Source organism: Sorex araneus, chromosome X, assembly GCF_027595985.1.
Source record: "Sorex araneus isolate mSorAra2 chromosome X, mSorAra2.pri, whole genome shotgun sequence".
NCBI classification, from domain to species: domain Eukaryota; kingdom Metazoa; phylum Chordata; class Mammalia; order Eulipotyphla; family Soricidae; genus Sorex; species Sorex araneus.
In genome coordinates this window covers 165,474,682-165,540,631 of record NC_073313.1, presented here as the reverse complement: position 1 = coordinate 165,540,631, position 65,950 = coordinate 165,474,682, and the positions used below count along the sequence as shown (strand labels likewise).

At 58.1% G+C, this 65,950-nt stretch overlaps 4 protein-coding genes across 5 annotated transcripts in view; 2 read left to right on the top strand and 2 right to left on the bottom strand.

Annotated features, from left to right (window-relative positions):
- Nucleotides 1–10,047: 10,047 nt before the first annotated feature.
- On the top strand, nucleotides 10,048–28,629 carry LOC129399709 (torsin-1A-interacting protein 2-like). 2 transcript variants are annotated; one of them, XM_055120961.1, is made up of 6 exons: nucleotides 10,048–10,165; nucleotides 17,632–17,789; nucleotides 21,689–21,946; nucleotides 22,757–23,218; nucleotides 24,571–24,657; nucleotides 25,967–28,629. In XM_055120961.1, the coding sequence occupies exons 2-6, from the start codon at nucleotides 17,756–17,758 to the stop codon at nucleotides 26,725–26,727; spliced, it is 1,602 nt and encodes a 533-aa protein (XP_054976936.1). In that variant the 5' UTR covers nucleotides 10,048–10,165; nucleotides 17,632–17,755; the 3' UTR covers nucleotides 26,728–28,629. The 2 variants fall into 2 exon arrangements, with proteins under 2 accessions (XP_054976936.1, XP_054976935.1); XM_055120960.1 differs by having other exon boundaries at nucleotides 24,571–24,672.
- LOC101550004 (torsin-1A-interacting protein 2) lies at nucleotides 10,159–12,226 on the top strand. The gene has a single exon (XM_055120962.1). The coding sequence runs from the start codon at nucleotides 10,508–10,510 to the stop codon at nucleotides 10,901–10,903; it is 396 nt and encodes a 131-aa protein (XP_054976937.1). The 5' UTR covers nucleotides 10,159–10,507; the 3' UTR covers nucleotides 10,904–12,226.
- A 2,181-nt stretch (nucleotides 28,630–30,810) lies between the features above and the next one.
- FAM163A (family with sequence similarity 163 member A) lies at nucleotides 30,811–51,480 on the bottom strand. The gene is made up of 4 exons (XM_004613719.2): nucleotides 51,265–51,480; nucleotides 34,311–34,410; nucleotides 33,476–33,589; nucleotides 30,811–32,918 (listed from the first exon to the last, which is right to left on the bottom strand). Exons 3-4 carry the CDS (start codon nucleotides 33,566–33,568, stop codon nucleotides 32,553–32,555), a joined length of 459 nt encoding a protein of 152 aa, XP_004613776.1. The 5' UTR covers nucleotides 33,569–33,589; nucleotides 34,311–34,410; nucleotides 51,265–51,480; the 3' UTR covers nucleotides 30,811–32,552.
- An 8,042-nt stretch (nucleotides 51,481–59,522) lies between these two features.
- TDRD5 (tudor domain containing 5) overlaps nucleotides 59,523–65,950 on the bottom strand; it is a 31,370-nt gene continuing 24,942 nt past the window's right edge. The window contains 5 exon segments of the mRNA XM_055121992.1: nucleotides 59,523–59,906; nucleotides 60,833–61,010; nucleotides 63,499–63,663; nucleotides 64,757–64,900; nucleotides 65,897–65,950. The exon segment at nucleotides 65,897–65,950 is cut by the window's right edge and continues 105 nt beyond it. Coding sequence (XP_054977967.1) covers nucleotides 59,659–59,906; nucleotides 60,833–61,010; nucleotides 63,499–63,663; nucleotides 64,757–64,900; nucleotides 65,897–65,950 — 789 coding nt within the window. The 3' untranslated portion in view covers nucleotides 59,523–59,658.

Here is a 65,950-nt window from a genome sequence, read left to right as displayed (position 1 = left end):
CCGGGTGAAGCATTTGCCTGGCGCGCGGCCGACCCGGGTTCGATGCCTGGAATCCCATAAGGTCCATCGAGCACCACCTGGAGTGGTCCTGAGCATCGCTGGGTGTGGCCCCAATGCCAAAATAAAAATTTCAAATATAGGTTGGGTTTTGGAGCCTCTTCCAGCCATGCTCAGGGTTGACTCCCGGGTCTCAACCAAGAGTAAGGGATCAGGCCCAGTGGGCCTCAGGAGACCCTATGGGGTAGTCAGAATGGAAGCCGGTGGGCTACGTTCAAGGCTAGCACCTTACTCGCTGTACTGTCTCTGTGAACCCTTTTGATAATATAATTTGATTTTGGGTTTATTTTTATTTATTTATTTATTTATTTATTTTGCTTTTCGGTCACACCCAGCGTTGCTCAGGGCTTATGCCTGGCTCTGCACTCAGGAATTACACCTGGCGGTGCTTGGGGGACCATATGGGATGCCGGGGATTGAACCCAGGTCAGGTCAGCTGCGTGCAAGGCAACGCCCTACCCGCTGTGCTATCACTGCAGCCCCTGATAATATAATTTGAAAACGGAGGACTTAACAGGTAAAAGTTTGAAAGGTGTTCATTCCTAAATTCCGTTTTATAAAAGTTTTACTTAGTAACATGTCATAGAACCCCTATAACAGACATAGTTACTAAAGAAGCTAATGGTCGTTAATATACAACGTTTATATTACTCCTAATTTCCTGTGTATTTTAAGAGCCTCTTTAAAACACAGACCACAAAGGTGGCCGTGTAAACGTGAACACAGACTTGTAAAAAAGGACAAGAGGTCATATAACATTATTGGAATATAAAAAACAGTAATAGACATTAAAGACCAGAGAAGATGAGACGGTCCTATTATTAAATACGTGTGTCACTTAATTAAAAAAAAAAAAAAGACTCCAATCCAGGGGCTGGAGCAATAGCACAGCAGGTAGGGCATTTGCCTTGCACGTGCCGACCCGGGTTCAATTCCCAACATCTCATATGGTCCCCTGAGCACCGCCAGGAGTAATTCCTTTGTATCACTGGGTGTGACCCAAAAAGCAAAAAGTAAAAAACCAGTCCAGGTGTCACCTCCAAATTAAAAATAAAAATGCCTGCAAAGCTCAGAATGGCCTTTTCAAGTAGGTCCTCATGAGGATCTCCAAATCGGAGGCATGGTAGCGATGGAAGGATTTCTCCCCCCCCCCCCCACACCCTGCCACCCTGCCTCTCCTTGAGAAGGTAATAATGCATAATCGTCACTCCTCAGCTGCTCCCACACCTAGCAACCTCACAAATTCCAAACTCTCAAACTGGCGAAATACAAGACACCTGTCAGACCAGCTGCTCCGCTCTATTGTGGTTTCCAACCACCTTGTAGAGACTGAACAATAGTCACTGAAAGCGAATCATCAGGCTCCTGGGTCCAGCAGAGGTCGGGGGGCCTTAGATGTTCCTTTGGAAGTTTGAGATGTATGAAGGGAATCAGTGACTCAAAACAGAAGGGTTAGGGGCTGAAGTGATAGAGCAATGGGCAGGGTGCTTGCCTTACAGGTGGTTGATAATTTTTTTTGGGGGGTCACACCCGGCAATGCTCAGGGAATACTCCTGGATCATGCACTCAGGAATTATCCTGACTGTGCTAGGGGAACCATATGGGATGCTGGGATTTGAACCCAGGTCGGCCACGTGCAAAGCAAACGCCTTCCCCGCTGTGCTATCACTCAGGCCCCAATAGCCGATCAAATTTGATCCCTAGCAGCACATATGATCCCCCAAGCCCACCAGGAATGATTCCTGAGCACAGCCAGGAGTCAGCCCTGAGCACCGTTGGCTGTAGCCCAAAACAGCAAAAGGATGAGAGAAATAATTGCAATGGAATACGCTATTTATTTACTTATTTGCTTTTTGGGTCCCACCCGGCGATGCTCAGGGCTGACTCCTGGCTCATGCACTCAGGAATTACTCCTGTCGATGCTCGGGGGACCCTATGGGATGCTGGGAATCGAACCCGGTTGGCCATGTGCAAGGCAAATGCCCTACCCGCTGTGCTATTGCTCCAGCCCCTTCCTAACTTTTTTAATTAAACATTTATTTTGGCACAGAATATGTTCAATAAATAGAATTGAGTATAGTCTTTCCGCTTGTGGAATATAACACGTGCTGGAAATCAGTCTGTTATCAAAGAGCACCTAAAAGTGTCCTCAAATCCTTCTGGCAAAAAAAGGGCAGATAACACAGAGGTGAAGGTTCTATTCATGGTCACTGCTTCGTCACGGGAACTGCAAAACATATTTGAGCTTCTGTGTGCCCGTCATCCCATGCTAGGGGCTGAAAATACAGCCGTGGATGAGTGGATAGGGGAAAAAGGATAAAAAGAAAACCTTTCTTGGGCCTGGAGTGCTAGCACAGTGGGTAGGGCGTTTGCCTTGCACACGGCCGACCTGGGTTCGAATCCCAGCATCCCATATGGTCCCCTGAGCACTGCCAGAGGTAATTCCTGAGTGCATGAGCCAGGAATGACCCCTGTGCATTGCCGGGTGTGACCCAAAAAGCAAAAAAAAAAAAAAAGAAAACCTTTCTTGCCTCTTTTTGGGTTTTATATGCTCCTTGGGAGCTAGCTAAAAGTCTAAAGAGGGACTGAAATGCACTTGCCCAGCACATGACCCACCTAGGTTCAATCCCCGATACCCCAGTTGATCCCCCAAAGACCCCCAGGAGTGATCCCTGAGCTTAGAACCAAGAGTGAGACCTGAGCACTGCGATGTGGCCCCAAAACAAAACAAATGAAATAATTTGTATGCTGGTTAGAGAGGAGAAGGGGAAGGAGAGGGAGGGCTTTATAGAAATAGGTGTTTCCAGTGTTGTCTGGGTATGATTTAGGATTTTTTGACTTTTAAATTTTTCATGATGGGGGCCAGAGCGATAGCACAGCGGGGAGGGCGTTTGCCTTGCATGGGGCTGACCCGGGTTTGATTCCCAGCATCCCACTGGGTCCCTCGAGCACCACCAGGAGTGATCCCTGAGTGCAGAGCCAGGAATAACCGCTGAGCATCGCCGGGTGTGACCCCAAAAAATACTTTTACGTCAAAAGAATGCCTGGCCACCCACCTACGAGACGGTCAGACTTTGTCAAGACCCTGAACGAATGATTTGAGGCTCTTCATATTCTTAGAGAGAGCAGACGCCATTGGGCTACACTAGCACACGACAGGGACGAATGGAGATGTTACTGGCGCCCGCTAGAGCAAATCAAAGAGCAATGGGATGACAAGTGATACAAGTGATGGGAGTAGAGGGAGGAATGCTGGAGTAGAAGGCAACACTCAACTCTGGGGTACACTCGGCTCTGCTTAGACCCCTGACAGTGCTGAGATAACTTTTTGGACTTAACTCTGCTCACCCAGTACTCCTGGGCAAACTGCTTGCCATGCGTTTCCGCGGAAAGTTCTGGATCAGAAATAAGAGGTAGGGCTGGAGCCATAGCGGGGAGGGCATTTGCCTTGCACCCGGACGACCTGGGTTCGATTCCCAGCATCCCGTATGGTCCTCCGAGCACCGCCAGGAGTAATTCCTGAGTGCATGAGCCAGGAGTAACCCCTGTGCATTCCCGGGTGGGACCCAAAAAGAAAAAAAAATGAAAGGTAATTTGGGCTGAAGCCATAGGACAGCGGGGAGGGTGTTTGCCTTGCACGAGACTGACCCAGGTTCGATCCCCGGCACCCCATAGGGTCCTCCGCGCACAGCCAGGAGTGACCCCTGAGTGCAGAGCCAGGAGGAACCCCTGAGCATCGCCAGGTGTGACCCAAAAAAAGCAAAAAAAAAAAAAAAGAATCTAGAAAAGCTAATTTTCTCCTCTTCTTGGCCCACACCCACAGCTTTGGTCCGCAGCCTGGTCCCCTTGTTCGCCGGGTTGCCGGGGATGCCCCCTCCCGGGCTCTCGGGGACTTGCAAGTCCCAGACGCAGCGGGAGGCGGGACACCCCCGTCCATCAAAGTAGGTCCGGGCCGTGCCCGGCCGCCAGGCGGGGCTGTGCGGCCTCACCGCGCATGCTCGCCCCGCCCCCGCCCGCGGCGCAGGCGCGGAGGGGCGGGGCCTGGCGCGGCCTGTCCCAGCCTGCCCCGCGCGCCGCCCTCCCTCTGCCGAGCGGTCACGTGGGCGGGCTCGGGGCGACGCCGCGATCAGCCGCGGGGGAGGGCGCGACCGGCCGCCGCCGCCGCAGGACGCCGCGGGCCCCCGAACCGCCGGGTCTGGACCCCCTCGCTGGCCTCTGTGAGTACCGGGGCGCCCCGCGACCCCCCGAGATGCGGCCCAGCGCGAGGCCCCGTTTGGTTAAAAAAAAAAAAGCAAATAAAAGACGCTGCGGGAGGGCGAGGGCGGGCGGGCCGGGCCCGGGGGCGGCGACCCCCTCCCCGTTATGATCATTTTTAATATTTTTAGTTTTACTAAAAAACCCTTCCCTGGTGCTGTTTGCATCTGCAGCCCCTCTCTGGCCGCAAGGGGCAAAGGTTTTTGCAGCGCGACGCCCGCTCGGCCTCCGCGGCGCATCCGCGAGCCCCCAGTCCTCTCCCCCACTTCCAGAAAGCTCTGCGGGGGCCCCTCCTTCCAGAACTCTCCCCGGGCCTTGCAGTCGGTCGGAACCGCCGGGCTTTCTGGGGCTTGACACGCAGGCCCGCAGCGGCCTGGCCGCACCCCTGCCCCGACGCCCTGTGTCGGATCAAGCGGGACCCTCTGGGCTTTTTTTTTTTTTTTTTTTAGCTCATATTTTGGAGTGGGTTCAAAATAAATGGGTTAAAAGGAGGCAGAGGTCTTCTTCTATTTTGTTTCTGAAGATTTCAGGCCCTGGGGCCTGGATCCACCCACACCCCCTGGCCCCAGCCTTGAATTAGTTTATAACCGGCCCGTTTATTCAAATCGAATGAGTTTTTAGCCATCAGCTGATGAAAGACAGACCGGGGGAGGCATTTGGGGGGAGACCCTGCAAGCTGAGCCCCTGAGAGCAGGCCGGGAAGACCCTTGCAAGCTCGAGCCCCTGCAGACAGGCCGGGGAAGACCCTGCAAGCCCGAGGCCCTGCAGACAGGCTGGGGAAGACCCTGCAAGCTCGAGCCCCTGCAGACAGGCCGGGGAAGACCCTGCAAGCTCGAGCCCCTGCAGACAGGCCGGGAAGCTGCCGTTGTGGACGCGGTGGGAGCAGCTGACATGTCAGTGTGATGCGAGCCCATGGGGGTTTCACCAGCCTCACTGCTGCTGGCTTATCGCGCCCAGGAGTGACTCATGGAAACGCTATTTCACTTTTCCTTCTCCAGGAGCAAGCTAAAGCTAGCTGGACATCCGCCTGCCTTCCCAGCGCAAACCCTGGACCTTCGCCAGTTTTTTTTTTTTTTTTTTTGGAGGGTCTGGGGTCTGGGACTCGGGTGACGTGCGTAGTATTCCCGTCCGGCCTGGAAGTTAGCGTGGATTTGGTCTTCCAGGAAAGTCCACAGGTCCCCCGGAAAGGGACTTGGAATTGCTAGAGCAAAGTTGACTCAAAGGGACCTTGTCCTTTCGATTCTTCGGAGCCCAGGGTGAAAGCTTAGAAAGCAAGAGAAATGAACTGTTTTTTTCTTAGAAGCTTAGGAAAAGAGAGATGAACTTTTTTTTCTAGAAGCTTAGAAAAAAGAGATAGACCGATTTTAAATACATACATATATATATATTGCATTTGGAATTTTTTTTTTTTGCTTTTTGGGTCACACCCGGCAATGCACAGGGGTTGCTCCTGGCTCTGCACTCAAGAATTACCCTTGGCAGTGCTCAGGGGACCCTATGGGATGCTGGGATTTGAACCCAGGTTGGCTGCGTGCAAGGCAAACGCCCTCCCCGCTGTGCTATCGCTCCAGCCCCTGCATTTGGAATTTGAATTGTGTTCAAAAAAAAAATCTCTGAGATAGGGGCTGGGGGATTATACGCGCTGCCTGCAATCAAATCCGCTGTCTCCGTCCCCAAATTTTCGTCAATATTTCTGTGTCTTACTGACTTGTTAGGCTGTCCCCACAGAAGCAGTCATAACCGGGGCTGGCCACCCCCCACCCCAACACACCAAAGCAGACAGAATGTCCCCCCCTGGGTTTAAAGCATAGATTTCGAGACTGGAGCCAAGTTTGGCTTTTTCTGGCCTCTGGTGGAGGTCACCGGGTCACTTTCTGTGACTATCCCCTCCTCTCTGAAGTGGAGCTTCGAGGCGTTAATTAAGAGTTTTTAAAGGCAGAGTTGAGGGACTCCATTGAGGGAAGCTAATGACTTAATTGGGCTCCTTTCCCCTTTGCTAATTGGTGGATGTAGTTTTGGTCATCGAAATAGAAGGACAAAAAAATTTAACTCCTCCGTTTCCGCTGCCTCCACACATCAGGTCATTTTGATGTCTGGGTTGAACCCTTGGCAGACGGATGTAACTGACAGGATGTGTTAGGCTCATGCAAATGGACTTTTCTGTTGGTTTGGTTAGGGGACCACACCTGGCGGTGCTCTAGGCTCTGCCCTTCGGAATCACTCCTGGTGGGGCGGGGGTGGGAATCGAACCCAGGGCGGCTGCCTGAAAAGGAAGCTCTTAACCTGCTGCCCTCGCTGCAGCCTCCCCCAGGCCCGGCGTGAATGCCCCAGTGCGCCATCCTGCCTTCATTCCGGACCAGCGGGCCCAGGCGCTGGGCAGGATTTCTCCTGGCTTCCCCCATTCCAGAAACTTCCAAGCCCTGCTGGCCGTCGGGCAGCCTGTCCAGCGCTAGCTGTAGTTTGTAAGGCCGCCATTCGGGGCTCCGGCTCTGAACCCCTGTGCCCGCCCCGCTCTGGGGTGTTATTAGGTCCCTGAAACCAAGGCCAGAGGTGGCCTTGCACGGACAAGACCCAATGCCGGGGAACTTGGGGCGCTAGGAAAACTGGGACTCGGGCGGCAGGGGTGAGCCTGGAAGTTCAGTTTTCACCCCCCCAAGACCAGGACCCGGGGCACCCACGGAATACTCGGGCTTGGGGGGACTCGCTCTTGGTCGCTGCTGTCTGTCAACCCTCAAGATTAGCTTGCCGGGTTTTTTTTTTTTGCTTTTTGGGTCACACCCGGCAATGCATAGGGGTCACTCCTGGCTCTGCACTCAGGAATCACCCCTGGCGGTGCTCAGGGGGACCATATGGGATGCTGGGATTTGAACCCGGGTCGGCCGAGTGCAAGGCAAACGCCCTCCCCGCTGTGCTTGTCACTCCAGCCCCTGCCGGGTTTTTTTGTCCTGTCTTAATGTGCAGCTAGGGCTGTGGGGACAGTCCCGTGGGGAGGGCACTCCTGAGCACAGAGCCAGGAGCATCGCTGGGTGTGGCCCCAACACCGAGTCAGACTTGGCGGAGTTTGCACTTTGGACTTGATACATGGAAGCCAGGTGGCCTGGAATATGCCCCTAGGTCTCTTGGCTCTTGTTCTCGCCGTGGGGCGCCAGCCAAGCCCGCGGACCCCACAGCTGTTCCTGCCTGGGTCTGTTTCCCCGCGGGCTTATCTGTCCCCGGGTGGGGACAGCGTGTGCGCGGGGGCACCTGTCCGTGCAGAAGTCAAGGATCGGTCTGCACCCCCAGCACTCAGAGTGGCCAGTTTGAAAGTAGTTCCTCACAAAGCAGACTGCAGACTCCCCTCCCCCCCCACAGCGCTTCCTTTTTATTTTCATTTTTTACATTTGATTATTTTGGGGGGAGAGTCCACACCCGACAGTGCTCGGGGAATCACTCCTGGCTCCACACTCAGGAATCCCCTGGCAAGTGCTTGCGGGACCCTGTGGGATGCTGGGGATCGAACCCGGGTCGGCCACATGCAAGGCCCGCGCCTTCCTGCTGTGCTATTGCTCTAGCCCCAGGAGCCCTTATTTTTAGACTGTTTCCACAAAGATTTATTTCGGGTGAGGTGAGCTCAGAAAGAAGAGTGATTCTTTGGTTGTACTTAATTTCCAGTCATTTCCCTTCAGAACTAGTTGCCGGGACAGAAAACCCTTAAGATTCCACTGACTAAAGAAACTGCCCCAAACCCAGAGTTTTGTGATGAATTGGCCTTTGGATATAACGCTCCAGGGAAGGAAATAGTATTTGTTTGGGGGCCACTGCTTTCGATTACTCTCTGCATGCAGGAATCACCCCTGGTGGTGCTGGGGGACCAGACGGGATGCCGGGGATTGAACCCGGGTCAGCCACGTGCAAGCAGGCACCCTCCCTCTGTCCCTCTTACTCCAGCCGCCTCTCCCTGCAGTTTTGGGCCTTCCTGGGTTTCCTATGATCTTTTTATATTCATCACACGCCCTTTCCCTGACATACGGGTCTCGGTTGGAATTTCCTGAAGAAATTTCCAATTTTTCTCTCTGTGCCCCTAATGCTCAGCTTTGGGCCTTAGAGCATATATGGTGGTTTTCACAGTAACTTAAATCACTGTGGGGCTGCAGCGATAGCACAGCGGGGAGGGCGTTTGCCTTGCACGCGGCCGACCTAGGTTCGATTTCCAGCATCCCATGGAGTCCCCTGAGCACCGCCAGGAGTAATTCCTGAGTGCAGAGCCAGGAGGAACCCCTGTGCATCGCCGGGTGTGACCCAAAGAGAAAGAAAGAAAAAAAAATCATTGTTTCTTCATCATTAGAGCAATGGTGATTTGGGGTTTGTTGTTATTTTTGCAGCCTTTCTCTAAGGCTCATAATTGTATATTTACCTCAAATCACTAAAACCTTACCACAAAATCCCCGAAAACTTCTAGAAGGCTCACAGTTGCCTGTTTATCTCAGGTCAGCCAAAATTAAGCCGCTGGGCTCCAGGGAAGCGGAGACGGAAGAAGTCGGCTTTGCTTTGACGTCAGCCTCTGGTGTGTTATCTGTCACTGGAGCCCTGAGAATGCCAGACCAGGGCTAGTGAGACAAGCTGCAGCTTCTTTGAGAAATTGTGATCTGGGGCCAGACAGATAACACAGTGGGGAGGGTGCGGGCCTTGTCGAGTCAGCCCTTTGTGCCCCGTGCCCAGGAGGGATGGAGCCCTGAGCATCGGCGGGTGTGGCTCCAAAACAACAAAAAAATTTCGACCAGGAAATGGTGCTAAGGGTGCATTCTTAGGGGGTGGGAGTGACAGCACAGCGGGGAGGGCGTTGGCCTGGCACGCGGCCGACCTGGGTTCGATCCCTGGCATCCCATAGGGACCCCTGTGCATCGCTGGTGTGACCCAAAAAGAAAAAAAAAATTTAAAAAGGGTGCAATTCTTCACAAGCTTTTCAGAGGGGGAGATGCGCTGAAATTCCCCGGCATCCCGTCTGCCCAGCCGCCGGGAAGTGGGGAAGAGCTGGCTCTGATCTCCCCCGCCCCCATGCATCCCCACACAGTCCTCCCCCACCACTCCCCTGGCTAACCTGGACACCCCCCTCCCCCCCACTTGGCCCTGGCCCTGCCCGAGGTAATAAATCACCCCGAGAGCAGCCCTGTGGGTGGCCGCCGGCCTCACCAGCTAGAGCCCTGATACCCGGCTCGGTTTCAAGTAACATGCCTCTGAGTGAAGCCTTTTGTGGTTCCCCAGGCGGTGTAAGAAGAAGAACCCCCCCACGGGGGCTGGAGCGATAGCACAGCGGGGAGGGCGTTTGCCTTGCATGCGGCCGACCCGGGTTCAAATCCCAGCATCCCCTAGAGTCCCCTGAGCACCGCCAGGAGTGATTCCTGAGCGCAGAGCCAGGAGTCAGCCCTGAGCATCGCCGGGTGTGACCCAAAAACCAAAAAAAAAAAAAAAAGAACCGCCCACAGCTGTGGGGTGGGCCTGGCCTGGCATGCAACGCCGGGTGTAGTCCCTGCCACCCCACTCGGGCCCTGGGCACAGCCGAGCGTCGTCTCAGAAACTCCCTCCCTCCAAAAAAAAAGAAAATCGTGGAGCCGGAGCCATAGCACAGCGGGGAGGGCGCTTCCCTTGCACGCAGCCGACCTAGGTTCGATCCCCGAGCACTGTCGGGTGTGACCCGAAAAACGGTGCCTTGAGCGAGTGCCAGCCCACGTGCCCGGTCTGAAGCCTTGTTGTCTGCAGGTGCCCGCTGCCTTCCCAGCTGCCGCCGCATCCGCCTCCCGAGAGCGAACAGCTGCCCGGAGGCCGCGCCAGGCCCGCCCGCCCACCGCCCTCCACGCGCCGAGGCCCTGGGACTTGGGTACGTGTCTTACAGCCAAGCGCCAGCGCAGGACGCCCAGGACGCGCCACCGGTCGCCACCACCGGAGCCCGGGCCTCCGCTAGACTAGAGGGCCCGTGCCCTGCGCCACGGGGCTGTGGGCGGTGGCTGCCCCGAGGGCCGAGACTTGAGCCGACCCCTGCGTGGACCGCGGACCCGCGGGGTCGTGAAGAGCCGAGGCAGAGTCATGTCGGGACCGGGCCGCCGCTAAGCGGGCCCCTCCGCGTCTGTCTGTCACGGTCCCCGCTGCCCTGTCGCTCCGTGCGCGCGTGTGTGCGTGTGTGTGTGCGCGTGCCCCCCCCCCCCCCCCCCCGCCGGCCCCAATGTTCTCTGACAACTCCCACTGCCCCGACTGCGGCCAGCAGTGGTTCCCGAGCCTCGAGCTGGGCCACTGGCTGTACCAGACGGAGCTGGTGGAGAACGAGTGTTACCAGGTCTTCCTGGACCGCATCAACCGGGCCGACTACTGCCCCGAGTGCTACCCCGACAACCCCGCCAACCGGAGCCTTGTCCTGCCCTGGTCCTTCCCCCTCGAGTGGGCGCCCCAGAACCTCACCCGGTGGACCTTCGAGAAGGCCTGCCACCCCTTCCTGCTGGGGCCCCCCCTGGTCAGGAAGCGGATCCACGACTCGCGGCTGGCCGGGCTCAACCCCGCGCTGCAGCTGGTCCTCACCCGGACGGACAAAACCTTGAACAAAAAGCTGGGCCAGAGCAAGTAGGCGTCTCTCGGACGGGCGCGCCCATGGAGCCGGCTCGGGGCGGCGGCCCCAGAGGCCGGGGGAGCTGGGGGGACGGTTCCTGGCGGGAGGACTGTCCCCAAGTGGGTCCCCGCCGGGCCGCGCCTCCAGAACCATTTAGCGTTTTCCCTCCTACAAAAGCCCCGCGACCCGATTGGCCCACGGCAGGGGTGCCCCGTCTTGATCATCTCCTCTGGCCCCTGACTTGCGTGGGGAAGCACCCTTACACTAGCTAGATTCTAGATTATTCCAGCAAAAAGCCGGCGTTGTGGGGCTGGAGAGATCGGACAGGGGCTAAGGCACTTGCCTGGCACGTGACCAACCCCGGGTCAGCCCCCGGCAGCGCATAGGGTCCCCCGAGCTCTGCCACGTGTGGCCCAAACCCATAAGTCCCCAAATGACGCTTAGAAATTCTCCCCCTGGGGCTGGAGCAATAGTACAGGAAGAAGGGTGTTGGCCTGGCATGTGGCCAACCTAGACTCAGTCCCCAGCACCCCAGAGGGGCCCCAGACCACCACGAGGAGTAACTCCTGAGCATTGCAGGGCATGACCCTGAAACCAAAAAAAAGAAAAAAACTCCCCTTTCCTTTGTACGTTAGTGATAATGATACCATATATAAATGTATGCATCATTTTTTTCCCCCCCATGTAACGTTTATCCTTCTCGGCTCTGGCCCGTTCCCAGTGTGGCCGTGGCATTCTCGCGAGCTGGTCCCCATCTCAGAATCCGCACTCTGGCCATTGGCACCTCAGGGTGCCACCAGAACCGGCGGGATGGCTGCCACCCCTATTTCTGGGGCTCCCGACAAGCTCTAGGGGGCACCTTACACCTGCCCCAGAACCCAGAAGGAGACGCAGGGCTAAGGAACAGGAAGTGTTGGCAGCTCCCCGGCCACCAACCCATTTTCTGTGTCCCCCCCCCCCACTTCCTCCCGGGATCCAGTTTCCCCACTGACCCCCCCCCCCCCCCCGTGGCTTACGGCTTTCACTGCAGTTCTTTCACGCAAAGCTTGAAGTGGGGGGGGGGGGGCCTTTTCTTTCCTCTCCATCCTCGGCCCAAGCATGGGGGGAGAGACCCCCCCCCGAGCACGCCTCCGATCGCTCCCAGCGTCTCGTTAGAAAGCTCCAATGCAGGGAGGAAGCTGGCTGACCCGGCAGAGGTGGGGGGCGGGGGGCACTGGCCGGTGTGTCGGCCCACTCGCGCCTGTCCCGGGCCGTGCGTGGCCCCTCCGGCTGCTTGTTCCCCCCCGCGCCCGCCCCGTGTCTCACGCTGTTACAGTTGCTGAATAAATGGTGTGCACTGCAGACTCGGCTGGAGACCGCTTGGTGTTCGCGAACACCCGGCGTTGGCACTGTGTCGCTGCCCAGACAAGCGGGGGGGGAAGCACCCGCTGGTGGTGTCGCGTGGGGGGGGTTCCAGGGCGTCAGCCCTCAGCACCCGCAGGAGCCTCAGAGGAAAGGGGGGCCTGCTCCCCCGGGACCAGCCTCTCTCGTCGCTCCCTTGAGTGAAGGAGAGTTTGGCGTTTCCCTGGCAGAATGGCAAACAGCGCCTGTGCCTGGCTCTCTTGAAAGGTTGATACTTTGGGGCCTCGTCTATAAGATTCCGCAGGGGGCCCAGGAATCTGCATTTTATAGTCCCGTAGATGATTCTCTATACAGAAACTCTAGGGCTGGAGTGATAGCACGGCGGGGAGGGGTTTGCCTTGCATGTGGCTGACCCAGGTTCGATCCCCAGCATCCCGCGTTGCCGGGTGTGACCCAAAAAGCAGAAAACAAAACATCGTATAGACTCTAGCTTGAGAACCCCAGAGTAGGACCTAGAGAGACAAGTGGTGACAATGACCAGGTCTTGCTGTTGACCTCGAGGCGTCACTTGTGCTGCCGTTTCAAGATGATAACGTGCCTTTCTCTCGCTTACTCCAATATCCAGGGCTGTTCTAAGGCTCCTCCCAAACAATTCTGTTCCGGGTGATGGTTTAAATGACCCCGAGCCCTTGGGGAGGGCGCTGGCCCGGCACACAACGAACCCGGGTTCAATCCCCGTCACCCCACATTGGTCCCCCAACCCCGCCAGGAGTGATCCCTGAGCACAGAGCCAGGAGGACGCCCTAGGCACCGCCAGATGTGGTGCAAAAGTAGATCCAACGATGTCGTGACCTCGGGGCCAAATAAAGGAATAAAACCCACTCGTTTTTCATGTTACTTGTAGGAAGGTCCTTGGGACAGTCGAGGTAAGACTTCCGCCTTAACACTTCCGGGGTTTGAGGCCAGCACCCCAGGAAGGGGGTGGGGGTGGCGCTGAGGGTCTGCTTTGCCTTCAGGCGGGTCAACTCCTGCGTCCTGTCGGCCCGCACCCAGCAGCCACATCGTGTTCGTCCCACGGATCCAGGACGCGCTCTTCCTCCCAGCCCTGGCGGTACCGTGGGTTACTCCGAGCCACTCCATCCTGGGTGCGAATAACCAGCTTCGAGGCCCCGAGTCTTGTTCTTGACCGTCACCACGAGTGATCTGGAGGGCTGGTGGCTGTTGGGGCCCTGGGGACACGCTGCTTTGGGAGACGAGGCCAGAAGGGCTTCTCGTTCTGCAGCCTGCCGGCGGGGCCGCACCTCAGAGGACTTTGCTAGGGGCTCCCTGGAGGAAGGGGAAAGCAGGTGGTATTACGCCGGGCGGGGAAGCAAAAGACCCCCGGGGACCTCACCTGGCAGGGCCGGAAGGAAAACCCGTCCCCTGGCACCGCAGCCCACAGTTCCACAAGGGTCCTTGGGGTACTTGGAACCCAGGAACACAGTTGTGACCCGTGCACTTGCAGAGCAAGGCGGGCTATGGCTCTGGCCCTTCTCTGCCGTTGCCAAGTTACCTGGGTTTTGGACCTCTGTGACACGGGGGTGCCCCAGCTTGCTCCGGCTTGGTGACACTGAGGCAGGCAGAGGGCAACAAAGCCCAGGCCAGAGCTACAGGTCAGGGAGCGTCTGAGGAGGAATTGAGGTACACGGGGGTGAGTCGAACCTTCCACGAAAGCAGTCAGTGTTAGCCCAGGGGCCCGGCATGATGAATGACTCCAGCCTCGCTTGGGGAACATGGCACGTCTTCAGCACCGGAAGCCGTAGCATTGGGAGGCCAGTGGGTGCCTTGGGAGCATCCACCCAGCCCAGATGTCTAGAGACTCGCTTCAAACCCAGACTCGGGGGGCCGGAGCGATAGGACAGCCGCTGACGTGAGTTCAATCCCAGGCATCCCGTACCCCAGAGTACCGCCAGGAGTAATTCTTGAGCACAGAGCCAGAGTGTCTCTTGGCTTTACCCCGAAACAGAGCAAAAACCCCAGACTCAGTGCTCCGAAACGGGTTTGCTATCAGCTGTGTGGCAGCTCCAGCCGGCGGAGTTCAAATCCGAATGCCTGGTGCCCTGTGCATTCCTGGGCAAGATTCTCAGCCTCTCTCTGCACCCGTGTGTCCTCGTGTATATGGTGGGAAGGACCAGGCGCCTCTCCTAAGACTGAGGATTACGGGCCGGAGGGGTGGGCTCTTGCCTTGCACACAGCCGACCCCGACTCAATCTCCGGCATCCCGTACGATAACACAGAGCACGGCCAGGAGTGATCCCTGAGCACAGAGCCAGGAGTAACCCCCGGGCATCGCCAGGTGTGGCCCCAACACTAAAACCCCAGCACAAACGAGGCGTTTAATAAAGGCTCACAGCTGCGTCTGTTTCCTTCCGTCTTCCCACAGCAGGACGGTGCGTTGAGGGCCACGAGGGCTACTCCCTTTCACCCCAGGAACCTAAAAGATGACATCAGGCTTGGGACGCTTTTAAGCAGACACAGCGTCGGTTGGGCCTGACAGCCATGACATTTGCATCTGACCGACCATGCAGTTACAAACACAAATGATCAAGGGACTCGGCACGGATTGTGCCCTTGCCCCAGTGAGCGGCCCGGCGGCTGAGGCCCTGGCCTTCGGGCTGGTACTTGACTTGGCATCGTAGGGCCGACTCCAGCCCTCCTGCTCCCTGCTGGCCCCCACGCTCAGCTCCAGTCTCTGGAGACGCCATGAGGAGTATCGGGGCGGGGTGCAGTGAAAGTCGGGACTCACCAAGCCCTGTGTTTTTCCAACTGGTCGTGTCCATATATGGGAGGGACACTATTGGAGACAGCCTTGAGGAGTATCGGGGCGGGGTGCAGTGAAAGTCGGGACTCACCAAGCCCTGTGTTTTTCCAACTGGTCGTGTCCATATATGGGAGGGACACTATTGGAGACGGCCTTGCACCGAAATTCAGGGCAGGCCTGGTGTTTGGGCAGAAGCTGTCGTAGGACCGTTCCCAGAAATTCAGACTCTCGAACCTTGACCCCAAGAGCAGGAGCGAATACGCAGGCGCAGGCATCACATGGGGTCCCCCGACGCTGCCAGGGCCGGGCCAGGCACTGGGCTGCGAGTGATCTGGATCCAGAACCCCCCCCCCCCCGAGTGCCCACTGCCCACCCAATAAAATGCCCCCCACCAGCAGACAGCGCTGGCCGGTGTGCCCAGGTGTAAGGCCCTCGAGCACACACCTGTTCTTTCTTGAAGCTTCTGTCTGTCCACGCGAATCCCCTCCCGTCCTGCTGTTCCCCGGCACAGGGCCAAACGGAAGGTGATGAGTCTGTTCATTGATCTTTATGGGTTGGGGCGGGGGTGGGCGGGGGGGAGACTCTTAAGCAGTGCTCAGGGACCAATCTTGAGCCAGTTGGGTTGGGGCCGGTCATCCTTGGGCCCCAGATGCTGTTGCTTGGTCCCTCTGCCCCACCATGGACTTGCACCCCGGGCCCCTCGACGGAGCATTTCATTGACCCATCCTTTAACCCTGATGTTCATTTTAAGTTTTTTTTTCTAATGTGTGGGGGCGGCAGAGCGATAGCACAGTGGGGAGGGCGCGTGCCTTGCAAGCGGCCGACACGGGTTCGATCTCCGGCATCCCATGGGATCCCCGGAGCACCGCCAGGAGTGATTCCTGAGTGCAGAGCCAGGGGTAATAGCCCTGAGCATCTCCAGGTGTGACCCAAAAGAACAAAATCCTTTCTTTCTTGGGGCAGGAGCGATAGCACAGCGGGGAGGGCGTTTGCCTTGCAGTTGGCCGACCCAGGTTCAATTCCTCCGTCCCTCTCGGAGAGCCCGGCAAGCTACCGAGAGGATCCCGCCCGCACGGCAGAGCCTGGCAAGCTCCCCGTGGCGTATTCGAGATGCCAAACACAGTCACAACAAGTCTCACCATGGAGGCGTGACTGGCGCTTGCTCGAGCAAATCAATGAGCAACGGGATGACGGTGACAGTGCAAAGGAGGCGGTGTAATAATATTTCAAAGACGAGCAGTTTCAGAACATCACAGCTCATCGCCCAGGGAACAGATAGAAACCTTGCTTGCCCGGTCCCACCTCCCTGCACCTTACAACCCACCCCCCACAGAGCTTGGGGATCTGTTCCCCGGAGCCAGTGACCAGGCTGTGGAACTCCAGTTCTGTCAGCGTCCCAGACAGTGAAACCTCCCAGGGTATCACTGAGTGGGAGGAGATGGCGTAGAAAGTTCTGGAAATCCAGCCCTGGGCAGCCAATTTGTGTCCCCTTTTTTTTTGGGGGGGGTCACACCTGGTGATGCACAGGGGTCACTCCTGGCTCTGCACTCAAGAATTACCCTTGGCGGTGCTCAGGGGACACTAGGGGATTCGGGGAATCGAACCGGGTCAGCTGCGTGCAAAGCAAGTGCCTACCCGCTGTGCTATCGCTCCAGCCCCGGGATTTTTATTTATTTATTTATTTATTTATTTATTTATTTATTTATTTATTTATTTATTTATTCTTATTGGGTCACTCCTGGCTCTGCACTCAGGAATCACTCCTGGCGGTGCTCAGGGGACCCTATGGGATGCCGGGAATCAAATCCGGGTCGGCCGCGTGCCAGGCAAACGCCCTCCCCGCTGTGCTATCACTCCAGCCCCCAAATTGTTATTATTTATAAATTGCTGGTGCTTGTATAAACAGCATGTCTAGAGACGGTAGCCTTTGTCTTCTACAACAAAACTCGGGAAACCACCGGCATTGGGCTGAGACAGGAAGACGTACCACATGGTCCTCTGAGCACCTCTGGGGGGGGTCTCAGCGGCCCCCAACACTGCTGCTATCTGAGCACTGCAGCACCCAAGCTCCACCCCTGCCTCGGCCACATGAGAGGCCCCCGGCAAAGAGAATCAGAAGGCAGGGTACACCCCCAAAGTCTGCAGTGCTCATCCCGGGTTGTCATGATCGATCCCTGGTAGACAAAAGAACCGGAGTGACAGCACAGCGGGGAGGGTGTTGGCCTGGCATGCGGCCGACCCGGGTTCGATCCCTGGCATCCCATATGGTCCCCCGAGCACTGCCAGGAGTGATTCCTGAGTGCAGAGCTAGGAATCAGCCCTGAGCATCGCCGGGTGTGACCAAAAAAGGAAAAAGAAAGAAAGGAAGGGAGGGCAGAAATGGGGGTGATGACCTTCGTACGGCTTCTATTTCCGCTGAGAATCGCTCTTTTTCCCGGCTTTTGGGACTCTGGGCGCTCTCTGTCCCTCACCCATACCGGCACCTGGGGAGAGGGGGGAGGTCACAGCACCGGAGTTTCAAGGTCACGATGTCTCTGATATGGATCGGGCTTCCCCACACGAGCCCGAGCAGAAAGTCATTTCACGTTTCTCCCTCTCATTCTAGCCACCATCAGCGTCTTGGCGCTGGGTCTGCGGGGAGCATGGCTGTGTGGGGACAGGGGCCCTGAAGACGGCAAGATCTAAGCGGGCACTAAACTCAGAGCAGCCCGAAGAGCTAGCCCACAGCCATGGCCGACAGAGGACTTAGGGGACGTCCTGAGGGTAAGACCAGCCTGCCACCAGCTTTGCACCGAGGCTGGGACATACCGTATTGAGTGACTGCCACCGATTTGAGGCCAAATTATTTTGCCCAGAAAAGTGGGGCGCACCCATTTTGTGAAGCTTAAAAATAATAATAATAATTGCTGGTTTTGCTGAAAACAGACGCCCAAACGGTTGACGGTGACCTGGTGAAATACGGTAAAAGACTAACTGCTTTCATTGGCTCTATTTTACTCCTTCATACTTGCCGTACTTTATGCAGTGACAGCCCTAGGCATAAAGAAATGGAATCCTGGGGGCTAGAGCAATAGCACAGCAGGAAGGGTATTTGCCTGGCACGCAGCCGACCCGGGTTCGATTCCCTGCATCCTTTCTGGTCCCCCGAGCACCGCCAGGAGTGATTCCTGAGTGCAGAGCCAGGAGGAACCCCTGTGCATCACTGGGTGTGACCCCAAAAAGCAAAAAAAAAAAAAAAAATGAAATCCTTTCAGACTTTGCTCATAGGAACCTTTAGTTTGTAACACTACAGTGCAGCTTTCAGACTTGGGCAGGGACACATTTTAGGTACTTTTTTTTTCTTTTTTAGAAAAAGTAAAAGTGATGTGCTGTGTATTCAGTGAGGATCTTCTAATGACAGGAGAGGTGAAATTTAAATTGTTCATCCTGGGGCTGGAGAGATAGGACATTGAGGAGAGTGTTGGCCTTGCACACAGCTGACTCGGGTTCGATCCCCGACATCCTGAGCACCACCAGGAGTGATCCCTGAGCACAGAGCCAGGAGTCAGCCCTGAGCACTGCTGGGTGTGCCCCCCCTCTCCTACCAGTGCCACAAATAATAGTCAATTCTTCATCATGTGGATAGGGCTTAGCAGTAAAGCACTCTCCTTTCTCGTCTGAGGCCCTGAATTCCTTTCCCAGTACTCTAACAAATAAATATTTAAAATACCATTTATGGGCTGGAGCAATAGCACAGCGGGTAGGGCATTTGCCTTGCACACAGCCGACCCAGGTTCGAATCCCAGCATCCCATATGGTCCCCTGAACACCGCCGGTGGTAATTCCTGAGTGAAGAGCCAGGAGTAACCCTTGTGCATCGCTGGGTGTGACCCAAAAAGCAAAAAAAAAAAAAAAAATAAATAAAATACCATTTATGGGCCAGAGCGATAGCACAGCGGGGAGGGTGTTGGCCTTGCACGCGGCCAACCCAGGTTCGATCCCCGGCATCCCATAGGGTCCCCCGAGCACCGCCAGGAGTAATTCCTGAGTGCAGAGACAGGAGGAGCCCCTGAGCATCTCTGGGTGTGACCTCCAAAAATAAAATTCCTATTAATTGCAGGAGGCTTGGGGCCCGTCCCTAGCACTGTTTCCTGAGCACTGCTGGAAGCAGCTCCCCAACACAGCCTGGTGTGACCCCCAAACCAATACATCTATATGCATCTATTATGTCCCATACATATTTTAGGAATTTTTTTTTTCTTTATGGGTCACACCTGGCAATGCACAGGGGTCACACCTGGCCCTGCACTCAGGAATCACTCCTGGTGGTGCTCAGGGGACCCTATGGGATGCTGGGAATCGAACCCGGGTCGGCCGCGTGCAAGACAAACGCCCTCCCCGCTGTGCTATCGCTCCAGGCCCTGAGATGTTTTTTAAATGCACCAAAATAAAACAGTACAACAAAATCCTGAATGCTTAGAACCTGCCTTGCTCTTCCTCCAGAAAGCTGATTTTCTTGCTGGCCTCAGCCCAGAAATGCAAATCTGATCTATTAATCTATTTGTAAATTGTATATATTTTTTTAAGTTCAATTATCCTTTTTTTTTTCTTTCATATTTACAAAGCTGTTCGTGATTGGGTTTCAGTCATCTAATGTTCCAACACCAATTTGTAGTTCTCTTTTCCCCTTTTCTGGGGGGCCAGGGGGGGGGACACATACTGGGCAGTGTCTGAAGCCACCGGTTAGCCCTGGGGTGCTTGAGGACAGGCGGTATTGGGGATCGAACCCAGGACTCACAGGTGCCGGCCGTGACTCTGCGCTGAGACACACCTGCAGCCTCTCCCGGGCGTCTCTTAAAGAAAGGGGGAACTGCATCTGAGAACGGTTGGCGGCTCCTTCCTCCCCTCACTCCTGGCAGTTGGGTTGCATGCTGCTGATGTGGGTTTGAGCACCGAGCCAGGAGTCAGCCCTGCCCATTGCCAGGTGTGGCCCCCCAACAAAACGAACACAACCAGGGCCGGACAGATCGTCCAGGGCCAACCGAGACGGTCTAGCGTGCCGGTCCGGTCAGCACCACCTCACACTGCTCTGAACATCGCCAGGTGCTCCCTGGGGCCCTGCTGTCGTCTCGGTGGCCACGTGACCCAGGCCACCAAAGCACCCGGCAGCACCACGTCCTCGAACCCTGGCCTTGGAGCACCGCGAGGGGACTCCTGAGCATGCTCGGGAGAATTCCAGCAAAAGTAATTTAAAAATACTCCGAGTCCAGCCAGGAGGGACCCACGAGCACAGGGCAGGGGGGAACCGCAGGCACTGCCAGGTGTGGTCAAAAAACCAACCAAACAGGGGCCGTAGCGATAGCACAGCGGGTAGGGCGTTTGCCTTGCATGCGGCTGACCCGGGTTCGATCCCCGGCATCCCATATGGTCCCCCAAGCACCGCCAGGAGTAATTCCTGAGTGCAGAGCCAGGAGTAACCCCTGAGCATCGCTGGGTGTGACCCAAAAAGCAAAAAAAAAAAAAAAAACCAACCAAACAAAAATATATACATAAATATTTAATAGGCCAAAAACAGAAACAACAATGTGCTCTTCATATTCCTGGAGTGAGCAGACGCCATTGGACTACACTAGCACGTGACAAGAACAAATGAAGACGTTACTGGCACCCGCTCGAGCATATCGATGAACAATGGGATGACAGTGATACAGTGATATATAAATATACACACACACACACACATATATGTGTCACAGTAACTTAAGCATATGTAAAAATATGAGATGTTCCTTAGTATCAAATATCTGGCATTCATATTTTTCTGATTTACCGCATCAATATTTTTAGAGCCACCTGTTTGTTCAAAACCAGACCTAGGGCCCAAAGAGATACTTCAGCAGGGAAGATGCTTATCTTGCACCCAGCTGATACAGGTTTGACTTCTGGCATCCCACAGGGTCCCTCAAGCCCTAAGCACAGACCCAGGTGTCAGCTGTGAGCATCACTAGGTTGTAGCCCCAAAACCAAAATTAAAAAAAAATCTATCTCACAAGGAAAACTTGATTTTCAACACAGTGTGGCTGTGTTATTTCTTGACTGTATCAATAAGAGAAATGGATTTGTTTGTTTGTTTGTATTTTTGAGGGGTTGGCTTTTTAGGTCACACCTGGCGATTCTTAGGGCTGACTCCTGGCTCTGCACTCAGGAATTACTCCTGGCAGTGTTCGGGGGACCCTATGGGATGCCGGGGATCAAACCTGTGTTGGCGGGTGCAAGGCAAATGTTCTCCCAGATGTACTATCACTCCAACCCCAAGGGTTTTTAGTTTTTTTAAATCACCTATAGGGGTAATCAGGAGTAATAACATTTGGGGACCTGATACGCCCCCCAAATATACGGAATTACTAGCAGTCAGAAGGTCTTTAAATCTGGGCCAGAGCGATTATATAGTGGGTAGGGAATTTGCCTTGCACGAGACTGACCTGAGTTCAATCCCAGCATCCCATGGGATCCCCCAAGCACCGCCACCAGTAATTCCTGAGTGCAGAGCCAGGAGGAACCCCTGAGCATTGCCGGGTGTGACCCAAAAAAGCAAAAAAAAAAAAAAACCCCAAACCTAAAAAACAACAACAAAACACCAAGTCTGGGTTTAGCTTTTCCAACGGTGATTTTTCTCTCCACAGAACCCCCAAAGGACGGTGAACCGCGAAGCACCTCAGAAAATCTGGGCCCGGAGCTGCCCGGGCCGGGGGAGGCCCCCCGTCCTCCCTGTGACAAGGCAGGCCGGGCCCAGGGCCTGGAAGACCCCCAGGCCTTTCCCTGTGAAGAGGTTGGCAGGGCTGAGGCACCCCCTGAACAAGCAGGGGACGCCCGTGCTGAGCTCCCCTCTGTCCAGGCGTCCCGGGAGACAGTGAGGCAACAGCGGCTGCCACCGGTATCAGGTGAGAGAATGTTCCAGAATGCCAACTGGCTGAGAAGAACGTGGGGCCAGGGAGAGCCGCCCCTGCAGAGGCGGAGGGGTAAAGGTCGTTGGACCTCCCCAAGGTCGCAGAGATTCAAGAACTTGACATTTTTTTTTTTGGGCGGGGGCATACCCAGCTCCTGGTGGTGCTCAGAGAACCCTATGGGATGCTGGGAATTGAATCCAGGTCGGCCACATGCCAGGCAAATGCCCTCCCCACTATGCTAAAACAGCCCCAAGGGTTTAGTTTTTTTAAATCACCTGTAGGGGGTCATCAAGAGAAATAACATTTGGGGAACTTGTATGCCCCCCAAATACACGGAGTTTCTAGCAGTCAGAAGGCCTTTAAAAATACCACAATCGGGGCTGGAGAGATAGCACAGCGGGTAGGGCGTTTGCCTTGCACGCGGCCGACCTGGGTTCAAATCCCAGCATCCCATAGGGTCCCCTGAGCACTGCCAGGGGTAATTCCTGAGTGCAGAGCCAGGAGTAACCCCTGTGCATCGCCAGGTGTGACCCAAAAAGCAAAATAAATAAATAAAATAAAATAAAAATACCCCAATCGGGGCTGGAGCGATAGCACAGCGGGGACGGCGTTTGCCTTGCACGTGGCCGACCCGGGTTCGATTCCCAGCATCCCATACAGTCACCTGAGCACCGCCAGGGGTAATTCCTGAGTGCATGAGCCAGGAGTGACCCCTGTGCATCGCTAAGTGTGACCCAAAAAGCAAAAAAAAAAAATAACCCAATCTGGGTTCAGCTTTTCCAATGGTGTTTTTTCTCTCCACAGACTCTGAGAAGGATTTGGGGAAAGAGTCGGCAACCTGCCCACCAGCCCAGAACACCCCAGCGCCGGCCAGCATGGGGGGAGCAGCTCAGCCGGGGACCCCCAACCCTTATCCCCTCCCGGGCTGCTCGGAGGTGGAGGAAATAGGCCCCGTGAGCGGAGACCCAGAGCGCGGGGCAGGAGGTCCTGCTGGAACCAACGATGCAGAACCCCCAAAGGATGGTGAACCTCGAAGCACCTCAGAAAACCTGAGCCCAGAGCTGCCCGGGCCAGGGGAGGCCCCCCGTCCTCCCTGTGACAAGGCAGGCCGGGCCCAGGGCCTGGAAGACCCCCAGGCCTTTCCCTGTGAAGAGGTCGGCAGGGCCGAGGCACCCCCCGAGCGAGCAGGGGACCCCCCTGCTGAGGTGTCCGCTGCCCAGGTGTCCCAGGAGACAGTGAGGCAACGGCGGCTGCCACCGGTATCAGGTAAGAGAATGTTCCAGAATGCCAACCGGCCGAGAAGAACGTGGGGCCAGGGAGGGCTGCCCCCGAAGAGAGGGGGGCAGTGAATGAAGTTCGTTGGACCTCCACAAGGTCGCAGAGATTGGAGAATTCGACTTTTTTTTTTTTTTTTTTGGCTTTTTGGGTCACACCCGGCGATGCACAGCGGTTACTCCTGGCTCTGCACTCAGGAATCACTCCTGGCGGTGCTCAGGGGACCCTATGGGATGCTGGGATTTGAACCCGGGTCGGCCGCGTGCAAGGCAAGCGCCCTACCCGCTGTGCTATTGCTCCAGCCCCCTCCAGCCCCAAGAACTTAACTTTCTTAACTCGTACGCCGACTCAGACTCTCACCCTGCATCAGGCAGTGTCAGAACAGCGGCTTAGTTTGTAGGCACCGAGGCTGACTCTGGGCCTAGCCGGGCCATGGGCGCTTGCTTTTAATTTTATTTTTTTAATATTAAAATAAAAAATTATTATTTTGGGGGGCTGGAGCAATGATAGCACAGCAGGGAGGGCGTTTGCCTTGCATGCGGCCGACCCGGGTTCGATCCCCAGCATCCCATAGGGTCCCCCGAGCACCGCCAGGGGTGATTCCTGAGTGCAGAGCCAGGAGGAACCCCTGAGCATCGCCGGGTGTGACCCAAAAAGAAAAAAAAATTATTATTTTTATAAAGTAAATCACAATATTTGAGACATTTAATATTTGCACACCAATCCCAGCCCCATGACTGGGATTCCCACCACCGTTATTTCGGATGTTTCCATCCCGAACCCCAACACCTGCCCCAAAGTAGAACAGAAATATATTTTGTATTATTATGAAAAACCGCTGAAAATGCTACAAAAAAGTTTCCGGAGAGGAAAGAGTGTGAAGATTGTTGTATTTCACTGAGGGCCCATTAAGCCCTTCTATAAGAGATCACTAACATGTTGTTAAAGGTTGAGCCTTAATAATTATATACATATATGTATGTATCACTGCATTACTGTCATTCCGTTGCTCATCGATCTGCTCGAGCGGGCGCCAGTCACGTCTCCATGGTGAGACTTGTGGTGACTGTGTTTGGCATCTCGAATACGTCACGGGGAGCTTGCCAGGCTCTGCCGTGCGGGCGGGATCCTCTCAGTAGCTTGCCGGGCTCTCCGAGAGGGACAGAGGAATTGAACCCAGGTCGGCCGCGTGCCAGGCAAACCCCCTCCCCACTGTGCTATCGCTCTAACCCGGCACCACTGTTCTATCAGAAAATTCTCCATTGCAGAGAAGACCTCCAATGAGAGAGTGCCACATTCTCACAATAACATTCTCTTTGATTTTTACCCCCACCCCCCACCAGAAGCTGAAGGTCAACGCCAAGAACCACAGCGACTGGAAGAACAGAGAGAAGGCGGGCCGGACACCGGGAGGAAGATCAATCTCCAGGGTATTTTGAGATGGGGTGAGAACCAGAGGGTCTTTCTTACCATGCGGATTTGCGCTCAGACACCCACAGAGAGCAGAGCAAGTAGACTAGCTTTGGGTTTTGTTTGTGTCGGGGCCACACCCGGCGATGCCCAGGGCTGACTCCCGGCTCTGCACTCAGGAGTCACTCCTGGCAGTGCTCAGGGGACCCTATGGGATGCCGGGGATTGAACCCGGGTCGGCTGCGTGCAAGGCAAACGCCCTCCCCGCTGTGCTATCGCTCCAGCCCAATATTTTATTTCATGGTAGAAAGTTGAAAGGATCGAGGGGAAAGGAACTTACCCCTGACGTTCTCTCTGCTGCCTTGTGCTTCACCCAAGGGCTGACCCAAACTTCTGGGGACTCTTAATTTTGTCTTTTGTTTTTCTTTCCCTTATCCTGTTGTTGTTTTGGGTCCCACCTGGCGATGCTCAGGGCTGACTCCTGGCTCTGCTCTCAGGAATCACTCCTGGCGGGGCTCAGGGTGATATCGGGGGGTCACACGGGTGGGGGGGCTCATGTGAAGCGGGGAGGAGAGAGAGACGCCACGTTCTGGGCGGCGGTGTAGGCGTCACTTTCTCCCCATCCGCCTCTGCCCCCCGGGACCCAGGGTCACTGGGTTCTTGTCCCGACTCGCAGAAAGGAACTTCAGGAATGGACGGGCAGGGAAGTGATGCAGGTTTTATTTGGAGGGTTTGAAGGGAAGGAGGGAGAGAAAGTGGGAGAGGGAGGAGAGGAACGCGCTCAAGAGAGAACCCGGGAGGGAGGGAGAGAGAGAGGGAGAGAGAGAGAGAGAGAGAGAGGGAGAGAGAGAGGGAGAGAGAGAGAGGGAGAGAGAGAGGGAGAGAGAGAGGGAGAGGGAGGGAGAGAGAGAGAGAGAGAGAGAGAAAAAAAAAACCCGGTCTTCTCCGAGGGCGGAGAGACCCCGACACACACCCCAGCATCAGACAGGAAAGCGTGAACGTCCCCATCCCAAGAGGGGTACCACATGTGCTCGGCCACGTGGACACAGCAGCACAGGGGCTGGGACAGCATCTGTGCCCTTCCTTGGTCCCAGGTGGCCTTTCTAGGGTTTCTCCCACCTGCCCCCACCTGGGGCTTCTACGTTCCTGTTTCCTGCAGGGTCGGCTATTGCCATTGCCTTGGGAGGGGCCTTCCCCATCCTGCCCACATCACGGGAGCCCTATGGGATGCTGGGGATCGAACCCGGGTCGGCCGCGTACCAGGCCAGCACCCTCCCTGCCATGCTTTCGCTCGGGCCCCTAACTGTGTCTCTCGTCCCCCTCTCACAGGCCTGTTCTGCTTCTCTGTGGCCCTGGTCGCCGTCGTTTCCCTCAACAGCTTCTACGCGTCTTCGGCCCAGCGGGCCGAGCGGAAGCCCGCCGTGGACGCCTTCCTGGCGCAGTTCAGCCGGCTGCCGGAGAGGTACCCGGGCCAGAGCCCCTACCTGTGGCAGAGGGGCCGCAGGTTCCTGCAGAAGCACCTCAACGCCTCCAGCCCCACTGAGCCGGCCACCCTGCTGCTGGCCGCCGCCCGCAACGGCCGCCAGACCCTCCGCTGTCTGGGCCGCCAGCTGGCCGACGCCTACACCGCCGCCCAGAACGTGGCGTCCATCCGCCTGGACGGCGCGGCCCGTGGGGCGCAGGACAGCGACACGGTGAAGCTCTGGGTGGACCTGGAGCTGAGCCGGGGCTTCGAGGGCGGCCAGAAGGCGGCCGTGGTGCACGGGTTCGAGTCGCTGCCCGCCGGCGCCACCCTCATCTTCTACAAGTACTGCGACCACGAGCACGCGGCCTTCAAGGACGTGGCGCTGGTGCTCACCGTCCTGCTGGACGACGAGGCTCTGGCGGCCGGCCTGGGCCCCCGGGAGACGGAGGAGAAGGTGCGAGACCTGCTCTGGGCGCGGTTCACCAATGCCGGCGCGCCCAGCGCCCACAACCGCATGGACGCTGACAAGCTGAGTGGGCTCTGGAGCCGCATCTCGCACCTGGTCCTGCCAGTGCAGCCCGTGATGGGCATCGAGGAGCACGGCTGCCCCGGGGCCCTCAGCTAGACGGGGGGGCGGGGCGTGTGGGTAGGGGCGGGGCCCGGGGCGGGGCGTGTGGGTAGGGGCGGGGCGTGGGGGGCGGCACCCGGGAGCCTCAGACACGGGAGACGCAGCAGAACCGAGTCAGAAGCCCATTGTTCAGCTGCAAACTCGCTCGCTCGCGTTCAGGGAACGCCCCCGCCCTGCCGCCCAGTTTCCCCTAAAACTCAGGTCGGCCCAGCGGACGGGCCCCCGGGAGGCTGTCATCGCCCGGGGTGCACCCTCCTTGCCTTCGGGGCCGATGGGGACCCTGGACAGAGCCATTACAGGCCTGTCACCAACGCCAAGGCTGATTTGGAGCAGGGGCTGGAGCGAGAGCACAGCGGGGAGGGCGTTGGCCTGGCACGCGGGCGACCCGGGTTCGATTCCCAGCATCCCATAGGGTCCCCCGAGCACCGTCAGGGGTGATTCCTGAGTGCAGAGCCAGGAGGAACCCCTGTGCGTCGCCGGGTGGGACCCAAAAAGAAAAAAAAAATGTCTAGCACATAGTAGGTGGCTTTTCAGAGGCACCTGGGTAACCTGCAGGGGGGAAGCAATCGGCTGCTGATTTGCACTTTTGAATAAGGAGCTAGGAAGCCCTGTGTTTAACTGCACGCTCCCTCGGGACTGTGATTGTATTCCGTTCATGAGCTAAGTTGGAAATGCTGCTTATTTGCAAGGAATCTTCTATTATTTGGGGCGAGGGGGTGTTGAGGTACATGGTCTTCCAAAAGCTTCACCCCAAACCCCCAGCAGGAAATAAACATTGGAGGACCAGAGTGATAGCACAGCAGGGAGGGCATTTGCCTTGCATGCAGCCGACCCACGTTCGATCCCCAGCATCCCATAGGGTTCCCCGAGCACCGCCAGGAGTGATTCCTGAGTGCAGATCCAGGAGTCAGCCCTGAGCATCGCCGGGTGGGACCCAAAAAGCAAAGCAAAAAGAATGTAGGATTATTTTATAGATGCACTAGTTTTGTTTCGCTTGGGGCCACACCTGGAAGTGCTCTGGGACTGCTCCTTTCTCTGTGCTCAGGAATGGCCCCTGGCAGTACCAGGGACCCCCAACACCAGCGTGATGACCCCTAGTACCAGAGTTGCCTTGAGAAATGCCTGAGCTGACCCCGCCCCCTGCTGCTCTACCCCGACCCCAGATCTGCGCCACTGATCAATTCAGATCACAATTGAAACAAAGATTTCTAATTTCTCTGTTCGATTCAAGGTGGTTTTGCATTTCAGTATGATTTAGAACAATTTCAAAGAGCCAATTTTTAAAAAGATGTTTTCGCTTCTATAAGCCTCCAGGGTTGGTCTAATCCCAAGCGACAATGTTCAGTATTTCTGCTGCTACTTCCAAGTCATTAAAAAAAAAAAGAAAAAAGCAGAATATTTACTCTGGGTCACCTTAGGAACAAGATGATTATTTTTAAAGCCAAATTTTATATTGTATTTAAATTTTTTTCAGATCATTAAAATCTCACCTGAATGTATTCGTAGTTCCATTTTCTGGTTTCAGAACCGTGGTCAAGTTTCTGCGTTTTCTCTTTTGCATCTGTTTTTTTCTTCTTTATTTCCTTTCTCTCTCCTCCCCGTCCCCCAAACTCCCTTTCTTTTGCTTCTAGTAGCTGAACTTTCGTGAGCAGATGAATTCGGCCTATTACCTTATACCAGCCCTTCTCAGCCAATCATTTTCAAGCTGAATCCGGAAGTAAATGTCTATCTCTATACTAAACACCTGGTTCACCAGAATCTCAGCATTTTCTCATTCAGACAGTGATTGGGGGTATCCGTGCATACACCAGTGCTTACTTGTTATTGAGAAACTAGTTGCGTTCGTGCTCAAGTGATAGAAATTATGTATTGAGTGATCTAGGGGCAGGGTGGGGGTCATCAGCCTTGGGGTTCTCCCCTGGAGAGCAAGTTCTGTTTTTCCCAGCCGAAAAGCTTTATTTCCTTTGACAGTGAGTCAGCCCAGGGCCCCGCTGCGTCTGGATGGTTCCATCTTTAATAGTCTGATTTCTGGCTTAAACACAGGAAGCCCAAATGCATTTGTGTTTTTTTTGTTTGTTTGTTTTTGGGTCACACCTGGCAATGCACAGGGGTTACTCCTGGCTCTGCACTCAGGAATTACTCCTGGCCGTGCTCAGGGGACCCTATGGGATGCTGGGAATCGAACCCGGGTTGACTGCGTGCAAGGCAAACGCCCTCCCCGCTGTGCTATTGCTCCAGCCCCACCAAATAAATGCATTTGAAGTCAGATCCTGGTGTGAAAGGGGTTGGATTCCAGGCTGCTGATGACCTACAGGGCCACTGGCCGTTGTCTCTCTGATCAGGATTCTGCAGCTTAATGCAGGGTGACACGCTTCAAAAACCGAAGTGGATACTGTGGCTAGCCAGGGAGCGCCCTTGCTGTGTGAATCCTGCCCCCAGCGCCTCACGTGCCCCTAGCACCGCCAGTTGTAGCCCGGTTCCCTTAAACGTTGCTGCGAGTTTTTGAAAAAACGGATGGGCTGGGGGCTGGAGTGATAGCACAGCGGGGAGGGCGTTTGCCTTGCATGCAGCCGACCTGGGTTCGATCCCCGGCATCCCATAGGGTCCCCCGAGCACCGCCAGGAGTAACTCCTGAGCATCGCCGGATGTGACCCAAAAAATAAATCAATCACTTCTTCATTTTGGGCTTATTTTGCAGGGAGGGGGCCATAACGTGGCTAGTTCTTCCCCTGCTCCGTGCTTAGGGGTCACTCCCAGCTGTTCTGGGGGTGTCGTTCAGTGCTAGGGAGGGAACCCCCAGAGGCCTCCAGCACTCGAAGCACGTGCTCGTCTGTTGGGACCATTTCTCAGCCGCCCGAACTAAGAATCTGTTGGTCATTTCCCATCGCATCTGAATCAGGTTTGAAAATTGGATTCGTAGGGCTGGAGCGATAGCACAGCGGGGAGGGCATTTGCCTTGCACGCGGCCAACCTGGGTTAGATTCCCAGCATCCCATATGGTCCCCTGAGCACCGCCAGGGGTAATACCGCCAGGGGTAATACCTGAGTGCAGAGCCAGGAGTAACCCCTGTGCATCTTTTTGGGTGTGACCCAAAAAGAAAAAAAAAAAAGAAAATCGAATTCGTTCTTATGTATTAGAGAAATAAGAACTCGCTTAGAAATCGCTTACACCACATCACGAACCTTCACGGCAGTGAGGTCGTCAGAGTCCCTGGAAGCGGCTACAAATGTGGAAGAAAAAAAGGACTCGCGGGAATCCGAAAGGTCGTGGAACAGGAGCTTTGAGTCTAACGGGGTCAGATCAAGGCACCCCAGTGAGAACCCGAATTCAGGCAGAATCATGAGATTTTTTTTAAAAAAATACACGATCTGACCAGTAGGGGGCAGTACATACTTTCCGCTACGTCCAGCTTGGGCCTCAGTGCTGAAAGCAAATCTTTTTTTTTCTTTTCCTTTTTTTCCCTTTTTCGGTCACACCGACGATGCTCAGGGCTGACTCCTGGCTCTGCACTCAGGAATCACTCCTGGCGGTGCTCGGGGGACCCTAGGGGATGCCGGGGATCGAACCCAGGTCGGCTGCGTGCAAGGCCAACGCCCTACCTTCTGTGCTATCGCTCTGTCCCCGAAAGCAAATCATTCTAAGGACGAGGGGTGCTGGGAGTTATTTCGTGGCTGGGAATTGTCACTTGGGGGTGGGGGGAGGGCGGTACTTGGGGACCCTCTGTCTGCAGGTCCCAGAACTGCCCCCCCAGGCCACCGACGAACACCCCACACAGGTGAAGGTCCCGTTTCTGAGGGCCAAGCATCACACAGGAGCTGCAAGTTTGGGGGCGCCAGGAAGGCCTGCGTGACCCGGGCTGCCCCCCGCCCCAGACCCCTCCATGCCTGGTGGCCCAGCACCTACCTCGGGGGCCATGGGGGGTGTCGGCCGGCATCAGGGCAGGGCAGCCAGGGAGATTGTGATGAAGACTCGGTGGCAGAAGTGGGGGACCCGGCCGTGGCTCCGTGGCTGTGACCCCAGCCTGCGCCGTCTCTGGTCCGTCCTGGACCCTCCGGAAGAAAGAACGAGACGCCGCAGGGTGTGTTTCAAACTCCTCCTTTATTCCCCCCTCCGGGGCGTGCGGACAAGGCGGCTCCTTCTCTCCCATCTCGGGGGCCTCGTGACAAACGTCTAGTTGGACGCTCGGCTCCCTGGGGCTATATGGGAGCCCGGGGTCAGGGGTACCAGCGGCTAAGAGTTGGGGGAGGGACAAAGGGGGCGTGGAGGGGGCCAGTGTGGCACCAGCCAGGCACTGAGGGGTGCCCATGTCCAGGGGTGCACTTGGCCTGGTCAGGGCCAGCGTCGGGGGGTGACAGCTGCTGTCCCGAGGGGTCCCTTTGGTCTCAGGGGTCTTGATGAGTCCCACAGGGCTGAAGGAACCGGGGGTCCGTCAGCAGCGTTTTCAAGCTTCTTCCTGTGCATCAGGACCGTTCCTCTGTCTTCATGTCCCCGTGGTACCCCCAGACCCCTTGGGGCTGGACAGACCAGGGCAGCCCCTCTTCTTGGGGAGTCCAGGACTTGGGGTACAGCTCTGGGCCTGCGTCAGAGCAGGGGCAGGGGGCTGCTCCCCGAGCTCAGGGGGCCTGGGGGGCTCTCCCACCATCCGTGGCTTCCACCAGCGGGGGGGGGGAGCACTTCAGAGCCCAGCAAGGAGCTTGTGCCCCCCAAAACGCCCGGAGCACATTCCCCCTCCTCCCCCCTCCCCCAAGTGCGGGGCGGGGCTCAGCTTTGGGGAGACACGGAGAGCGCACAGAGGCTTCATGGCAGCCCCCAGCTCAGTCCCCCGCATCATCCCCTGAAAACCGCTGGGCATGGCCCCCCAAAAAAAGTGGGGTCAGTGGGAGCAGAGCAGGCCCTTGACATGCAGAAACGGGGGGAGGGGAAGGGGTGGATTCCATCTCTCGCAACATACGGTCCCCCAGCATTGCCAGGCGTGGTCCCCCCCCCCAAAAGCGGGGCTAGGGGACAGTGACCCATGGGTGCTGGGAAGTGTGGGGTGCAGAGGAGGAGGCAGCCTGGACTCCAGTTGCTAAGCCACAGACCCCCCCCAAACTGCCTGCCACACTCTCGAGGCGCCAGTGTGGCTCCGTGGAGCTGACCCCGTGACCTTCCAGCTGTGTGTGTCCGAGCCACCTCGGACCCGCTTCCCCTCTGCAGCTCCCCGGGCTGCCGAGGCCCCCAGAGGTGCCGTGGACAATGTCCAGCACAGCTGACTGGGCCATGGGCCAGCTCAGCTCTGCTGAAGTAACCTCAACCACTCCCAGGGGACGCAGACGGGATTTGTGCAGCTTCACTGAGTCTCTGCCATGGCTTGGCGGTGAACCCCACTTGAGGCGGGGGGGAATGGGGACCCGGGTGCAGGCTCAGGGTCGGAGGAGGGGGGTGTCGATGCTGTGCGCTCCCGGGAACATCCTGGGTGTCGCCAAATCTGACTGTGTTTGAAGCATCCGGGATGGAGAAATTGCAGCCGCCTCCGGGGCGGGGTGGGTGGGTGGGGGCTGGACGAGTCCAGCGTGAGGGGCCGTGCAACCTGCTGGTCACTTTGCAAGCCCCCCAGGTCTCCGAGTCTCTGCTCAACCCCCCTGGTCCTGGCCTTCGTCCATGCAGCAGAGCGGGGGACTGGGGGTCCTCTGGGCTGGCTAAGAGCTGGGCATCACTGCCCACTGCACCCCCAGACCCTCACCTCCAGGGCACACCCCGAAATGTAGCCCAGACCCCCGCGAGCGGGGCCCCTGGGAGGTGCCCCCGCCCCCGGGAGCTGTGGGGTGGGGGCCGGGGGGGGTCACACGTCCGTGCTGACAGCCCTTGGGTTGGTAAAGGCGTCGCGCGCCGAGCTCGGCCACGTCACCGGGTACGGCTGGGGCGCCGCCACTTTGAGGGGCGGGGGCGGCCCCTCTTTGTAGTAGGCGGGCGCCAGGGTGAGCCGCTCGCTGCCCCCGTTGGGCACCAGGTCAGCCGTGCGGATGTAGAAGGCGGAGCCGTGCGGGGAGCAGGTGGGGCAGGGGCTGGCGCGGAGCTCGCAGGGGAGGGGCGCCAGCCCGCCCAGGGGGTCCGCCCGGGAGCTGCAGGCGTTGCAGGCGGGGCCGCGGGGGCCCTCCTCGTCCTCCTCGGCCGCATCGTCCACGCCGCTCTTCTTGCAGCAGTAATACTGGGGAGGGGACACGGGGGGTCAGGGGGCGACTGGGGGCAGAGGACACGGATTGTCCAGGGGCTTCTGGGGCCAGGGGACACGGGGGTCTATGGGGGTTACGGGGGAGGGGACACGGGGGTGTCAGGGGGCTGGAGGACATAATACTAGGGGGCAGGGGGACACAGGGGTCTCAGGGACAGGAGACAGGATGGGAAAGGGACAGAAACTGGGATGGGGCGGGGCAGGTGCTGGGATGAGACGGGGCAGAGACTGGGATTGGACGGGGACAGGCTGGGCAGGGCAGAGACTGGGATTGGACGTGGCGTAGGGATTGGGCGGGTCCGGGGCGTGGGCAGGGCAGACTGGGATTTGGTGTGGCGAGGGCGAAGCAGAGACTGGGATTGGACGGGGCCGGGGTGTGGGCGGGGCAGACTGGGATTGGGCGTGGCGTGGCGTGCGGGGCAGAGACTGGGATGTGGCGTGGCGAGGGCGGGACAGAGACTGGGATTGGGTGTGGCGGGGCGGTGGCGGGACAGCGACAGGGATTGGACGGGGCGGGTGGTGGCGGGACACACCTGGAGGCGACAGTAGCACAGCACCGCGATGATGCAGAGGAGAATGACGGCCGCGAGGATTCCGCCCGTGATCACCACCGTTCCCGCGGTCATCCGCCCGGCGCCCCATCAACTCTGCAGGGAGGCGTGCGGCGCTGAGGGGCAGCCGAGACCCCACCCGGGCTCAGCCTGCACCCCAGTATCATGCGGGGTCCCACCCGGGCTCAGCCTACATCCCAGTATCATGCCTAGGGTCCCGGGGCACTGTCTCCCCAGCAGGACCACGTAGGATGAACCCTGGGAACCGCCCCCCCCATCATCTCACCAACAGCCAAGGGGACACAGGACAGGAAGATGAATTACATAGGGAGGCGAGGGTGAGACGGCAGGAGTTGAGGGGCGGCAGTGACCCCGCACTGCAGGGTCCCGGAGTGCCCACCCAGCTCCAGAGACAGCGTTCTGGGAGCTTTAGTTTTTTGGGTTCTACCCAGCGATGCTCAGGGGTTACTCCTGGCTCTGCACTCAGGAATCACTCCTGGCGGTGCTCGGGGGACCCTATGGGATGCTGGGGATCGAACCCGGGTCGGCCGCATGCAAGGCAAGCGCCCTCCCCGCTGTGCTATTGCTCTGACCCCACGACGGGAATTTGGGGGACCCCACCCTCTTGACAGGCTGCCAGACCCAGGCTAAACTCTTTTTTTTTCCCTCCTTCACCATCCCCCATACCCCAGTTCAAGGGGCGAGCACTGAACTGGCATTCTGTGACCCAGGGCCTGGCTGATCTAAATAGGAAACCTCTGAGGGGTTAGCTGGGGTTGGGGGTCCCAGCCTGCAGCCCCAAGACCCTCAGACTCACGTGGAGCGGTGGGGGCAGAGCAAGCCCGGTCACTCGGGGGGCACCCCGGCGGGCAGCATCGGGGACACTGGGGACCGAGTCATGGCCAAGCACCTGGTCCCTGCAGGAGAAGAGGGGAGGGGTCAGGGGCAGCTCAGACAACACGGGTGGTCCCAGGACCCCAATGGGGGCAGGTGTGTGACACCCCACAGAGCCGCAGCTGGCACCCTGCATGCGCGATTGACAAGCTCAACCCTGTGAGGGCATGAGTTAATTGAGCCTCGGCACATCTCAAATTCTATCTATTCGGAAGCAATTAATCCTCCCGTGAGAGTTTCTCATTCACTCACCCGCCAAGTGGTCGAGGGCTTTGAAGCAGCAGAGAAAAAAGCGTCTCTGCATGGCTATCCACTTATAAGTAAATTTCATGAGATATCATGCTAAGTGAAATGAGTCAGAGAGAGAGAGGGACAGACACAGAAGGACGGCACTCATCTGTGGGATATAAAATAACATAATAGGAGACGGACACCCAAGGACAGGAGAGACAAGGGCCAGGAAGATTGCCCGATAGTTGGCAGCCTGCCTCATGAGCTGGGGGAGAAGGCGGCTGGGATGGAGAAGGGGTCACTGAGTCAGGGATGGTTGGAGGGATGCTCGGGATGGGAGATGTGTGCTGAGAGTAGATAAAGGACCAAGCGTGATAATCTCTCTCAGTGTCTGTATTGCAAACCATAATCCCAAAGGTAGAGAGAGAGAGTTTGGGGGAGATTGTCTGCCATGGAGGCAGGAGGAGGGTGGGATGGGGGGATACTGGGGACATGGGTGGTGGGGACTGTGCCCTGGTGGAGGGATGGGTGTTTGTTCCATCATTGGATGGCTGACACTCAAACATGGAAGCTTGTGCCTGTAGCTCATGGTGATTCAATAAAATAAATTTTTTAAAAAGTGTCTCTGTCCTCGTTACTAGGCTGGGGGTCTGCAACCCTCAGTGAGACCCCAGAGGGTGTCGGAGGTCGTGGTGGGGTGACTTGTGGCCACCCCCCAGGGAAGGGCTGGGCCCTTCCGTATGAGGCGGACTCAGGAGGGGTCTCCCCGGGGAGGCAGGAGCCCTTGAAAGCCATCAAGGAGGGGCCAGAGCAATAGCATAGCAGGGAGGGCGGCTGCCTTGCCCGGGTTCAATCCCCAGTATCCCATGGGGTCCCCTGAGCACCCCCAGGAATGAGCCCTGAGCGTAGTAGTAAGCTCTGAGCATCACTGGATGCAGCCCAGAAATGAATAAGAAAGAAAAGTATCAAGTAATGCAGAAAGAGACTCCTAAAAAGGCCTAAGGAGGCATCAGCTCCTCTCAGTAATCCCCCCTGCTACACACACACACACAAACACACACATACACATGCACACATGCATGCACACATGCAAACACACATACACATACACACATGTGCGCTCACACACATATACACATGCATGCACACACACATAACAACAAATCTAGCATGGAGTTAAGTCTATCTTAGCACACATGCACACACACATGCACACACATACACATACCCCAAATCTAGCATGGAGCGAAGTGTCTGTCTTAGCACACATGGGCACACACGTACGTACACATATACAGGTGCACACACACATACACACATATACACACATGCACACATGCGCACACACACATATACACAAGCACACACATACACAACACATCTAGTAGGGAGCTGAGCGAAGTATCTGTCTTAGCACACATGGGCACACACATACATACACATATACAGGTGCACACACACATACACACATATACAGATGCACACATGTGTGCACACACATATACGCAAGCACACACATACACAACACATCTAGTAGGGAGCTAAGTCTGTCTTAGCACACATGCACACCCACACACCCACACCCCCCAAATCTAGCACGGAGCAAAGTGTCTATCTTAGCACACACACACACACACACACACAGCACATCTAGCTAAATCTCTGTCTTAGTACATGCGCATACACGCACAGACACACACACACACACACACACATATACCCCAAATTCATCCCGTGTGAGACTGTTCTCACACAGTGACGTTGCTGGCAGGGGGCCTGGGGACAGGCTGATAAGTCTTTGCTTATCAAAGACACCCAGATAAGTCTTTGCTCTCCCTGGAAACAAGGAGGGGGAGGGGGGAGCCTTGATGCTCTCCTGCTCCCCAGAGCATCTGAGAAGCCTCCTCCCTCCCTTCCTCTCCTCCCCTCTGACTGGGAGGCTGTGTCATTGGGATAATTTTTTCTTTCTCTTTTTCCTTTTTGGGTCACACCCGGTGATGCTCAGAGGTCACTCCTGGAATCACTCCTGGCGGTGCTCGGGGGACCCTCTGGGATGCCGGGAATCGAACCTGGGTCGGCCGCATGTAGGCAAAGGCCCTCCTTGCTGAGCTACGCTCTAGCCCCACCACTTGGATTTCTCTGGAGAGGTCAAACCTGGCACGAGAGGAGAGGAGCATTTCAGACAGTACAGTGGGCAGGACGCTCGCCATGCACGAGGTTGACTGGGGTTCCATCCCCAGCACCCCAGCATCGGTTCCCCCCGAGCCCCAACTGAAGTGATCCCTGAGTGCAGAGCCAGGAGTAAGCCCTGAGCATCACTGGGTGTGGCCCCCAAACAAAATATTCCTGAGAGAGAGGGAGAGAGAGAGAGAGAGAGAGAGAGAGAGAGAGAGAGAGAGAGAGAGGGAGGGAGAAAGGGAGACAGAGAGGGTGAGAGGAAGAAAGAGAGTGCGAGAGAGGGAGGGAGAGAGAGGGGGAGAGGGAGGAGGAGAGGGAAATAGGGAGGGAGGGAGAGAGAGGGAGAGAGGGAGGCAGAGAGAAGGGGGAAGAGAGAGGGAGAGAGGGAGGGAGAGAGAAGGGAAGAGAGAGGGAGAGGAAGAGAGGGACAGAGGGAGGGAGAGAGGGAGAGATGGAGGGAGAGAGAGAGAGACAAAGGGAGGGAGAGAGATGGAGGGAGAGAGAAGTGGAGAGAGAGAGGGAGAGAGAGAGGGAGAAAGGGAGACAGAGAGGGTGAGAGGAAGAGAGTCTGAGAGAGGAAGGGAGAGAGGGAGAGAGGGAGGAGGAGAGGGAAATAGGGAGGGAGGGAGAGAGAGGTGGAGAGAGAGGGAGAGAGGGAGGCAGAGAGAAGGGGAGAGGGGGAGAGAGGGAGGGAGAGAGAAGGGGAGAGAGGGAGAGTAAGAGAAGGACAGAGGGAGGGAGGGAGAGAGGGGTGGAGGGAGAGAGAGGGAGAGATGGAGGGAGAGAGAGGGAGGGAGAGACAAAGGGAGGGAGAGAGATGGAGGGAGAGAGAAGTGGAGAGAGAGAGAGGGAGGGAGAGAGGGGGAGAGAGGGAGAAAGAGAGAGAGAGAGAGAGGAGAGAGAGCTCCTCGTTGCATTTCTGGAAGAAAAAAGAAAAAAACACGGGCAATTGCATATCTCCGAGTTCTGAGCTGCAGAAAAGTGAAGCCCCTCACCCCCAGCCCCTCAGGGATGTAACTCAGACGGAGGAAATGAAGGAGGAAGTGACTGGCTAAGAAGACAGCAGCTGCAAAAAATTATGATGATTATAACAGAGCAAGACTTGCCTTGGAACCCCAGGTAGGAGCAGGAAGCCTAATTAAATTGGAATCAATTAGCAGCCAAAGCAGGAAGTCATGTCCAGCAGCAAAATTAATGTACACGTTAGGAGGGAAGGGTGTAAAGGCACAAGGAGAGAGCGAACTGGTAGGAAATCTGAATGATCGAGTAACAGCACAGCGGGGAGGGCGTCTGCCTTGCATGTAGCCAGCCTGGGTTTGATCCCCGGCATCCCATAGGGTCCCCTGAATCCGCCAGGAGTGATTCCTGAGCACAGAGGCAGGAGTCAGCCCTGAGTTCCACAGGGCGTGGTCCCCAAACAAATAAAAATGGTGTGTATCAAGGCACACGTAGCCTAAATGTGTTTATGCCGTTTGACACAATATTCCTGCTTTGAGAAAATATTTCCCGAGGAGCTGGAGCCTTGGCACAGCGGGGAGGGCGTTTGCCTTGCATATGGCTGACCCGGGATCGATTCCCAGCATCCCTCAAGCACTGCCAGGAGTGATTCCTGAGTGCAGAGCCAGGAGTAGCCCCTGAGCATCGCCAGGTGTGACCTCAAAAGAGGGGGGACAAAAAACTTTTCAAAAAAAATTCCAAAGGGCTGGAGCAATAGTCCAGCAAGGAGGGTGTTTGCCTGTGTGCCTGTGTGCAGCTGACCTGGGTTCGATCCCCGGCATCCCATATGGCTCCCCTGAGCACTTCCAGGACTAAATAACCCCTGAGTATCGCCGGGTGTGACCCAAAAGGCACTGTAACACTGTCGTCCCGTTGCTCATCAATTTGCTTGAGTGGGCACCAGTCACGTCTCCATGGTGAGACTTGTTGTGACTGTGTTTGGCATCTCGAATACGCCACGGGGCGCTTGCCAGGCTCTGCCGTGCGGGCGGGATCCTCTCGGTAGCTTGCCGGGCTCTCCGAGAGGGACGGAGGAATAGAACCCAGGTCGGCCGCGTACCAGGCAAACGCCCTCCCCGCTGTGCTATCGCTCCAGACCCAAAAGGCAAAAAAAAAATTAAAAAGGTCTCAAAGAAAATGATCCAAAGTGAGAGTAAAGCTGGAAGCAAAGACTTGGCCTCGCCGCAGTTATTCATCACAAAGGAGAAAATTAGAAATCTCCGACACGTCCAGCGACGGAAAAGCGATCCACGGACAGGCCATGCGCCACTGGACACAAGATGAAGCACCAGGTTATAATTGCAAAGACGTCCTCCTGCCCCGGGAAAACGCTGACCCAGATGAACGTGGTCATAAATTCACGTCGGATATGACGCCAACCAGGCAGAAAAACTTAACGTGAACTTAACGTGAAGGAAAGAACTGTGACATCCAGTTCTGAGGGCGGGGGAGTCCGCGGTGAGGGCTGGGAGAGAAAATCCCACACGCCTCCCATTTTAAAAATCAAATTCCCCAGGGGCTGGAGCAATAGCACAGCGGGGAGGGCACTTGCCTTGCACGCAGCTGACCCGGGTTCGATTCCCAGCATCCCATAGGGTCCCCTGAGCATCGCCAGGAGTGATTCCTGAGTTCAGAGCCAGGAGTCAGCCCTGAGCATCGCCAGGTGTGACCCAAATAGCAAAAAAAAAAAAAAAAATCAAATTCCTAATTTCTTTTTGCTTTTAGGACACACCCGGCGTTGCTCAGGGCTTAACTCCTGGCTCTGGACTCAGGAATCACTCCTGGCGGGGCTCAAGGACCCTATGGGATGCCAGGGATCGAACCCGGGTCAGCCGCGTGCTGGGCAACCTGATGTACTATGGCTCTGGCCCCTAAAAGAATCAATTCTTTGGGCTGGAGCGATAGCACAGCGGGGAGGGTGTTTGCCTTGCATGCGGCCGAGCCGGGTTCGATTCCCAGCATCCCATAGGGTCCCCTGAGCACTACTAGGGGTAATTCCTGAGTGCAGAGCCAGGAGTAACCTCTGAGCATCGCTGGGTGTGACCCAAAAGAAGCAAACAAACAAACAAAAAGAATAAATTCTTTTTTCAAATGGGGTACTCTCACTTGGAACTAGAAAACGAATGAATGAATGAATGAGCAAGTGAATGAATGAATGAGCAAGCTAGTGAGTGAATAAATGCATGCACCTACTCCCAGACCTGCAGGTACAGGAAACTGATAGAAAGGTTCTCTTTATTTTTTAAATTAAAAAAATTTTTTTTTGCTTTTTGGGTCACACCCGGCGATGCACAGGGGTTCCTCCTGGCTCTGCACTCAGGAATCACTCCTGGCGGTGCTTGGGGGACCCTATGGGATGCCGGGGATCGAACCTGGGTTGGCCGCATGCAAGGCAAATGCCCTACCCGCTATGCTATTGCTCCAGCCCCAGAAAGGTTCTCTTTAGAGCAGTGCTCAAATGGGCTCCCCAAGGACAAATTGCATAAATTGGGGGGCAGAACGTGGGACTCGGGGCTAGGACAGGGGTGGGGGGGTTTGCAGGAAGGAGCTAAGACCGAGAGAGATGATAGAACTTCAGTGAGTCAGCCTCCGGGCCGGAGCGATAGCACAGCGGGGAGGGCGTTGGCCTTGCACGGGGTCGACCCAGGTTCGATCCCCGGCATCCCATAGGGTCCCCCAAGCACTGCCAGGAGTGATTCCTGAGTGCAGAGCCGGGAGTTAGCCCTGAGCATCGCCGGGTGGGAGCCAAAAGGCAAAAAATAAATAAGGCAGAGTGAGCCAGCCAGGAGAAGAAAAGTGTCACACGCTCAGTTCTTATAGGTCCAGCCCCGGAGTCCAGGGCTCAGGATGAATGAAGGGGACGAGGAGGAGCCCGGAGCTGGCCGGGCCGGGCAGCTCTCTCTCTGAGGCCACTCACAGCCTGGGAGCTAATCTCATTGCGAACCGGTGAACGATGCGGCTCTGTGAATCAAAAGAGGTCCAGTTTCCGCCTAATGGGCTCTAATCGGATCTCTCAGTCGCTGAGATGGGGACGTTGGTTCGGGACTTTTCCTGGCATTGGCCCTGGGTGCCCGGGCACAGCTGGGGACGGGGGGGGGTGCCGCTGGACAGAACTGCTGGGCTGAGACCTCCTGGCGGTCAGGGAGGTCATAGGTCGCTGGCCTCAGCATGGCAAACCCCACTTCTCAGGGCTGGAGCCATACCACAGCGGGAAGGACATTGGCCTCTCATGCGGTCAACCCGGGTTCGATCCCCGGCATCCTATAGGGTCCTCCGAGCACCACCAGGAGTGATTCCTGAGTGCAGAGCCAGGAGTCAGCCCTGAGCATTGCTGGGTGGGACCCCCCCCAAAATAACTCCACTTCTCTCTCAAGAAAGACCCCCAAAAGGGGCTGGAGGAATAGCACAGCAGGTAGGGCGTTTGCCTTACACATTGGCCGACCCAGGTTTGAATCCCAGCATCCCATATGGTCCCCTGAGAACCGCCAGGGGTGATTCCTGAGTGCAGAGCCAGGAGTAACCCCTGTGCATTGCCGGGTGTGATCCAAAAAGCATAAAAAAAAAAAAAAAAGAAAGGCCCTGAGAGCACAGCGGGAAGGGCGTTTGCCTTGCATGCGGTCGACCCGGATTTGATTCCCAGCATCCCACAGGGTCCCCCGAGCACCACCAGGAGTAATTCCTGAGTGCATGAGCCAGGAGGAACATCTATGCATACCCGAGGGTGACCCAAAAAGAAAAAATAAAAAAGAAAGACCCCCGAGAGATTGTCTGCCATGGAGGCAGGGGGAGGGACGGGATGGGGGGATACTGGGGACATGGGTGGTGGAGAATGTGCACTGGTGAAGGATTGGGTGATCAAACCTTGTATGACTGAAACTCAAACAGGAAAGCTTTGTAACTGTAGCTCACGGTGGTTAAAAAAATAATTTAAAAAAATAAATAAAATTAACATTCTGAATTTTAAAAAAAGGAAAGGTGGAGTTCATGCCCAATTCAATCAGCTTAATCAATGGCGGAATAAATAGCAGTGCTCCTACATTAAAAAAAAAAAAAGAAAGACCCCTGAGTCTTTTAGGCCTTAGTTATTTTGTCATGGGTGTCAGTGGTATTTTTGGCTTGTTTGGGGGTACTCCCAACTCTGTGCTCTGGTGTTGCTCCAAGTTCAGTGCTTAGGAACCAAGTGGTCCTGCGGTGGGACCCCGAGGCTCGGCCGAGCCAGCTTCTCCAGACTCCTTGTTTATTTGTATTTGGAGCTGGGGCTAGCACTTGTCTCATCCTTTCTGGGTGCCTTGGAACTGCGTTTGTTTAATGAATTAGGTGATTAAAACTCCCTTGTGTGGTCATGGGGTCAGGGGGCGATGCCTGGAGACCCCCTCCTTGCTGCTTCACGTTGTGGGTCAATTCTCCTTGTGAGGGCCACCCGGATGGGGGGGCTTAAGCAGGACAAGGGACCCTTTGGCCAACCTGGCCTCACTCTGGACCAGAAATTCCCCAACTTTGCTGGAGCAATAGCACAGCGGGGAGGGCGTTGGCCTGGCACGCGGCCAACCCGGGTTCGATTCCCAGCATCCCATGGGGTCCCCTGAGCACCGCCAGGAGTAATTCCTGAGTGCAGAGCCAGGAGGAACCCCTGAGCATAGCTGGGTGTGACCCAAAAATAAAAGAAAACCAAAACAAAAGAAATTCCCCAACTTGGACCCATTTCCTGTTTCAAAAACAAAGTCACACGACCCCCCCAGCTGCCTCCTTCAAGCCAACAGAAAGTACTCCCCATTCAAGCAGGGGTACCGGCCCCCACATCTGCAAGGGGTGCTCCCCTAGGCCTTTCGGGGAGCCCAGGAGGGGTGCATGGAGAGAGGAGGGAGGCACCCCCACTGCAAGTAAAATTCCGGAACCTTTTTCTGTTTGTTTTTGGGCCACCCACGGCGGTTCTCAGGGCTGACTCCTGGCTCTTCACTCAGGGATCACTCCTGGCAGTGCTCACACTGATGGGATGCCGAGGATCGAACCCAGGTCAGCGACGTGCAAGACCCCCTTTGAGAACTTCTAGAATTTGGGGGCTGGAGCCATAGCGCAGCGGGAAGGGCACTTGCCTTGCCAGCGACCAAGCCAGGTGGGAGCCCCGGCATTCCCCAGGGTCCCCTGAGCACTGCCAGGCAGGAGTGATCCCTGAGCACCACCCAGTGGGGCCCCCAACCCAAACAAGAATCACGGTTATGAAGGAGGTCAGGGTGAGCTGGGTGGGGTTCGGCTGCTGGCCCACACATACCCAAATCTCAGGGTCCCCCCGGGCTCTCTGCTCTGTACTCACCCCACAGGCCCTCTCACATCCGGGGGGATGTGCAGGGGCAGGCGATGCGGGGTGGGGGAGGGGCAATGCCTAGCAGATACGCAAGGCTATTTTTTGGGGGTGGTCACACCCAGCGATGCTCAGGGCTAACTCCTGGCTCTGCACTCAGGAATCACTCCTGGCCGTGCTCGGGGGACCCTATGGGATGTTGGGGATCGAACCCGGGTCGCCCGCGTGCCAGGCCAACACCCTCCCCGCTGTGCTCTCGCTCTGGCCCCCACGGGGCTATTTTTATAGCCCGGACAGTGCCACCCCTAAGGCCAACAGCGTGAGTGACACACCAGGCCGGGGTGGGGGTGGGGGGGCAGGAGAAACTGAGGCAGGAGAAACTGAGCCGCCCCCCCACCGCTCCCCTCCCCCCCAGAACCCCGGGCCCTGAGCAGTGCAGGAGCGAGCACAGGACACAGACTCTCTTGATGTTCTATTTCTGGGTCTTCCTGCAGGGGTGTCCTCGGCCCCCGGCTAAGGTCGGCTGCCTCTTCTTTAGCTTCGCTGCACAGGGAGGGGGCGGTGCCCGGTTACCCAGAAACGGGCGTCCAGCCTGCCCGTCCCACTTGCAGGGAGCGCAGGCAGGCAGAGGGCAGCGTCTCTTTCTGACACGGGGAAACCGAGTCTCAACCAGGAGGGACCTGAAGGAGCGGCCGGAGCCCTTCCCTGGTGTCTGTCGGCCGGAGCATAGGCTGGCCACGGCCCCCCAAGTTCTCTGAAGTGTGGACCCTCTCTGGAGTGGGCGTGGGGGGGACACCGTGCAAGGGAACCACATACTGTGACACTGGAGGGTGTCCGGGCCACGCCCAGTGATGCTACGGGTCACTCTGGGCTCTGTGCTCAGGGATCACTCCTGGCAGTGTTCGGGGGACCTTATGGGATGCCGGGGATCGAACCCGGGTGGGCTGCGTGCCAGGCAAACACCCTCCCGCTGTATTTTTTTTGGGGGTCCCACCCTGCGATGCTCAGGGCTGACTCCTGGCTCTGCACTCAGGGATCACTCCTGGCGGTGCTCGGGGACCCTAGGGGATGCCGGGGATCGAACTCGGGTCTGCCTCGTGCACGACAAGCGCCCTCCCCGCTGCGCTGTGGCTTAGGTTGACTCTAGTCTGAGTGCTCGTGGCTGCCAGGCCAGCTCCTGGTGCCTCTATGGGCCGCTGCACAAGGCCCCCCCCCCTCGGGTCCGGGGGATGAGCTCACGGGTGGTGGGGGGGGGGGTTCGGAGGCGTCAGCATCCGTCCCTCCAGGACAAGGGCCAGGCTGCTCTGTGCGGACAAAGGCCAGGCCGCTCCGAGCTGGGCTCTAATCAGCTTTGATGCTCAGAGACTGCAGCTGTTTTTCTAATTAGGGCCGGGCCGGGCTCCTGTGGGGCCGGGAGAGGGTTTAATGCAACAGGCCTGGGGCTCATTTAATTAGTGGATGAGGGGCGTGGAGCCCGGGAAGATGCAGAGGGGGGCCCACCGGGGGGGTCTGCAGAGACACGGGCCGGGCACCGCTGAGCGCCCAAAGTGCCCTGATTTCGAGGTTCCCCGGAGTCCTTTGGACTCTCCAAGGTCACGGGCGCTGGGCAGCTCCTGGGCCCACCTCCCTTGCCGGGGTTTTCAAAGTGGCTCTGTCCTTCCTTGAAGCCAGCCCGGCCCACCAGCCCACCTCCTGTCCTGAGGAGCGTCAAAATGAGGCTGGAGCGAGAGCCCAGCGGGGAGGGTGTTGGCCTGGCACGCGGCCGATCCGGGTTCGATCCCCAGCATCCCATAGGTTCCCCTGAGCACTGCCAGGTGTGGTCCAACACACACACACGCACACACGCACACACGCACACACGCACACACGCACACACGCACACACACAGTCATTTTTCTTTTCTTTCTTTTTCTTTTTTTGCTTCTTGGGTCCCACCCGGTGATGCTCAGGGCTGACTCCTGGCTCTGCACTCAGGAATCACTCCTGGCTGGGGGACCCTATGGGATGCTGGGGATCAAACCCGGGTTGGCCACGTGCCAGGCAAACATCCTCCCCACTGTGGTATTGCTCTGGACCCCCCAATTTTATTTATTTATTTATTTATTTATTTATTTTTGAGCCTTATAAAGCTGTTCATGATTCGGTAAAGGGATATTCATGATAACCTTCCAGCATCTGTATTTAATTTAATTAATTAATTTATTTTTTAAGCAAGGTAGCTGCTATCGAATGACGCTTGCTTGGGAAGAGATGAGAGGAAGCGGGAAACGTGCGTCCTGGCCTTCTCCAGAGCCGAGACGAGCAGAGAGACAGAGAGGAGCGAGTGAGGGTGTGAGAACTTGGGCTTGATGCGCCAGTGTCCTGTTTCATCCATTCATTTATTTATTTGGAATCACACCCAGCGATGCTCAGGGCTGACTCCTGGCTCTGCACTCAGGACTCACTCCTGGTGATGCTCAGGGGACCCTGTGGGAAGCTGGGGATCGAACCCGGGTCAGCCGCGTGCCAGGCTAGCGCCCTCCCCGCTGGGCTATCGCTCCAGCCCCCTAACGTGCCTTTCTGACACATTTGCGGGGCGGGGAGGGTCTCTGCGGGTCCACCTGCAGGACAAGTGTCTACACCCGCTGCTGCGCTCAGCCAGGAAGCCGCACCACCGGCTCACGCACGTGCGTGGCTCAGAAGTCACGCCGCGAGCTGACGGCCTCCGGGCAGGCCTGATTACGGCCACTGGGCAGCCCCCCCCACCCCCCTTCTTTGCTCTGCGCTTGAAATTTTCCATCTCACACGAGCCTCCCTTTAATGGGCTTTCAAAAGGGCAGCAACCGAGCTCTCCCTTCCGGCCGGGTTTGCAGATTGTTCGCTGGGTGAGGCACAGACTCGTCCTTGAGACGCAGGGACGCGACCAGACACCCCCCAAGTCCCTCAGGCGCGTGACCTTGATCTCTCGGGACCTCCCAGAGCTCAGGGCTGACTCCTGACTCTGTGCTCCGGGATCACGCCTGGCTTTGCGCTCCTGGCTGACTCCCGGCTCTGTGCTCAGGGCTCACTCCTGGCGGGGCTCGGGGGAGGGTCAGTGATCTTCGTAAAAGCAGCCCGGGGCCAGAGCTTGCCTTGCCTTGCACCCCCGGCATCCCATAGGGTCCCCCGAGCCCCGCCAGGAGTGATCCCTGAGTGCAGAGCCGGGAGTTAGCCCTGAGCATCGCCGGGTGGGACCCAAAAGCAGAACAGACAAGTAACTTGGGGTGCGGGTTACAAGTTCCGAGTGCGAAACGCCCCAAGTGTGTTCCCTGCTGCGTGCAGCCCCGGGGGACCCCCGCTGTGTTACGACCAGTGCCACTTGTTGCCAGGCCTCTCGCCCTGTCTGTCAGGCCCGGGGGTGGGTGGGGGGTAAGTGCTGTCTGGAGTCACCCCCAGGCCCCCATGAGCACTGCCTGGGTGGCAGCCCCCCACTTCTGTTATTAACAGAGACAGGGGAGTAGAATCGCCCCCGGGGACAGCGGGGAGGGCGTCTGCCTTGCATGCAGCCGAACTGGGTTCGATCCCCGACATCCCATAGGGTCCCCCGAGCACCGCCAGGAGTGATTCCTGAATGCAGAGCCGGGAGTCAGCCCTGAGCATCACTGGGTGGGACCCAAAAAGAAACAAATAAATAAAATCGCTTTCTCCTCTGCAGTGAGTGTGGATCGAATGCAAGGAACATTCGAGACACTGCTTGCATTTTTGCCTTGTGGTTGGCAGTGGTGCGGAAAGCTCACGTGCGTTAATATTATAGACAGACAGAAGATCTCTACTGATTGCCAGGAGTGACCCCGAACCCAGAGCCAGGCGTCAGCCCTCAGCAGCGCTGGCTATAGCCCAGAACCCCCCAGAACAGGGCTGGGGAAGACCACCCATGGCAGGAAGCAGGGGGCAAGATGCAGTTCATGGTTTCTCTCCAAGTGCTTGCCCCCAAAACAAATTTTTAAAGATCAAAAACGAAACTTGACTTTTTTAAATTTCTATTTGCCACCCTCCCTCCCAATGTGCCCTGGTGGTGCTCAGGGCTGACTCCCAGTTCTGCACTCAGGAATCACTCCTGGCGGTGCTCGGGGGACCCTATGGGATGCCGAGGATCGAACCCAGGTCAGCCACGTGCCAGGCAAATGCCCTCCCCGCTGTGCTATTGCTCCAGCCCCATGTTTTGAAAAATATTCTTTGCTTTTCAATCCTTCTCCCTCCTGGGTGCATTCCACGTACTATTCCCCCATGCCAACATCACCAACTACCTTCCACGGGCCAAAAGGGCACTCCTGGCGAGTTCCGGGTGTTTCACCAGCTGGGCTGAGGGCTTCCAGCACAAAAATAGAATCCTGGCATTGTCCCCCAAAGCCACCGGTGGGGGAAAGAGTCTGAGATGCTTCAAGTGCATTTGTTCGAGTTTCCTTGAAACTCAGCGTTGCTGTGCGTCTGCATAGGCAGCAACCCAAGGCTGTGCTGTGACTTAGTTTAAAAAGACAAATCCAGGGGGGCTGGAGCGATAGCACAGCGTATAGGGCATTGGCCTTGCACGGCGGCCGACCCGGGTTCGATTCCCAGCATCCCATAGGGTCCCCCGAGCACCGCCAGGAGTGATTCCTGAGTGCAGAGCCAGGAGGAACTCCTGAGCATCGCCGGGTGGGACCCAAAAAGAAAAAGAGAAGACAAATTCAGGACTGGAGAAATAGGAAAGGGATTGGGTAGCTACTTAGCACGCTGCTGACCCGGGTTCGATTCCCTGAGCCTTGCCAGGAGTGAGCCCTGAGCACCGCCGCTGGGAGTGTCTCCAAAGCAAACAAATCCACAGAAGGATTCAGCTGCTGAGTGAGTACAGAGCCATGCGGTGTTCTGCAGAGGACTACCATTTTGGGGTGCAGAGGGGGCTGATGTGAGCAAGAGTGTTTGAGACGTCCCCGGATGAAGTCTGAGGCGAGTTTTTTTTCTCTTTTTATTTGCTTTTTGGGTCACACCTAGCGATGCTCAGGGCTGACTCCTGGCTCTGCACTCAGGGGTCTCTCCTGGCTGTGCTCGGGGGACACTATGGGATGCCGGGGATCGAACCCGGGTCGGCTGCATGCAAGGCAAACGCCCTCCCAACTGTGCTATCGCTCCAGCACCCCCCCCCCACATTCTACTTTGAGCCTGTGACGGCGTCTTAGGGGTTCTGATACTATCTTCCACTCAGCCTTCACTCGGCGGACATGTGTTCCCCTGCCCTCTGTCCACACTTCCTGGGACTTTCCTCCCCTCACCCAGCCTGCTCGTCAGGTCCTGGGTTTTGGGGGTGGGGGGGTCCAGGACAGCCCTGTTCCTGGTCAGCTCAGCACATGACAGGGTTAACGCTGGCGGGGCTAGCAGCCTTCTGCAGAGACAGGAGGACAGAACTGACACAGACGGGCTGGAGCGATAGCACAGCGGAGAGGGCGTTGGCCTTGCATGCGGCTGACCCAAGTTTGATTTCCAGCATCCCATAGGGTCCCCCGAGCACTGCCAGGGGTAATTTCTGAGTGCAGAGCCAGGAGTGACCCCTGTGCATTGCCGGGTGACCCAAAAAGCAAAAAAACAAACAAAAAAAAAACAAACAAAAAAAACAAAAACTGACACAGACCGGAAGGGGTGTCCAGGGCTCTGGGGAAGCGATTCCCAGCATCAAGTTCCACCTCTCAGCCCACGCCCAGAGAGGGCTCACTCGTCCCCTCATCACACACCCCGGGCAAGGGAAGGGGGAATCATTTTCATTATTTTCTAAAGGTGAAAGGTCGGGGGCGTGGTGCTGCCAGCAGGTTAAACCTGTACCTACGGGGGCGAGTGCATCAGCAGCCTGATGGTGCCTTCGGGGTTCCTGACACCCCAAAACTGCCGCTGTGCCTCTGGCCAGACCCCAACAACTCAGAACCAAGTTTCCCAAGAAATAAAACGGCCCAAAGTTAGGTTTGTGGGAGCACGCCCACAAACCACCTCCGGCTCAGCTACACAAGCTCATTGATGGGCCTTGCTTCAAAGACCCATCACTACATCTCTGAAAGAGATCAAAAGCCCCAGTTAATCTCAGACCTGTGCAAGGTTGAACAGATGGGGTAAATAAGAGGGGGGGAAGGTCAGCCTGGAGCCCGCCCAAGCAGAGTCTCCGGCAGCTGCTTGCTTCCACCATCCAAAATCACCACCATACCCCCAACCTGACTCCACCGTCTCAGGACGGACCTCACTGAGATATAATCTGCTGAAAATTTGGGTATGTGTTTTTTTGTTTGTTTGTTTTTTGTTTTTGGGTCCCACCCGGCAATGCACAGGGGTTACTCCTGGCTCTGCACTCAGGAATTACTCCTGGCGGTGCTCAGGGGACCATATGGGATGCTGGGATTAGAACCCGGGTCCGCCGCGTGCAAGGCAAACGCCCTACCCGCTGTGCTATCGCTCCAGCCCCCGTCCCACCCCGCGATGCTCAGGGCTGACTCCTGGCTCTGTGCTCAGGAATCACTCCTGGCGGTGCTCGGGGGACCCTATGGGATGCTGGGAATCAAACACGGGTCGGCGGCGTGCAAGGCAAACGCCTTGCCCGCCGTCCTATCGCTCTGGTCACTGAGTTCTTCAATAAGGCACCTTGGTCGCTGCTGTCCTGCCCAGGGTGTGGGGCGGCCTCTGCGACAGGGCAGGGCGGGGTGTAGACCAGTGGGCACTCTCTGCTGGTTACACCCGCAGCCCCCCATGCCCACCTCCAGCACAGCCAGGAGTGCAGCCGCGCTGGCCGGAGGAGTGACCCCAGTACAGACAGCGTCTAAAGTCACTGGGCCCGCCCCCCAACCTCCCAGGCAAGTCAGGCCTCCTGGGAAACAGCAACTTCCCTGAGCCCACGATTCCACGCGGGGGGGACCTGGAGAGCCCGGGGCGCGGGGCCTAGAAGAAGCGGTGGGGGGTGTCTCGCTCAGGGCACCGAACGCGGGGTTCTCCGCCCTGCGGGTCCCTCCTACAGACCCGGGGTGAGGGGCCGCCCGGAGGTCGGGCTGGCGGGCTGGGGTCTCTGCATCCCGCCCCCGGCGCCCCCCCCCCCCCCCCCCCCGTCTTCCTGGCGCCTCCCGGCCGCGGGGGCCCTGGCTCCGAGGTTGGCGGGTGCCCGCGGGACCAGGACCGGGGTCGGGCGCTGCTCCTGGGCCTCGAGGGGATGTTGGGGGACACGCCGGCAGCGCCCCGGGGTGGGATGTCGGGGATCCCCGCGCGGCGCCCGCGCCTCCGCCCTCCCGAGTGCCCCAAACTCGCGTCAAGTCACCGGCGGATCAGGCCCGCGTGCGCGCCCGCCCCGACCCGGGCACACGGCGGCCGCCTGCGCCCCAACACGCGGGGCGCACCCCGAAACAGCGCGCCCCAAGACCCAGGCGTGCCTCACCCTGAAACACTCCCGCGCCCCCTGTGGTCCCCAAACACTTCTGCGCTCCCTGCACCCCCAAACACTCCCGCGCGCCCCGCATCAGTCCCGCGCGCCCCAACGGTCAGGCGCCCCCGCGCCCCCAAACACTCCCCCGCGCCCCAATACTCCCGCGCGCTCCCAAACACTCCCGCAAGTCCCCAACATTCCCGCGCGCCCCCAAACACTCCCGCAAGTCCCCAAACACTCCCGCGCGCCCCCAAACACTCCCGCGCGTCCCCAACACTCCCGCGCGCCCCCAAACACTCCCGCGCGTCCCCAAACACTCCCGCGCGCCCCCAAATACTCGTACGCTCCCCCAAACACTCTCGCGCGCCCCCAAACACTCCCGCGCCCCGCACCCTGCATCTCTCCCGCTCGCCCCCAAACACTCCCGCGCGTCCCCAACACTCCCGCGCGTCCCCAACACTCCCGCGCGCCCCCAACACTCCCGCGCGTCCCCAACACTCCCGCGCGTCCCCAACACTCCCGCGCGCCCCCAAACACTCCCGCGCGTCCCCAACACTCCCGCGCGCCCCCAAACACTCCCGCGCCCCCAAACACTCCCTCGCGCCCCCAAACACTCCCGCGCGTCCCCAAACACTCCCGCGCGTCCCCAAACACTCCCGCGCGCCCCCAAATACTCGTACGCGCCCCCAAACACTCTCGCGCGCCCCCAAACACTCCCGCGCCCCGCACCCTGCATCCCTCCCGCGCGCGCCCCGCACCCGCATCCCTCCCGCACCCCCAAACACTCACGCGCGACGGGCGGTCCCGTGGGGCGAGCAGCGTCGCGGGCCGGGGCCGCCGCATGGTCCCCGCGGCTCAGAGGGCCCGGCCCGGGCGGTGGTGCGTCGGGGACGCGGGCGGGAGTCGCGCGAACGTCCCCGCGGCGCGGGCGGGTGCGGAGAGGGAGAGGGAGGCGCCCTCGGAGAGTGGCCGCGGGCCGGGCGCCTCCGCCGGCCACTCGGGGTCCTCGGCCCGCCCCCGCCCCGCCCCTCCGGCCCGCGCGTTCTTCCCGGGTCCAGCGCCCGCGGGGGCAGGTTCCGAGAGGCCTGATTGGCGTCCCGGGCGCCGGGTCCGGGGGCCCGGGACAGGGACTCTCAAGGTGCCGCTGCCCGCGGGGCGGTGGCCTCCAGGGCCGCCAGAGGATCCTGTGTGCCCTGATGCCCATTTTCCGTCCGTCCGGTCCCTGAAGTCCAAGGTTGTCCCCTTCGCGGGGCCGGAGGGCGGGGACCCGGGTCTCTCTAGGAGGGAGTTTGGGGAGAGATGGGGGGTGCGAAGGGCCGGGAAATTTATTTCGTCAAGAAATTTATTTTGTAGAGAAACGAAATAGACAGCTTGAGCCCAAGTGGAGGTATCAGGGGGTGGTAGAAAAAATAACCTTTATTATTCCTTTATTGGAAAAACAACAACAGAATCCAAAGACCAGTCGCCCAGCGCGTCCTCACTGCCCTGTTCGCTTCTCCCTCTTCACACGTTTTTAATTTTGACCTCAGACTTTCACCTTTTCTCACACCCCGAACCTCAAGCCTCACACCTACAGCCCCCACCCAGACCCCAAGCGAAGTGTGGCGAGATGCGATTTTGTCATCAACAGTCCAGTCCTGGTGTGGACAGGTAAAACCATGCCAGCACCCCCCGGAATACCCCTGAAATCTCTCATAAGCCCCCTAACTTCCATGTATCTAAATAATTCTAGCAACTTTTATTATTATTATTTTTTTTTGGAGAGGGGACACACATTTACATCTCTCCTGGCAGTGCTTAGGGGATCATATGGGATGTTGGGAATCGAACCCGGGTCGGCTGCATGCAAGGCAAACACCTTCCCCGCTGTGCTAAGGCTCTGGCCCCTCCAGCAATTTTGTCTCCTTGCTTTTTGGGTCACACCGGACGATGCTCAGGGCTGACTCCTGACTCTGCACTCAGGAATCACTCCTGGCGGAGCTCGGGGGACCCTATGGGATGCTGGGGATCGAACTCAGGTGGGCCGTGTGCAAGGCCAATGCCTTCCCTGCTATGCTATGGCTCCGGCCCCACCTCCAGCAACTTTCTAAGCGCCTCTACGCCAGGGTTCCTTGTGCTTCTGAAATTCTCATGAACAGAACCACATTTTGACTTTCCCGCGTGTGTGACCACTCTCGTAAGGGATAGGGTGGCCAAACTACTCCCAGTTCTGTGCTCGGGGCCCATGGCTGCCCGCCACGCTGGTGTCCGCCCACTGATCTCTCTCCCTGCTCCAAACTGCTTCTTCAGACCTTCACCTTGGGGCAGAGGACCCAGGTGGGAGGGAACGGGTGTATTTACCTCGAGTTGGACCCTGACGGGCAGGTTTCCCACGCGGCCGCCATCCCTCTGAGGATGCGCTGAACCATTTCCAGCCAAGGCGCCCGTGGCGCCGTCGGCGGCGCGCTGGGTACCAGTTTGGGAGCACCTCGCGCCCTCACACCTCTGAGACACAGGCGGGTGGGCACGCCGCCCCCTCCGCCAGGCCACGGGGCGCGCCTGTGTCCCCACCAGCCATGGTCGAGTGACCGGCTTCTTCCTCACATCCTCGGGTATCGTGACTCTTAAAATGCTCGCTTGGGGCCGGAGCGATAGCACAGCAGGGAGGGCGTTTGCCTTGCACGCAGCCCACCCGGGTTTGATCCCCAGCATCCCATAGGGTCCCCCGAGCACCGCCAGGAGTGATTCCTGAGTGTAGAGCCAGGAGGAACCCCTGAGCATTGCCGGGTGGGACCCAAAAAGAAAAAAAAAAGATGTTGGTCGTTAAGGCAGAGCTAAGGGCAGGTTGGGCTTTTCCCAGAAATGCGTCCTTATTGGGGGGTGGAGGGTGGGCTGGCCACACCCGGAGGTGCTCCTTACCCCCGGCTCTGCTCAGGGACCGCTCCCGACCGACCGTGGATGAGGGACCATCCGTGGAGTCAGAGCTGCCCCATCATCTGGCACCCTGCCCCCCTCCCCTGGGTACCAGCTTCGGGCAGGCGAGGGGAGGGGACGCCTTGCTGTCTGTCGTCTGGATCTCCGGCCACCGCCACGCCGGTGCAGCCCGCCCCAGCTTCCTGCAGGCCTGGGGCTGAGGCAGCGTTCCCTGATGCGGGCTGACAGCTGCAGGATTAAAAGCAGCCCCCAGAGCTGCCCAGAAGCCCGTTCGTGTGTGTGTGTGTGTGTGTGTGTGTGTGCGCGCGCTCGCGCATGTGTGATGAACGGGTTTGGAGCGAGGGGGACAAGAACAGGGCGGGGAGCGGTGGAAGTAGGGGCCTCTGTCTATAGATCAAATTCTCCGCCTGCGACGCCGGGGGATCAGCAAGAGGACATAGAATGTCACCGCGGAAATGCCTCTGTGTTAGCCGCATCCGCTCTGCCAAGCCGCCCCGGGCTCGACCCTGGACCAGCGGAGCGGAGCGACTGACCCTTCACCGCCCCCTCCACTGTGACAGCACCGGGGCTGCCTGGCCCGGACCCCCGGGGGGTCAGTCAGGCATGAGACGGGCTAGTGTCAGCAAGCACAAGGGGGTCCTGTGAGAAGGGGCTCGCTAGGAAGGCTGGGCAAGTCAGCACACAGACACATACACACACAGACACACACAGATAGGGGGATCGCTAGGAAGGCTGGGCAAGTCAGCACTCGCACACACACACACAGATACACACACAGACACACACACAGCACACACACACATACACACAGACACACACACAGAGACGGGGCTTGCTAGGAAGGCTGGGCAAGTCAGCCCCCCCCCCCACACACACACAGCACACACACAGATACACACATAGACACACACAGACACACACACAGCACACACACAGATACACACACAGACACACACAGATACACACACAGATACACACAGACACACACAGCACACACACAGATATACACACAGACACACACACAGATACACACAGACACACACACAGCACACACACAGATACACACACAGACACACACACAGACAGGGCTGAGTGTTGGGGACAGTTCGGGGATCACTAGGAAGGCTGGGCAAGTCAGCCCCCCCCCACACGCACACACAGCTAAGTGTTGGGGACAGTTCACCACCGCGCACCCGGCACTGCTCTAGGGACTTGCGTGGGCATGAGGCAGGGTCCTGGGGTCGGAACAGAAGGGAGGAAGAGGGTCCCTCTCGTCCTCCCGGCCACCAGCCCCGGCACTGGGCACAGAGGCCTGTTGGGGGGATCCTGAGGTCCCCGTGCCGGGTGGACGCCCCGGCTTTCAGACACACGACGGGGACTAGAAGAGGAGCAGGGGGCCAGGCGGAGGGGCCCGTCACCCCCCCCACCTACTGCCGGGTGCCGGCTGCATTGCTTCTTAGTCCCTGAGACCCTGGCTAGGGGCAGCTGCGACGGGTCCCCATGATTAAAGACCCAAAGCAAAGGAGCCCATCCCCCGCCCCTACCCACCCCTACCCGGGAACAATTTTAGGGAAACAGGAGCTTCCAGGAGAGGACGTGGCCCTGTGCCCGCACCCAGGCCCACGGCCCACCTGGGCTCAGCGCCCCCGCCCGCTCACAGCCAGCGAGAGAGAGCCCGTGCCCACACCGCCCCCGGAACGTCCCTTCGTCCCCGCACTGTCCTGGTCATGCGTGGCTGAGTGACGGCCCCTCCCTGCTCCTTGGGCACCCAGCCACCAGGCTTGCTGGTTATTTCTGTCTCGTTGTCTGGTGGTGCTCAGGGCTGATTCCTGACGCAGGGCTCAGGGATCACACTGGAAGTGCGCGGGGCTGACTCCCGACTCAGTGCTCAGGGATCACCCTGGAAGTGCTCAGAGCTGACTCCTGACCCAGTGCTCAGGGATCACCCTGGAAGTGCTCAGAGCTGACTCCTGATCCAGTGCTCAGGGATCACCCTGGAAGTGCTCAGAGCGGACTCCTGACCCAGTGCTCAGGGAGCACCCTGGAAGTGCTCAGAGCTGACTCCTGACCCAGTGCTCAGGGAGCACCCTGGTGGGCTAAGTACTTAGACTCCAGATCCTGTGCTCAGGGATCACCCTGGCCGGCTGAGAGTCTACACAGGGTGCCGGGGACAGAATCCGGGTCGGTCACTGCACGGCCAGCTTCCTCCCTGCTTGGGGCGGGAACAGGAAGCCGGCCACTGCGTCACTGAGCACCTGCCCCTCACTAAGCGAGGCCACCAAGAGTGCAGGGAGGAAGGGCCAGAGCGGCCCCTCCCCGCCCGCCCCACTGACACTCCTCCTCCAGTGCCCGCCTTCCTGGGCACCGAGCGACCCCCCCACCTCCAGGAGCTGCCCCAGATTTTTCCCCACCAGCAGGGCAGGCGGCGGGCAGGCGGCACTCACAGGCAGGGAGAGAGGGGGATGGGGACGAACCGCTCCCCTGCCCGAAGCCCAGGCCGAGAAGAGGGAGCGTCCCCTGGGCTGACCCTGAGGACTGGCGTGTGGAGAGGGAGAAAGCCCGGCCTGGCCTGCTCAGCTGTCCTGGCAGTTTGGACTGACCCTGGTGTGGGATTTCCTGCGTGCCCGGAGGAGTGGGGCCGGGAGGGCAGGGCCAGCATGGTGGCGAGGCCTGTCCTTGGTCCTGAAAGCGCCACAGGGCCCCGGTCAGGGGTGACAGCGCCACACCAAGCGCCACGCCAAGCGCCCGGGCGGGAAACCCATCCGCTCACGGCCCGGCTCCAAGCAGGAAGCATGTGCCGGGGGATGGTCTGTTGGAGGGGAGGGGGGCCGAGGGCTGGGGCGGGCGGAGGCGGGCGACCTGCAGGAGGAGGGCGGGTCCAGCCCCCACATCACATGGGGCTCGGAGCATCCCCGGGGCAGCTCTATGGGGCCCTGCACCCACGGGGGAGCCGGACACCCCCAGGATCACAGCCGCACCCGGTCCGGAATCCCGGGACCAGCAAAGAATCTCCAGGATTCTCAAACACACACACACACACACACACACAGACACATACACACACACACAGACACATACACACAGACACACAGAGACATACATACACACAGTCATACACATAGACACACACACTGACATACACATACAGACATACATACCAATACACACATACACACACCCCCCACATACATATACACACATACACATACATAGACACACATACACAGACATACAGAGACACACAGAACCCACATACACAAAGACACAGACACACATATACAGACACACAGAGACACAGACCCACATACACACAGACCCACACACATACACAGACACACCCACATACACACAGACCCACACACATACACAGACACACACAAACACACACACACAGAAAACTCAAAGGCTGACGGAGGCCACAGGGCAAGAGCAGGAAGGCAGGTGGCATGGCCCAGAGCTGTGGGTTCGAATCAACCCAAATGAATCAACCCAGACGGCCCCCCTCCCCCTCACACCCCACCTCGGACAAAGCCAGCTCCAAGGCCAGAGCCTTGCCACAAGATACCACAGATGCTGCTACCGGCTGGAGAGATGGTCCTGGCACACAGCTGACCGTGGGCCCCTCACCCCGCCAGCCCCCAAACCCAAATCACAAAACCCTCCTGGGAACCTGCTTCTCCTGCTGAACCAACTCTCAGTGTTGCTTCTACATGTGTGTTATATACATACATACATGTTTATGTACACACCTATTTCTATCCATTTGTTCAAGCGGGCACCAGTAACGTCTCTCATTGTGGGACTTATTGTGACTGTGTTTGGCACATCCAATACGCCACGGGGAGCTTGCCAGGCTCTGCCGTGCGGGCTTGATACTCTCAGTAGCTTGCCGGGCTCTCCGAGAGGGGCGGGGGAATCGAACACGGGTTGGCCGCGTGAAAGGCGAATGCCCTACCGCTGTGCTATTGCTCCAGCCCACATATTTCTATATAAGTATATATATTGGGGGGCGGGGTTAGGCCACACCCAGCGATGCTCAGGGCTGACTCCTGGCTCTGCACTCAGGAATCACTCCTGGCGGTGCTCGGGGGACCCTATGGGATGCTGGAATTTGAACTCGGGTCAGCCGAGTGCAAGGCAAACGCCCTCCCCGCTGTGCTATGGCTCCGGGCCCTAACGGTGTAATCTGTGAGCATATCACCATTCACATGCATGAATTCCATGTCTGTTTTCTCTCTGTCCTACACAGCTCTCTAAGGTTAAGCCCAAACCACTGGCATTTAGGCACTTCCTGATCTGCTTCCTGATAACTAGATTTCAGAGAGAGGTGTGTGGGGGGGGAATAAGGTGAATTTGAATGGCCCCCTGTGCTCTCTCTCAACACCTCCTTCGCGTGAGCAGTGAGTGACCGAGGAGCTGGCGGTGTCGACGGGAAGCAGGGTCGGGGCACCCAGGTAGAGGCCTGAGAAAGAACGAGGCCGAGAGTGCAAATCCTCCTGCCCAGCGACGCTGGCGTCCGGCTCCTCTGACTGGGTGACCAAGTGGCACATGCATTCCCCAGCGTCCCTCGACGTCCCCCTGGTTCTCTCCTCTGAGCCCGCAGGGCGCCCTCTGGCGACTCACACAATGTGACTCCAGAGAACAGTGCTCAGAGAGAGGCACCGAGCATGTCCCTCTTGAAACGCTCCCCAGGCGAGCTCCGGGGAGCAGGGCTGAGCCCAGAGCAGCTCGACCCTGGCCCCCCACCCCTGCACGCACGCCGTGAGGTGGGAAGGGTTCCGGCCAGACCTCAGGTGGGGGTCTGAGGCCCCGTGTGTCGGAGCCGCGTGGTATTTCTGGATTTCAAAGGCCGAACAGAGACGTCACGGGGATTTGGGTTTCCTGTCTGTGTTTGGGCCACGCCTGGCTGTACTCAGGGGTCTGCCCTGTGCTCAGGGACACTCCTGGAAGGCAGTGGGAGGGGGGGACCCTATGGAGGGCCAGGGGTGGAGCCTGGGTCAGCCACATGCAAGGCAAGTGCCTTCCCTGCTGTACTGTCGCTCACAGGTGAGAGAGGAGAGGGGAAGAGAGAGAGGAGAGAGAGAGAGACAGAGGAGAGAGAAAAAGAAAGGGAAAGAGAGGAGAAAGAGAAAGAGATAGGAGAGAGGGAAAGAGAGAAAGAAAGAAAGACAGGAGAGAGAGGGAGAGAGAAGAGAGGGAAAGAGAAAGAAGAAAGAGGGAAAGAGAAGAGAGGAAAGGGAGAGAGAAGAGAGGAAGGGAAAGAGAGAAAGAGAGAGGAGAAAGAAAAAGAGAAAGAGATAGAGACAGGAGAAAGAGGGAAAGAGGAGAGAGGGAACGAGAGAAGAGAGAGGGAAAGAGAGAAGAGAGGGAAAGAGAGGAGAGAGGAAAGGGAGAGAGAAGAAAGGAAAGGAAAGAGAAAAAGAGAGAGAATGAGAAAGAATGAGAAACAGAGAGGAGAAAGAGGGAAAGAGAAGAGAGAGAGGGAAAGAGAGGAGAGAGGGAATGAGAGAGAGAACAGAGAGGGGGAAGAGAGGGAAAGAGAGAGAAAGAGAGAATGAGAGACAGAGACAGGAAAAGGGAGAGAGAGGAGAGAGGGAGGGAGAGAGAAGAGAGGGAGGGAGAGAGAGGAGAGAGGGAGAGAGGAGAGAGAGGGAGAAAGGAGAGAGAGAGGAGAGAGGGAGAGAGAGAGGAGAGAGGGAGAGAGAGAGGAGAGGGAGAGAGAGGGAGATAGGAGAGAGGGAGAGAGAGAGGGAGAGAGAGAAGAGAGAGGGAGAGAGAGGAGAGAGAGGAGAGGAGAGGAGAGAGGGAGAGAGGAGAGAGAGAGGGAGAGAGGAGAGAGAGGGAGAGAGAGGAGAGAGAGGGAGAAAGGAGAGAGAAGAGGGAGAGAGAAGAGAGAGGGAGAGAGAGAAGAGAGAGGGAGAGAGAGAAGAGAGGGAGAGAGAGGAGAGAGGGAGAGAGAGAGGAGAGAAGGAGAGAGGGCTGGCTTGCAGTGAGAGCTTGCAAGGCAGCGTCCGTCTCTCTCCGTGCGCATCACAGAACACCAACCAGTCTTCCAAGGTTTTCTTTACCGGTCATGATAGAGCCCAGGAACACCAACCCCAACCCCCACCCACAGGAACCTCCCGCAACTGCCCGCGCTAACCAAGGGCGACCCCGGGAGAGGGAGCAATCGACAGGAATGAAGACGAACTCGAGACCCCAACACTCACACCCACGGCCCCTCGCCCGCTAACAGGCACCCCGAGAACTGGAGGCCCCGCCCCGCCCCCGTCACGCGTCCATCCTCTTCACGCTGGGGTACCAGTGCAGGAGGCTCCTGGACGTGGCCAGGCGCGCGGCGGCGCCCAGGGCGGCTGTGGCGGTGCTGCGGGGCAGGTAGAGCTTCTGTGACATCTGGGCCTCGGGGGACAGGATGAGGGACAGCTGGTCCATGGCGCCCGGGCTCTGCTCCGTGAACAGCGTGATGGCGTGGCTGCTCCCGCCGTCCCCGTCCGGGGGGCTCTCGGGGGGGCTCTTTGCTGAAAGAGGACGAGAAGACACAGCTCACGCCTGCTCCCGGTCCTGGCCGAGACCCGTGCAACAAACCCCCTCTGGGCGGTGGCGGGGACAGGGCCCAGGCCAGGGGCACAGACAGTGACGGGCCCCAAGGATGGAGAAGTGACAGCGGAGCGTCAGGCAGGGACCAACGTCCGCGTCAGAAAAGGGGAGGAGGCACGGCTGGAGGCAGCAGGGGAGGCTTCTCCCCAGGGCACCCCAAAAGCAGACAGCAGGGGCCGGGCTGGGACCACAGGGAGGCGCTGGCCTGGCACGTGGCCACCCCGGGTTCGATCCCAGCATCCCATAGTGTCCCCAAGCCCCGCTAGGAGTGATTCCTTTTTTTTTTTTAATAAACCTTTTTTTAAATTTTATTTAATAAAATAAAATTTATTAAAATTTTATTTTAATGAAAATTCCGAGGTTACACAGATTTTTTTAATTATTATTTTTTTTTTGCTTTTGGGGTCACACTCGGAGATGCACAGGGGTTCCTCCTGGCTCTGCACTCAGGAATTACCCCCGGCAGTGCTCGGGGGACCCTATGGGATGCTGGGAATCGAACTTGGGTCGGCCGCATGCAAGGGAAACACCCTCCCAGCTGTGCTATTGCTCCAGACCCAGGAATGAGTCCTGAGCACAGAGTGAGGAGTCAGCCCCGAGCACAGCCTGGGGTGGCCCCAAAACCCCAACCCATACATATGGGCTCACACTCCAATCCCAGGAAGACAATCCTGCAGTTGCCCAATTTCCTTCTAGAAAAATCCAGCTGTGCCCGGAGTCACCAGAGAAACCCTTGCTAGCCCAGCATCCTGAGGGCGGGGGGGGGGGGGGGGGCACCAGCCTTGCCGTGAGCCCCTCGGGTGGAGACCCAGGCGGTGTGCTCAGGCGGGGGGGGGGGGGGCCGTACCCGGGCCGGGGCGAGCGGTGGGGGTCTCGGCCGAGGCGGGCGTGGGGCTCTGCGGGGCGGCGGGCTCCAGGGGGCTCCCGGCCGCCGGCTGCTGGCCCTGGATGAGAGAGATGTAGAATTCTTCCAGCTGCGGCAGCGATGAGAAATCCAGGGGCTCCGGGGACGCCGAGCGCGGCTGCTGACAGGCAAACGGGCACACACGTAAGGGGCGTCAGGGCGGGGAGAGGCGGAAACGTGGACAGAGGCACTCGAGTCATGGCCCCCCAACTGTCTCTGCGGGGAGGAGGGGGGCTGGGGACCTTCCCAGAGGTTCAGCCAAGAAACATCCATCATGGGGCTGGAGCAACAGCACAGCGGGGAGGGCATTTGCCTTGCACGCGGCCAACCCGGGTTCGATTCCCAGCATCCCATAGGGTCCCCTGACCACCGCCAGGAGTAATTCCTGAGTGCAGAGCCAGGAGTGACCCCTGTGCATCGCCAGGTGTGACCCAAAAAGAAAAAAAAAAAGAAAAAGAACTGCACAGGAAACAAAACCTAAAAGTTGACATCTGGGCCAAGACCTTCTAGAATGTTCTATGGAACGAAGCATGCTTTATGGCCGCATCCGGCACAGCGAGCAGATCCTGGGGGAAACAGATCGCCCAGAGGGTTCATCAGCCATAAACCTGTGTCCAATAAGTCAGATCCTAGACCTGTATTCTTTCGGAGGGGGGGTGGGGAGGGGCTTGGTGGCTCACCAGGCAGTGCTCAGGGCTTGCTCCTGGCGGGGCCTGGGGGACCACATGTGTGGCTGGGCATGGAACCCGGGTCACCTGTGTGTCGCCCCGCTGTTCTTGCTGTCTGGCCCTGATTCCCGTGCTTCTGCTTTTACACCTCCTTGCCCGAGCCGTGACTTCCATCAGCTGTTCTCTTTCCCGGGTACTCATGAGACAGCCGAGAAACCATCAGCAGCGGGTTTTGTCCTCGGGTGTTATCCTAGCGGCCAAAGCGCTCTGCTTTCCACCAAATATCAAAGACGGAACTGGCAGGGTAGAAGCCGCGTCCATCATGTTACGGTGAGGCTCATGAAAATAGCTCTTCTCTCCCTGCCGGGCCTGGGATCAAAGCCTGGGCCTCCACACGCCAGGCCGGTGTCCGCTAATGACCACAGCCTCGGCCCACACGCTCTAGTGCTCACCTGGAAGTTAGTCATTAATACTTGGTGCAGAATTCCCGGGGGCCGGAGCGATAGCACAGCGGGTAGGGTGCTTGCCTGGCACGGGACTGGCCTGGGTTTGATTCCCAGCATCCCGTAGGGTCCCCTGAGCATCGCCAGGAGTATTTCCTGAGTGCAGAGCCAGGAGGAACCCCTGTGCATCACTGGGCATGACCTCCCCCCCAAAAAAAAGAATTTCCTTCTGAACAGACGAGTCCCAACAGGAATGAGCTGGGAAGCCAACATACCCCCAGTATCGGCTGCTCTGCCCAGTGCCGGGGGGGAGGGGGCCCACTGGGCAGGATTCCACTCAGAGCATGCGCGCATGCACGGGCCCCCGCACACAGCCCAGGTACCTGCACTGGCCCTCTGGGATCCTGATCATGCCTGAGTTTTTCTCTGGCACACCCAACCCTGTAGGGCTGTTTATTTTGGCTTTGGGGGGCCACTCCAGGCAGGGCTCAGGGGACCCTATGGGGTGCCGGGGATCGAACCCTGGTCGGATGCATGCAAGACAAGTGCCCTCCTAGCTATCCTAACGCTTGGGACGTGTCTCTCTCTCCTTCTCTCCTTCTCTCTCCTTCTCTCCTCTCTCCTTCCTTCCTTCTCTCCTTCCTTCCTTCCTTCCTTCCTTCCTTCCTTCCTTCCTTCCCTCCCTCCCTCCCTCCCTCCCTCCCTCCCTCCCTCCCTCCCTCCCTCCCTCCCTCCCTCCCTCCCTCCTTTTTTTTGCTTTTTGGGCCCCTGGCGATGCTCAGGGGTTCCTCCTGGCTCTGCACTCAGTGATTACTCCTGGCGGTGCTCAGGGGACCCTATGGGATGCTGGGAATCGAACCCGGGTCAGCTTCGTGCAAGGCAAACGCCCTCCCCGCTGTGTTATCGCTCCAGCCCCAACCACGGCTCTTTTTCCTTCGAGAAAAGATTTCAATTTGCATCCAGTCATGCCCGAGAGTGGCCAGTATTCTCTCTGCAAAGACCCAGAGGTCATCCAGGGCAAAAATCCTGCGCCAAAGGCGACAGGAGGGAAAGCTTAGCGTCTTGAGGTAGTGGCGGTGAGACACAAGGCTTCTCCTTTGGTGGCTGTTGGGTTATGCCCACGGTTACACCCAAAGGGGCCCTTCTTGGCGCTGTGCTCAGGGGTCTGAACGGAAAGACGAGCCCCTCTGCTCGACCTCTTGGCCCCGGGAGCCTGAGGAGTGACGGGGTGAGCCCACTCACGCCCGCGGACCCCGGCTTCAGCACAAACCACATTCCCAGGAGGGCGTCTGAGCTGCCTGGGGGATTCTGCATATGGGGGTCTCCCCCCCACTGCCCCCCTTTGCTCTGCCACCACCGGGTCACACACCGGGGCAGGCTCGGGGGCGCCCAGGCCCCCGGCTATCGGGACCCCATCAGGGCGCCTGGGTCGTTCCCACTCCCCTTCCGGCTCCTCGTCCCAGAGGGGGGCTGCTCCCCGGGCCCCCAGCTTTCTCACCACGGGTCTCTCTGCGCACGCGGCAGCGGGGGGCGTCCCAGGGAGGCCAGGGTCGGCCGCCTCTCCTCGGCCCACCATGGCCGGCAAGGGCAGCCAGCTGTCATCCCAGATGTCGCCGCTGATGGTCACGGACTCCAGGCTCGGCATTCCGGAGGGGATGTCCTCCTGGCAGGGGGGTGTTGACACGCTCACTCGGGGTCCTGCACGCCAGCCCCCTCCCCACATCCCAGAGAGAGACCGTTTACAGCCACGGGGGAAGGGGAGTCGGGATCAGGAGAAGGACAATGAAGAAGATGATGTGTTTGGAGTCGGCGGGGCGGAAGGCGCAGCTGATGGGGCAGCCGTGAGAGGCCCCGACGCCGGGCACGCGGTGGGCAGGAGAGGCGGCCACGGGCACGGCCCCAGACGGGGAAGGCTCGGACCCAGGACCGCCAGGCGTGGGGGCGCAGTGGAAGGCGGGGCCGCATCTGAGGCTGCAGCTCGGTCACGTCTTGGGGCTCCCTGCTGGACGTCAGCCCCTCCCCACAAAGTTAACGCGAGTCACCTGGGGCTGCGCAGTAAGAAATAACAAGGCCGGGATGGACTGTCCTTCCCCCGCTCAGCGCCTCTGACTGTCCGGAAGAGGCGACCAAGAGAACGAAGGCGCCATGAGCGGTGGACACCAGTGACAATCCAGGGGCTGGAGCGACAGCACAGCGGGGAGGGCATTGGCCTGGCACGCGGCTGACCCGGGTTGGATCCCCGGCATCCCACAGGGTCCCCCGAGCATTGCCAGGAGTGATTCCTGAGCGCAGAGCCAGGAGTCAGCCCTGAGCACCGCCAGGAGTGATTCCTGAGTGCAGAGTCAGCCCTGAGCATCCCCAGGTGGGACCCAAACAGGCAAAACAAAAGAAGTGACCATACAAGATGGCGGGAAGGGCATCCCACGGGGTCCCCCGCTCAGCCGGGAGTGAGCCCTGGGCAGTGCAGATGTGGCCCCGAACAAAGCAAAGAGCCATGAGCAAACGAGAAAAGATTTCTCCCCTTATAAACGTTTCCCCTGCTGGGCGTTGCTCGTTGTCACGGGAAGGGGGTGGGGACAGTGGCAGGCCTGGGCCCGGGGAGGAAGCTCAGAAGCCAGAACCGTGCCCCCTTGCCCAGCTCTGCCCTGGGCCATAAAGGCAGGGGCCCCTCGGCCCTGGGGGCCTGTGGGCACGGCAGAGCCATTTCCCAGGGGGCCCCTGGCGTGTGAGGCCCTGCCACTGGGCTCGCCTCCTACCTCAGTTTCCTCCGTCAGCTCCTCAGGCTCCAGGACGGGCCCCGGGGGCGCCTGGTCAGGGGCTTTCCCGGACTCCCACTTTCTCAGCACATCCTGAGGCTCCGACTTCCGGGTGCTGCCGGCCTTCTCATCACTGGCGTCTTGCTGGAAGGACATGGTCACTTGTAACTGTGTTTGGCATCTCGAATACGCCACGGGGAGCTTGCCAGGCTCTGCCGTGCGGGCGGGATCATCTCGGTAGCTTGCCGGGCTCTCCGAGAGGGGCGGAGGAACCGAACCTGGGTCAGCTGCGTGCAAGGCAAACGCCCTCCCCGCTGTGCCCCATCTCCATCTGCAGAGTAACAGGTTTTACTTATTCTCGGGGCTGAACTGTGATTGTTTCTGGGCCGCACCTGGCACAGCTCCCCACTTACTCCGGGCTCTGCATTCAGGAATGACTCGGAAGAGCTTGAGGGATGCTGCTCGGAGCGACCCCAGTGTGACGGAACCCAGGGCGGGCCCCTGGTGTGATTCAGTGTGTGCTGCTGCACCCAGGTTCCCAGGAGGACCTGCCAACCCGTCAGGGGGTTACTGAGAAATGCCGAACTGGGCACGTAAAGAGAAGCGCTGGGCTTCGTGCAGGTGAGTTCACAAGAGCACCGAGGCAGCGACAGGATTTAAGAGGCACCGCCTTGGCCGGAGAGGCAAAGGAAAGCAGAGGAGGAGAGATGGCGCTGGTCGCACCCCTGCGCAGGGCCACCTTCCCTGGGGCTGGGAAGCCCGTGGCCTCCCCCGCAACCACAGGGTCAGGGCACTGCACGCTCACAGGGAGGCCTGGGAGTGCTGCACCATGCGCCACAGTTACAGAGCTTGCAGCACTAAGGTCTGCAGGGAGAAAGGACTCAAGCAGTAGCAAGAATTAAAATGATGCGGCCACAGCCATAGCACAGTGGAGAGGGTGTTTGCCTGGCACGTGGCTGACCCGGGTTCGATCCCCGGCATCCCACAGGGTCCCCTGAGCCCCGCCAGGAGTGATTCCTGAGTGCAAAGCCAGGAGTCAGCCCTGAGCATCGCCGGGTGGGACCCCAAAACTATCCCCTGTCAAGAAGAAAAAAAAAGGCAATTAATACAAAATCATCATTGTCTCAGCAAAGCTCCTACCAAGGCACCCGGCTCGCCCTCCTGGGGCTGTGCGCTGACCTCCTGGTCTTCACC

Excerpts from the sequence above, each read along its gene's own strand:
- LOC101550004 (XM_055120962.1), top strand. The coding sequence starts at position 10,508 with ATGTTCTCTGACAACTCCCACTGCCCCGACTGCGGCCAGCAGTGGTTC.
- LOC129399709 (XM_055120960.1), top strand. The coding sequence starts at position 17,756 with ATGGCCGACAGAGGACTTAGGGGACGTCCTGAGG. Across the intron at positions 21,947-22,756 it reads GCGGCTGCCACCGGTATCAG|ACTCTGAGAAGGATTTGGGG; the intron begins GTGAGAGAATGT and ends TTCTCTCCACAG. Across the intron at positions 24,673-25,966 it reads CCAGGGTATTTTGAGATGGG|GCCTGTTCTGCTTCTCTGTG; the intron begins GTGAGAACCAGA and ends CCCCTCTCACAG.
- FAM163A (XM_004613719.2), bottom strand. The coding sequence starts at position 33,568 with ATGACCGCGGGAACGGTGGTGATCACGGGCGGAATCCTCGCGGCCGTC. Across the intron at positions 32,919-33,475 it reads TGTGCTACTGTCGCCTCCAG|TATTACTGCTGCAAGAAGAG; the intron begins GTGTGTCCCGCC and ends TCCCCTCCCCAG.